The sequence below is a fragment of the Nelumbo nucifera genome, chromosome 6, assembly GCF_055504915.1.
Source record: "Nelumbo nucifera cultivar China Antique chromosome 6, China Antique-T2T, whole genome shotgun sequence".
Taxonomy (NCBI): Eukaryota; Viridiplantae; Streptophyta; class Magnoliopsida; order Proteales; family Nelumbonaceae; genus Nelumbo; species Nelumbo nucifera.
In genome coordinates, this window is record NC_142654.1 from 61926576 (window position 1) to 61997731 (window position 71156).

General features: G+C 38.5%; 6 protein-coding genes across 8 annotated transcripts; 1 reads left to right on the plus strand and 5 right to left on the minus strand.

Annotated features, from left to right (window-relative positions):
- Positions 1-2001: 2001 nt before the first annotated feature.
- LOC104604303 (chromatin-remodeling complex subunit) lies at positions 2002-9166 on the plus strand. 2 transcript variants are annotated; one of them, XM_010268596.3, is made up of 5 exons: positions 2002-2324; positions 3384-3588; positions 3722-3903; positions 6643-6710; positions 8710-9166. In XM_010268596.3, exons 3-5 carry the CDS (start codon positions 3729-3731, stop codon positions 8839-8841), a joined length of 375 nt encoding a protein of 124 aa, XP_010266898.1. In that variant the 5' UTR covers positions 2002-2324; positions 3384-3588; positions 3722-3728; the 3' UTR covers positions 8842-9166. The 2 variants fall into 2 exon arrangements, with proteins under 2 accessions (XP_010266898.1, XP_019054459.1); XM_019198914.2 differs by having other exon boundaries at positions 3727-3903.
- Positions 9167-10972: 1806 nt separating this feature from the next.
- LOC104604304 (putative prolyl 4-hydroxylase 3) lies at positions 10973-15842 on the minus strand. The gene is made up of 8 exons (XM_010268598.2): positions 15489-15842; positions 15299-15386; positions 14216-14313; positions 14013-14110; positions 12688-12817; positions 12396-12583; positions 12053-12141; positions 10973-11437 (listed from the first exon to the last, which is right to left on the minus strand). The coding sequence occupies exons 1-7, from the start codon at positions 15680-15682 to the stop codon at positions 12068-12070; spliced, it is 870 nt and encodes a 289-aa protein (XP_010266900.1). The 5' UTR covers positions 15683-15842; the 3' UTR covers positions 10973-11437; positions 12053-12067.
- A 4349-nt stretch (positions 15843-20191) lies between these two features.
- LOC104604305 (putative prolyl 4-hydroxylase 3) lies at positions 20192-23239 on the minus strand. Of its 2 annotated transcripts, XM_010268599.3 has the most exons (8): positions 22857-23238; positions 22643-22736; positions 22069-22166; positions 21863-21960; positions 21455-21584; positions 21154-21341; positions 20698-20767; positions 20192-20546 (listed from the first exon to the last, which is right to left on the minus strand). In XM_010268599.3, the coding sequence occupies exons 1-8, from the start codon at positions 23102-23104 to the stop codon at positions 20543-20545; spliced, it is 930 nt and encodes a 309-aa protein (XP_010266901.1). In that variant the 5' UTR covers positions 23105-23238; the 3' UTR covers positions 20192-20542. The 2 variants fall into 2 exon arrangements, with proteins under 2 accessions (XP_010266901.1, XP_088745365.1); XM_088889239.1 differs by lacking the exon at positions 20192-20546 and having other exon boundaries at positions 20694-20767; positions 22857-23239.
- Positions 23240-28638: 5399 nt separating this feature from the next.
- On the minus strand, positions 28639-32128 carry LOC104604306 (Big1). The gene is made up of 3 exons (XM_010268602.3): positions 31767-32128; positions 30079-30227; positions 28639-29005 (listed from the first exon to the last, which is right to left on the minus strand). Exons 1-3 carry the CDS (start codon positions 32022-32024, stop codon positions 28864-28866), a joined length of 549 nt encoding a protein of 182 aa, XP_010266904.1. The 5' UTR covers positions 32025-32128; the 3' UTR covers positions 28639-28863.
- Positions 32129-36964: 4836 nt separating this feature from the next.
- On the minus strand, positions 36965-37785 carry LOC104604307 (methionine-S-oxide reductase). The gene has a single exon (XM_010268603.3). It carries the CDS (start codon positions 37678-37680, stop codon positions 37300-37302), a length of 381 nt encoding a protein of 126 aa, XP_010266905.1. The 5' UTR covers positions 37681-37785; the 3' UTR covers positions 36965-37299.
- A 28488-nt stretch (positions 37786-66273) lies between these two features.
- Positions 66274-68923, minus strand: LOC104604308 (LYR family of Fe/S cluster biogenesis protein). The gene is made up of 2 exons (XM_010268604.2): positions 68134-68923; positions 66274-66584 (listed from the first exon to the last, which is right to left on the minus strand). Exons 1-2 carry the CDS (start codon positions 68237-68239, stop codon positions 66445-66447), a joined length of 246 nt encoding a protein of 81 aa, XP_010266906.1. The 5' UTR covers positions 68240-68923; the 3' UTR covers positions 66274-66444.
- Between the last annotated feature and the right edge of the window lie 2233 nt (positions 68924-71156).

The following is a 71156-nucleotide window of genomic DNA, read 5'->3' on the forward strand; positions in this document are numbered from 1 at the left end:
TCACCAATGTCGGGTTCCCTAAGTGTATAGGACCGATGTATGTGGAACTGCCTGGCCAAAGACTTAACCTGGTCCACGTCTAGAGAGGTGTCAAACTCCGAACGTGGAAAACAATCCATAGTCACCCCTTAGCCAGCGTGCTCGACTACCACCCTAAAGCTGGGTTCAGGGACCGGCTCCCCCTCGTCCTGGGGGGACTCCTCAAGCTCCCTCGGCGTCACGGATGCGGTGCTTTCACAGGGAGGGTCATTGCCTCGGCAGCTGCCCTCGGCATCCCCGGAGGCTACCCTCCCCCTCAGCACCATCACCCCTTGCTGAGGAGAGACCTTGGCTGCCAAAGGTCCCAAGTTGGAACTAAGTGGGTTAGGGGTTCGAGGGGAGCTCCCTTTCGAGAGGTTGGGAAGTTCATAGTACTCGGGGTAAAAAATTGGAATAAGACATCGGTTCGAGGTGTTACCTAGATGGATGAAGGTTGAAAGTAACTAGACGAAGTGAGTTAGCCGAAGGCTCTGGAAGCAGAAATCACTCGATAGCAATGGCGCCTAGAGACAAACGACGAAGAAAAACGCGACTAAGGCCCCTATTTAAAGAAGAATGAACGACCCAAATCCCACTGGATCCAACGGTCGTAAGGCCTCCACCTTCGTAACCTATCCGTGGCATGACACTTGGCACTTGCCCTTGGGGAGATGAAACGATGTCGAGTGAACCGACGGTCCCGCTCATCGTAGCCTACAAGTTCGGGCGCATCAACCTAGCAAACGCGTGGTCTGGTTCACTTGGGGACCCTTTCCCCCTACGGGAGATTCTCCCTGCACTCGACTTGTATTGGGCACGGTCCCGACATATTAACCTACAACACCCGTATGGCGCATGACCCTAAGCCATCGCTGCGAAAGTACAAGGCACTGTTTCGACCTTTCTAAGCCCCTCTTTTTTAGACTCCCTAGCCAGAGCCAAACCCCCTACAGCTTTATCCTTCTCCCGCGACTAGGAATTGGATGAAGCATAAGCGAGACAGGTGTGATGCCACTGCAGGGCACCCTTCACTAGACGAGCCCGATGGCGCCTACAAGCATCAACACTCCCATCAACTGAAGCCGAAGCCTCACCCAGACCTCCACCTTGGCCTCGAGAAGTGGGAGGCAAGTGATGTAGGCGCATTTGGCTGGGAGGACACCGGGTTGACGTGTGTCCAGCCAACAGGCACCAGCCGGGATCCACTGTGGTGTACGCAGGGCTACGCTGCAGACCTCGCGGGCCCAATTGTAGGATGCCACATGTCCTCGCCAGACGACCGTATCCTGCCCCTCGTACGGCTAACATCTGGGCCATCCGAGCCCAACTACCTCTAGGCGGCTCCAAGTATAAATATGGAGTAACCCCCACAAGGTAAGGGATCTAGAACCTAAGAGACTCTTGGTATTCCTATTACTAGGGACCTAGTGCTTACGAGTGACCTTGTTTGAGCCCTTGTATGCACCGGACTCCATTCTCCTTGTGTGCATATACTAACTTGACCATCGAAGTCTTCACCTCGGGTCCTCACCGAGGCCTCTGACATCTTCTCTTTTGTAGGGCACCCTCCCCTGCTTCTTTTGGACGTCTCATATGCACCTCTACGGAACCTCTTCTCGGCCACTAGTCCTCGGCCAGTAGCCTTTGGCCTCTTCAGCCCTCCGAGAGACAACACACCTCGACCACTAGCCTTCGGCCTCGCCGGTCCTCGGTGCCTCAAGTCTCCTCGATTCATCCCCAGATCTCGGGAGTGAATTTGCGGTGTTGCCCTCGGCCAATCCAAGGGATGTTGATGTGGCATGGTCTGACCCCATCCACCCGGACGGTCGAACCGGTGAGCCCCGACCCGAAAGCAAAAACGGCTCGGCCTCCGGATCGGTTTTTAAAACACTGGGTAGAATTAGTTAATTGTAATAAACATTAGGGGTGTATTAAGGTAGTTTACAAACAGTAAGCCGATATAAATCCATTTCCCAAAACTTGTTGGTAACTTGGTAGTTTAATTTTCGAGACTTCAGCCTTATCTCGCTCTCTCTCCTGTCGAAGCCCCTAATACTCTTGAATCGCGAACCCTATTCCCTCACCAGTCACCTCTCCCGACTCCGGCAATCCCTCCATCTTCGCTGATCGTCCCGAACGCAGAATCCGACGCCTTCGTTGCCGTCTCTTCCATTCACTGCACGGCCTGCAACTCTGCATCGGCTCTTCGCCTCTCCCTCTCTGGCTCTCCAGCCCTCCTCCTGTTCTCCATCGTCGTTGAACCCAGAATTCTAAATATAGAGACACAGGCTCTAGCTTGATTTGAGGTAACATTCGATTTACTGGTTTATTTGGTTTTCCCTTTTTCTTTTTAATTTTTTGCTGTAAAATAAGATTAATCATACCCAAGTTGCGTCATATCTGGTTTTCCAAACACAGAGACTCCACTCTTTTTTTTTCTGTAAAATAAGAGTAGTTTTCAGTTCGTTCCTTGACTGCACAGAGACTTCACTTCATGATTCTATTCACAGATATCTCTCCGAACACAGAGCCTTCTTCTTTCGCTCTCCCCTACCGGCCGCCTTGAGTGCCGCTTTAGATATGACTACTTCAAATCTATGCAGTACTCCATTGACTCTGGCCAAATCAATCTCCATTTACATGTGAACTTTGAGATGCAAAAATTGGTAATATTGACACACAATTAGATTAAAAAAAAATTGAATGGCTAATATTCAATTAGTTGAGTAAAACTATCGATACTCAATTGGGTAATGGCCAATGACTCTTATCAATACAAGCTGTGGAAATATCATTGATGTGAACTATATAAGATTAAACATATATTCAATCCAGAGGGTCCTCTCTTTGGTGAACGATTTGCAGATATCGAGCAGATTGTGTAGGGAAGCTCCCTTCTTGAACTGATTAGGAAGCCATAGTTAAAAAATTAAAAGAAGTAAGATAGGCTAGCTCATAATCATATTTTAACATAAAAGACTTTAGAATTAGAGTATGGCTGTATAGGACACCTTAGCCTTAGGCTATGTGTGGGTTGATATAAAATAAGAGAGAAACAGAAAAATTGAGGTAATGTTCTTAACCCACAATTTTCTGTTTTTAATTATTTTCTATTAAACCAAACACAGCAATAAGATTTTGTAACTGTTCCCATTGGAAACTGTATTAAAAACTGCACCAAACTGTAATAAAATGGTTTGTTTCCCATCCCAAAATGGTTTGGTTTGGTCTGATATCTTCTGAAAACCGCACTGAACCTGGCCGTGAACACCCCTCTAACATGTTTATTTGCCTAGTTTTTTGGTATTACAAGGGGTAACTTAACCAGTTACCCATTTGACTTTCCTTCTTCAATTTTGCTTAAGATTTCTGTGGCCAAACACTGAAACGGTGAAGATCAGAGAGTCTGAGTCTTTGAAATCTGACAAATGTCACAACTCTGACCTCTTAACTCCAACGAATCAACGACAAGGTCTACCAGCAGAGTGGCCAATTTTTGAGTTCGTGAAGACGTCAACGACTGCAACTAGATCTGGGCCATCTGATAGCAGCGGTCAGCAGTTGGTGTCGGTAATGATTTTGATTATTTTTTATCAGTCAAAAAACATAGATAGTAGTAAAATAGTAATCTTAAGGGCCATTTCTATTATTTACTCTTAGTACATGGAAAGGCATTTGTGACTTTGCATGAACCTGTAACTAGGTTAGCAATGGAGTCAGAGGTCATAGAAGCAAACATTTTGTTGCCTCAGCATCTCAGTTTTAAGAGGGTACAAATGTCAGAGAAGTACCCTAAAGGGCAGGCAAGGGGCAGACATTGGAAACATTTAAAGCAGATAATTCAAGCTGAAAATTACCAGACTTATCCTGCAAACGAACCAAACTGTGAGTACAGTTCTATGGCTGGATTTTTGTTAATATTTTCAGTTTGGATATGCATATTTTTCAGCACTTATTTATATGAATTGGGAATTGAGATGTTATTTAGTGATCCTACAGTAGTCTTGGGGATAACATTCTTTCCATCCAGTCTCACTTATATTTTAAAATGGTAAATCATTTCTAGCTGATCACTATCTGCCTATTTTTCTTTGCAATGGTGTAGTTCTTTTATTTATTTGTTTCCTTTTATATTCATGTTATGCTTATTCTGTGTTCCTTTACTAATTAACTTTCCTAGATAGAGTGTTGATTATAGCCATCTGACCATCAAGGTCTAGTTTTACTGTTATTTTGTATTTTATTACTAAATTTTCTAGAGGGACACATATTTTGCATCTTATATGGATGTATGATTGCCAACTTACCATATGGTCAGTCAAGCTGCTTGAGCTTCACATCTTCTGACCTTTTATTTAGATGCTAATTAGATAGACAAAAAACATTCTTATCTTTTAAGTGTTTGAGGTTCCCTGTGTTCATTATGAGACAAACACCATGACTTATCTACTTATTCTCTAGGACTAGTTTCCTAGGATATTGTGATTTGCAATGTCTTCCCAGTATCCAATTGGACAATTTTGAAAATGAAGGTGTCTATTCTATTTCCACATTTGTGCTTGGTTTCTAGTTTGGAAATGAAGCTTTTTAGTTCTACCTTTGTTCCAATTTTTCTTAACCCTAGTCCTCAAGGAGTAGTTTTCTTTTGATATTATGAGTCATTTAACCTTCTGGGCCATGAGTTTTAGAACAGAGGTAGTTGTACTTTGAATTGGAGTCTGACTTCATACTTAAGTTGGAATTTTTTTAGGAATGTGATTTCCCAAACATTTTCTTATTTGGTAATACATTGTTTTATTGCTGTTTGATTATAATTAATGAAACAGCTTGAGCTGATTAGAAGAAAGAAAGAAAACCTGCAGTAAGGAATTTGTATATGCAGGTTTTTAATAATATAAAAATTTCCTGTCCTTCCTTCTCATTTGGGTTATAATGTTATAGATTTATAGTTATGGCATTTAATTTGCATGCAATTCTGCCATACATTTCCCACATTCCTGAGATCTACATTGATTCTCCCTGCACTATGAGTTTTCATTCATCTATTTTTTTTTTTTTTTACCACAGGCAGTGTAAGAATTGTGGCAATAGTCAATGAGTCTTCGACATTCAAATTATATTCAAGATGTTGAAATGTCCTTATTAGGTTTTCACACTTTTTCACTTTTTCCTGGGAGATAAGTTAACTATATTATTATCATAGAAGTTATCTTGGGTGTGCATAAAAGGTAACTATGATTATAGAGTCTGACCATGATACTGGAAAGGTATCATACCTGAAAAACTGATAACCAATCAACCACTATCGTAGAAGTGGTAATCAATCAGCTGGTATTGATCAATTATCAAAAAAAAAAAAACAGCTGGTATTGATCAAAATTCAAACGGAGGGAGGATTGAGTTTGGGCAAAGTTCTCCCAGTATCATATCTTTCCGGCATCATATAGATATAGCCTTGGTTATATTCAAAAAAGAAAAATGCAGACTACGTGAGAGGATGTACATTAATGCACAAGTTATGGCCAGATATAAACACAACTCATATGGCTATAATGAGGTTAACAAGGCCATCTGCTACCCATTTAAACATGTGACGAGTAATGGAGTTGTGCCAAATAGGAGACTCCATTTGCATATTTAAATCTGATTGTTTGTAAATTTGAGCTGTCAACATACTCTGTGGCTTGAATTGGGACTAAAATAAATATTAGCAAACAATTAGTTTTCAGCTATCAAGGTCCACAGATTGGCAGCTTTGATAGTTCTGAAACATTCAAACATGTCATTCAGAAAATTTTGGTATACAATGTATGCTTTCTAGCAGGTGGCAATTTTGGATCTAAACTATTTTCCTAGTTAGCAATTACTCTGCTTTAAATTGCAAACCATCTCATAAGTTATCTCTAACCATAAAGAGATTTGTTTTCATGGAATTAGAGAGTACTGACTGTTATATTACAAACTTTACATAAAGTTGTGAAGCATAAAATATGCCTATATTGGGTTCTGATCCTTGTTTGGCCAATATATCCCCATGTTGCTTATCTGGTAACAGAATTGAGAATACCAAGAACCAAATAGAGAATTCAATGACCCCGACTGAAGGTAAGGGCATATTAAGTGAGGTTGGATGATTTAACCATAATCAGTTTGATGACTCCAGCTAAATTTCAAATTTAATGGATGTTCATCACAAAAGGAGTCTAAACTCCAAAATTCCATTCCCTGTAGCAATGAGGATCATTTGGAGAACTATCAAAACTATGATACCAACAAGAGCTTAAATGGTTTATAATTTTATATTATAGATCGGGATGCTAAGCAAGAACACTAATTATGTATATGGTAAAACTAACATGTTCATACTCATTGTTTCCAAATTATATTCTGGTGTAATTACAAGTTTTCTTGTCTGAAAGATGTGAAGTTATTCTTTATCTATAAAAGCAATATTGTATCTAGTGCACCATCGTTGCATTTTCTGTCACAAGATGATTATTTTTATGGGTAGAACTCTAGATTTCATAGAGTTCCTTCTTCATTTAAGCATATGGGTAATGATGTTTAGGTATCAACATCAATGAACTGCAGTTAATTACTTTGATTGTTCTTATTTTTTCTCAGATGTTAACATTGAGTCACCACCCTCTATGTATCCATCCAAGAAATTCTGTGATATAACTGGATTTGAGGTATGACTTTTCCACCCTTTTCTTTCATAATGTGAGAAAAAAGACTTCTCATTACTGATTTCCATACGATGAAAAGTAGGATTAAAGTGATCATTAAAGTCTTTATTGTTTTATGAGAAAACAGCTCTATGTGTCAAATGTGAAACTTGGATTGCTTCCTTCAAGCCATATAACAAATTTAAATTTGAGTCACACCTATGTATTGTCTGGTTTCAGGCCCATGTGATAATAGAACACATAAACTACGTTCAAGCAATGTACTTGTACCTTCTTGGACTTAAAAGTTGGTACAATGGCACTTATTTGTGGATGATAGAACACATTATCTAATTCCCCCCTTTGAGGGCTTCTAATTATCTATTTGCAAGTCAACCAAAAATAAGTATTCATTTATAAGGAATTAAAATACTGGTTTGTTTAGTTTTTTTTTTTAATTTATTTTGAAGGCTTAGTTTGGTACAATTAATGGCAACTTAATCTTTTTTTTTTCTTTTGGATGATAAAGAAAACATTTGAAGGATGAAAGGAAGCATAAGATAACTTTCAATATGCAATGATTGCTTGTGAATTTTCTCACCCAACTAATCAGCAACTTGATTTCATACGATTTTCTTACCTTCATTGTTCTTGAAGAGTCCTCGTGAATTTTAGATTCAATGGATCGTAAACTGGAATTTAATTTGAAATTAAACATTTTGAAATTTTAAGTGAGGTTGTTTTCTCTGTTTTGATAACCAGACCGAAGGTGGTTGAACTGAAAAAATCTGGAAACCAGAAGGGTCTCTCATTAGGTAATTTTGGGGTGGTATTGCAGTTCCAAAACTGTCAGATGGGGCACTAAAAACTTGGCGAGCCCATTTTACTTTTCTACTTCTCTTTTCTTTTTTATTGAATGGTAAAAAGAAAAGAAAACACTAATTACAACCAGAACAGGTGTTTAAGGTAACACCCATAAGAACAACACAAAACGCAACCACCAGCCAAAATAAACAGCTTACAAAAGAAATCATTCTTGCACAGCACCAAAACAGCAATTTTTAAAGGCTCCTCCAAATGTGTCTCATCTCAGTCCTCCGCCTCCCCAAACTCTTCCTACCCTCCTTCCTCCATTCCAAGTCCCCCCCCCCCCAATTATTCAGATGCTTTTCTCAGACTTTTCTCCTTTTCCTCTCAAATTCCTATTTCTGTCCAGTCCAGTTTGCAAAACATTTTTGTTGTTGTTGTTGTCTTTCTTTCAATTTGATGTTAAGTCTTGAATCTCGAAGGGAAAAATTATTGTTGCAACTCTTTTACCAAACAAGTCAGATTCAAAAAGAAATTAACTCAGTGGAAAGAATGTACTTTATTTTGTTTATTTCTCCATTGACTATTTAGGTTCTCTTTGTCAGTGTTTCACAAGCGTTCTGTTTCACCAATTTGCCAGATCAGAACAAAAATACAAATGCCATTTAATCAAGCATTTGGCAAACCACATTGCTGCAATGATTATGTCTTGGGTTTCTTGACTCTTGAGAGGGGTGTTTCTTGAATCATCATGGTGATCCTGTATCACCAATGTGATGTGGCACAGCAAATTTGAAATAGTTGACAGCTTTTCTAAAATGCCACACCCTTGTTATATAATGATGTTTTAAAAATAAAGCCATGACATTTTAAACTTCTAATCAGCTTGCATCTCCACCAAATTTGTTGTGTTTTTCAAAAAAAAAAAAAAAGATGCATAACAGAACGCTTGTGAAACATAATGGTCCCAACCCCATCCCCTGAACCCCCCAACCCTGCTGGCGGGAAATTGATTGGTTTTTCATTTGTTCATCAAATGATTTTTATTCTAAACCACTATAAGCAAAGTCTTGACCAAAAGTTTCACTTTTTCTTACTGATTAACCTGCCAATACAGAACAATTTAGCAAGGCTTTACACATCTCTCTTCCACTCTCACCATTCATTTAAATGATTTTTTTTGTTCTTTATTAACATCCTTTTTTAATAAATGCAGGCACCATATGTTGACCCAAGGACAAACCTCCGTTATGCAAATTCTGAGGTTTTTAAGCGTATTAGGGCGCTTCCCAATGAGTACGTGCAGAGATATCTGGCTCTTAGAAATGCTGCTATCGTCTTAAAATAGTTATAGTTTGGATTTTTGTATATTTTTTTGGCTGTCATCGATTAAGTTGAATCCAATGTAAAGTTATTTCTGCAGATCATGTATGAATACTTGTTAAATGAAAACTTCCACCAAAATATGGAACGAATGTTATTTGTTAACCATAGAGAAAGGGTTGAGTGACTGATTAAAAAATAAATAGAGAAAGGGTTGAGCGGACTCGTAATGTCTAAGTTTGTGATTGTGATAGTAACTGGAAAGTTTTCCAATAACGCTCGATGATTTATTGTTTCACACTTATACCGAAGTTTATTTATTTTTATACGATTTAAAAGTAATTTATTGATATGTATCTGTCTATGTGGTGGAGCACTTCATAATTGAACTGTAAATCTGTAATGTCCACATGCTCAGCATGCATTGATCTACGTAGGATGACGTGGACACTTCATTGGTTAGCAAATTTGGGTTTTGATTTTTGAAGGTAGAGTGTCTTTGAGGTCAAACCATTTTTAAGTCTTATTAGTTTGTTTGATTTTCGAGGGAGTGTTATTCTTAGGGCCTGTTCGTTTTCTCTTAATTCTTATCTCTTAAAGAGGGATATTTTAACTTTAAGAGAAAAATAGTTATTCGTTTTCTCTTATCTCTTATCTCTTGAAGTGTAATTATGTAATTTTTTGTTTTTCAATGATATTCTCAAAAAGTGTAATTATGTAATGTTCGTTTTCTCTTAATTCTTATCTCTTAAAGAGGAATATTTTAACTTTAAGAGAAAAATAGTTGTTTGTTTTCTCTTATCTCTTAAAGTGTAATTATGTAATTTTTTGTTTTTCAATGATATTCTCAAAAAGAAAAACTTTCGTATATGGGGTCAAAATGGATATTTGATGTAATTATTGCACTTTCAGATGTTAGACTTCAGAACAAACAAACAGACCCAGTGTTGTATAGTCCGTTTTATTTTCCTTTAATATATAAAAAAAAATACTCGATGGGCTTCTGTTTGGTAATAAGAGTGCAAGCTCTTGATGCATCATTGCATGTTTTTAAATATCTTTAGGACATGTCATTTTATTTATCTTTAAAGCCCCATCCATTTGGCAGTAATTTTTATTCATTGGGGTGGATAACAAGTGTTATTTAGGGAAAATGCTATCCAAGTACATTTACCCTGAATGAGTAAATTTCTTATATGATTCCTACAATTCCCCCGCTGTTCACTCTTAATCCCCATTCACTTTTTGGTAAGTTACTTACCCGGGTAAATGTTATTTACCTGGGTAAGTTTTTCCTAGAAAACATTTATCCAGGTAAGTGCATTTACCCATGTTCTTTTATTTTTCATGTAAATAAGAAAATGACCATTTTAATCATAAAAATCCATAACTAAAATGATATTTTTGTCCCGTTCAAGTATTGGCAACTTTTTCCCTAGGTGGAAAAGTTATTTACCCACCTAGGAAATGGGTATCACTTACCTAGAAAAATAAACTTTATCTGGTCCGGATAAATGATACCCAGAAAAATAAACTTTATCTGGTCTCCGCATAAATCTGAAAAAAAAAAGGAGATTCTTGGTCAATGGAAACTTACCAACTTTCTCCCTCTCAAAATCTTAAAAAAGAATGCCCCCTTAATGCCAAAAAAATACTAATTGTGATGATGAAAAATCCCAATATCAAATCATATAGGAATGATGTGTGGCACTGGCACATCCCTATATTAACGGGTCCATTTTTGCCCTTTCAAATCATCAATTGAAAATTCTCACTTTGAAAAATCCCAAGATGGCTCCATTTTTGCCCTTTTTAAAATTCTCACTTTTTTTTTCTTCTTCATGCGCTATATAACGGGTCGAAGTAGTACATCCTCCATCCCCTTAACCCTCAGGCCCCAACCCTGGTGGCAGCGGGATTTCACCCCAGGTCCCTGTCCCTGCTACAACGTGTCCTACTAACTTAACCACCATCGGTTGATACCATTGTCACATTGAGGTCCGAGCAATGCTTTGGGTCTCTCGAGAAAGAAAAGATGATCCGAGTGCACTCACCCCAACTTTCGTATGACCGCTGGATGGAAGAAACATCAGAGAGAGAGAGAGAGAGAGGCATATTTTGTAATTTGTAATTTTGTGTAGACCAATGAGGCATGATTTAAATGCAAGCTACTATGTATTGGTCAATACAGTTGAAAAAGGAAATACAGTAGGCTAGTGTAGTAGCATGAAGAGGGAGTGCCACCGGCCACAGAGTAAATGAAACATATCTAACCTGTTGCATTTACATCTAGAAGTATTTTTAGTTTTACAATTCCATGTCCAAGTATCGGCAGCTACTTCCATTATACTAAGAATTGTAAAAAAAAAAATAATTAACCCTCCCGCTAAAACTTAGATTTTATTGTCACGTGTCATGTCCTGGAAAGGGAGATTCCTTCCAACCTGAATAGAGTCAGCAGAGAGATCTATCAAAATTTTACAAGGCATCTGGGTCGTACAAAATACAAGCTTACATGCTAGGTTTCAATCCCCACAAAAACTTGGAGCTCTCGCTGGAATTCTAAAGCGTGTTGTACACACTACAACAATTGCCCACCTCAGCAAACTCAACTTGGTAACCTGCCAAAATAAAAATAAAATAAATAAATACGCCAAATCAATGTAATTAAGTTCAAAAACGTTTTGGCAGGAAATATTTTCCCCACATGTTTCACAGACAAAAATATTCCCTACAATGGGCATTTTTAAACGAGTTTTGTTGCATTGTAATTCAAATTGCCCCAAGTGATCTTTTCAAATTAAAAAAATCACACTGCACTTGTAGGGAACCTCATATTTGGAGAAAAGCATAAAGTTCTGCTGTCATTTGTATGGAATCTTAACCCTGCCTATCCCTCGTATCAACTCCTTGTATAATGCTGAAGAGGAAGACTATTACCAAGGCTAATTGATTAGCAATTCATGAAGTATCATGACCCTCTCATTCTGAAGCATCAGAAACAGAAACCATACATGAAAGAAGTGATATGTTACAAGTGGAAAGGGCTAAAAGAGCTAGGGGTAGACCAAAAAGGACATGGGTAGTAGTAGTAGTAAGAAATGAATCATTTAAGCACTAATAATTTAACAGTGGATATGACTTCAAATAGAACAGATTGGCGAAATAGGATTCATGTAGCTGACCCATATGATTGGGATAAGACATGGTTGATGATGATGTAGACATAAGTGTACCTTGAGAACAATAGCTTAGACCTTATACTCATTTATATGCATCCACTTTGTAGAGGACCACTTATTTCCTTTGATCACAGGGCAACCACCTGAGAGTCATTCCAGAATTAGAAATGAAGTAAAAAAGGATTTAGTTAAAGTTGCAAGATTGAAACAAATAGCTGGTGCTGAACACAAGAGGTAACTTTCTAATGAGAAATTATTAGCACCAACTCCAAATGGAACCAGCTGCAATATTCTAACAGCTAAGTCAAGGTTGTCTCGTATCAGCTGAATTGCAACTGAGATGGTGAGACTTGAACTAAATAGATTGCAAAGACTGGATGATAAAATAGCAACTGACCATGCAAGCTTGAAGGATCCAGAGTGGCATCAGGCCTCATGCTCCAGAATAGCAATGCATCACCCATCTTTGGTTTAACAGACAAACCCTTTTTTCCACATTCAGATAACTCATTATACCATGGCACAGAGCTGAAATTGGTATTGGTGGAGGGAAATATTGTCTCCCCTCCTTCTTCAACATCAGAGCTGCATAAAAAGAAAGGAAAAAGGAAGACAGAAAAGATTAGTTTCTAGGAAATGCATCCTGAAGTAAAATTTAGTTGCATATGTAATGGTGGTGTGACTCTTACAGATACATAAGAAGAGTTGCCATCCTTTGACCCCCATTCTTAGTGTTAAATTCATCAAGGAAGTAGTCATAATGAGGCTCATACTTCTGTCCAACCTCATAGTGGAGAATTTGAAGTCCTTCCCCATGCTCTGTTAATTTACAATGCATTAAAACGTTACATTAGGAATTGTGACCAAGTAAAGGAAAACTGCAAAAGGCACATACTGCAAAAAAAAAAAAATGGATATGATATGTAGCCCATAGAAAGAGGCATGAGCAACAAAGTAAACCTAGCATGATCTATCAACTCAATAACATGTTGAAGCAGATAAGTTAACATAAAAGATATCATTTTTTTTTCTGGAATTATAATCAAATCAATATTTAAAATAGAGGAGCTAAAACTTTATACTTTTCAATGCTTGATGATGGTGGGGATTGTTCAAGAAAACAGATAATGAAGCCAAGCAAAAGAAGAACTCAGGGATTTCCATCAACAACCAGTGGAGACATTGGTAACAATCATATTTACACAATAAGCAAAAGAAGAACTCTTTTCCATGACAGCAAGTTCTCCCGAAGCATCATGAAGGACAAGAAGCAGGATAAGCATGTAGGCTAGTCTTGTAAGTAAATCATAATGCAACTAAGGATATCACAAACTCTAGTGGTATTTCAATTTGATCCTTCTTTATGGCCAATTTAGTCCATAGCATACAGAAGAGGAATTTAAGGACACAAAAAGGTGCTTTTCATATGACACTGCTGAATAATGATGCATGTAGGAAACAAGCAAATATTTCCAATTTTCAAGTATTGTAGTGACAGTACCCATTCATGTAACACCCTAACCCTTGTGAAACATAAACAAGATCTATCACTACTAACGACTCAAAGCAATGCTTCTCACTGACAACACTCTCTCCACTAAGTACAAAATAATCAATATCTTCTTTATGAGCATACAGTTCAGTTTGGTCAAGCTTCCCTCCTCCAAGCATGCCTTGAAGCAGAATTCAAACTCCAGCATAAATCTCAATAAATGGAGTCTTAAATGACAAGTAGAATGTATATAGGAGCCTCTTAAAAAGTTATGATTACTTCACTCAAAATTATATTATCTAACATTGTTCCCCAAAGAGCCAACCCCGTATAGTTGGGACAAGGCTTAAATGATGATGATGATTGTTCCCCAAAGGCAATATAAAGTGCCTATAGTTCATAAAATCCGAAAGCACAAAATGATGACATATCCTAGGACACAAAATACAAGAAAGGAAAAGGAAATTCCAGAAATAACGAAAACATGAAGGCTTGGCAGAAGGATTATCCAAACAAACATACCAACAGGTATGAAAGTGAAATCTGCGATCCTTTTCTCTATGTTCCTTATGATTTTGTCTTGTCCTCTCTTGAGAAATGTTCCAGAGCTTGTGCGTACCCTGAGGACCAAAGATGTGTTAAGTGCCTTCATGAAAAACTAGTGGAAGGAGAAAATTCCTATCCCATACTTGAATTAATAAGTGTAACAGATAACAAATGCAAACCTGCTATCTTTACTCTTTCCTGTTGTGCTATCAACAACTGTTGACTTCTCCATATGAGGCTTTGCAAGCTCAATTAAGTACTCACATTCTTCCTTGGACTGTTCGAAAGAGTAGCCAGATTTAGTTTTCTATGATTTGGAAAGAAAGAATATATACCTCCTATACAAAAGGAGGAAATTGAACATAACAGAGAAAAAAGTAAAATACAGTAAAATTGAGATAAAGCAGCAAAAACAGATACCCAGCAAGGATTAAAGGCTTTCACAAATTCTACTCAACCAAACAACAAAACCTTATACTGTCTCACAGTTTAACCCTATCTAGGGCATGCCATACCCATGCATCAATGATTAAAGGATTTGACAAATTGTTCTTTTTTCTTTTGGTAGAATCATATACATAAAAGGATAAGATTGTGCCAAAACTTGTACAACAATCCTGGAAAAGTGAATTATTATATCTTATAGGGATATCATGTCTACCAGAAAGTCCATTTGACTTGCGAGTTGCCACATAGATAAGTGATCATAGATCCCACACTAAATAAACACCTCTGCCAAATATGGCAGCCCAAAGCCAGATTGTTAATCAGTATGCAGGATTTTCCTGGTGCATACCATGTCTTAACAACTGTCTTGGGTTTATGTTGTCCGCAGAATTGGTATGTCCTACTAGCCTTGTGCGGTTTACTATTGGAATGTTTCCATTTACAGAAAACGCATGATCCAGGAGAATCAGTTATTCTCGTGGGTCCCCTTCATTTTTCACCCAAAATTGGGCTTACCATTTACAAAACTCTTGAATAGCGATATTTCTTCTGCGCCAGAGTAATGCATCATGAGAATCTTTCACGATGAAATAAATTTTGCTTAAATTAAGAGAACGAAATCGCAGATATAAGTTCCAGATCAATGAAAAAATAAAAAACAATTGACTTTGTTGAACTGGTAGGTTATCAGAATTAAGAAAGATAAATAACAAGAATGCGAAACCAACATCTAAAACCGACAATTTGAGCAATATATGTAATCCCTTTCATGGAACCAATAGAGAAATTAACAGAACCCCAAAAAAAAATCTCACCAGGAAAGTATGGTAAATAAACGCTCTGGGCTCCCAGGAAAGAACTTCAGTCCACTGCTCACCTCTCTCTCCGAATCCACCATCATTTCTACAATATAAACAACAAATGGAAAACGCGGGCGAACAAGATCATCATCGAATTCACTGTGGATAAGGCATAATTATGACCAGATTGGGGACGTAGACATACCTATGCACAGTCCTGTGGACGAACGAGCTGAGATCGTTTGCTTTCGAGGTATCATTGCTGCTGACAGGAAGAGAGAAGATACCGAGAGCGAGGAGCATGAGGAGAACGAAAGTGAGCATGAGAAGCATGGCAAGCGCAAGCGTGTAAGTGGACGATCTCTTGTTAGGGGTCCGGAAAGGCCTCGGTTTCGCCATTGTCAGAGAACGAGCGAAACCTCAGCTATCTAATCCAAAACCCTAACAGTCGAAGACAAACCAGATCTGATTCTCTCTACTTCCCTTTTTTTCTCTCTGTTTTGAGTTTTGACAATTCCGATTCTCTCTCTTTAAATCGTATTTGTATCAGAAGAAAGAAGACGGAGGTATGGTACCGAAATTGCCTATTAATTTGGCACCTGAAATAACAAATATGTCCTTAGTTCCTTACGTGTTACGCATTGCTAACAGGAAGTCAGGAAGGGCCTGTTTGGCGGTTGCAAATGGGTAAACATGTCATTAAAGGAAATAGTTTTAGCCAGTTAACGATCTAGACCTCTCACCTCTGACCCGCCTCTCAAGGCCTCACGGGACCCGTCCAGGCCCAGACAAAGAGTTGGTGAAGAAGCCGTGTTCTTGTATTCAGCAAATAGTCGTCGTCTTCATCATCTGGAAGGCACAAATGTTCTTGTATAGGGATTTGGATCTGCTGCCCACGTTCATCCAGGCGCATGTTAGGAATATCTTTACACTCTTATAGGTTAATATCGCCAATATTCCATTTGTGCGGCTGGATACGTGATCAGCAGATTTGGACTCGTTGTACAGTACAATTAAGTTTAAGAGTACTTATTTTAATACATTTGATGAAAAATCACTTATTTTAAATAGGTGTTTTCAAAATGATGTAGTGAGTCAACATAGACCATAATCCATAAAAAAGCACCTATTGAATAAACACTTAAAATATAAGTTCAAAATTTAGGTTTCTCAAATAATTGCTTATTTTGGGAATAAACACTTATTTTGAACTTATTTATCAAATGTAAGTAAATGCTTATTGGTATGTTTTCAACTCAAAACTACTTATTTGAATAATTACTTATTTTTAAGCATTCTCAACGTTTTACGTGTATCAAGTAAGTGGGCCCCAATCCAGCGTTCTTCCTACGTCAAAACTTGTTGGTGGGCTAAATCTAATAAAAAGTCGCGGACAAGTTGTTTGACAATTAGGAATGGCAAATTAGCAATTTCTACCGTACACGGGAAAGCTTTTTTTTGCTTGAACAGCGGGTTTTGGGGCTGGGATGGGATTTTGGGATAGCATAGAAGGGCAACTTTTGGGCCCTAATATCAGTAAAAATAATATTTTTAAAAAAGTTTTAAAAATAGGGTAACTTTTAAAAAATAATATCAATAAAGGGCAAAATCACTGTTCATCTTCTTCCTCTTACAGTTTATTCACCAGCGCCGTCGTCGACAGAGGCGGCGGCAGAGGCGGCGGCGACGGTGGCGCTGGTGGTTATTTCTCTACCCAACGCCACCAACTCCGTCCACTTCCTCCTCCGCCTCCGACAACATTGTCGGAAGCAGAGGTGGAGGTGGACAGAGACAGGTAGAGGCGTTGCCGGAGGCGGTGCTGGTGAATAGAATACAAGAGGAAGAAGATGAACAGTGATTCTGCCCTTTATTGATATTATTTTTCAAAAGTTACCATATTTTTGAAATTTTTTAAAAATATTACTTTTACTAATATTATGGCCCAAAAATTGCCCTTATGTGCTATTATCCCATTCTACAACCCATATGAGTATGGATAGGGCAGGGTATTAGGCTAAGGCCATGCTTGGGAGTGCTTAAAAATAAGTGCTTATTTGGGCCATTAAGCACTTATTGGTAATTGAAAAATAAGCAAGGTTCAAAAAATCGATACAATACACCCCGTATCGGGTGTATCATATCGTATCTTTTGGGTCCTAAAACAGGTTTGGGACCCCACTCTTTTTTAACTCCCCAAAAACCAAATTTTGAAAAAAAAAAGTTATTTCCATGTGTATCTAAGTACCGATATGCCTCTGCCGATACGCAAAGGCATATTGATACTTTGAACCATGAAAATAAGTACTTATTTTAAAAATAAGGGCTTATTTTTTAAGTACAAATTTCCAGCTATTTTTTAGTGCTTATACAGTAAGCACTTATTCAATTTTTTTCTTCCAAAATTATCCTAGTTGAATTTTATAATACCACTTATAAAATTACTCTAGTTGAACTTTATAAAAGCACTTTTACGAAAATCACTTTATAAAAGTACTTTTACAAACATATTTTTATAAAAGTGCATTCATAAAAGTTCTTTCGTAAGGGTACTTTCTTAAAAGTGGTTTCATTAAAATACTTTTATAAAAGTTCTTTTGTAAAAGTACTTTCATAAAAGTAAAAGTGCTGTCAAAGGGTATATTTTAAAATTTTGAAAGAAAATGAATGACAAAATAGTTGCAAATGCTTATTAGAGAAGAAAACTACCAAACACCCAATATAAAATAAGTGCTTATTTTTTTAAAATAAACACTTGAAAAAGTTGGATGTCAAATGCAAATAAGTGCTTATTCAAATAAAAACTTGTTTTCAATCACTTATTTTTAACTTAAGCATTCTCAAATTTACATATTATTGAAAAGCATATGAATTTTATGTATTAGATATTGAATCTAATAATATTTTGAATTTATGTGAAGGATAAATGAGTACATGTCTTAATCAAATAATTGATTTTGTAGTTTATTTGTATTATCTTACTCATTTATTACTTATATATATATATATATATATATATATATATAACAAGAAATAATAAAAAATTATATGTAAGTTTTAAATCTAACCCGTCCCAACCATAGGGTCCAGGGAGGGTTTTGCATTTTTATATGCAAAAAGGTTTGGATTCTAAAAATTCAACCCGTTACCAATTTGGGGGCGAATAAGGGTAGGGAGGTTTAGGGAAGCGAATAAAGTTTAGAATTTACCAAACCATCTTCCAAAAACCTGCCCCGTTGCCGACAATTTCAAGCAATAATAAAGGTTGAAGTGGCTGAACTGAATAATATTAGATTTTAAGCTTGTTGATGCCAGCTGGTTAAAACACTACCAGAAGTCATACGAGGAAGAGGCAGAGGATTCCCACCAATCTGGACAGCTGTCTAACACTTATAGGTCACATGGGCATTGACTTGCTACACATGTTCACAGTAGGTAATGGACTATAAAATGACTGAAATAGACACAATACTGTTATGAGCATTGTGGATCAATTCAGGGATTGGATTAGACCAATGAATGTTATCAGAGTTTGGATTAGACAATTCAGGGACTAGGGAATAGGGCTGGAAATAGATTGGATCAATTCGAACTTGCTTACATTTAAAGTTTTTAAAATTGAACCGGACAACGAATCGGTTAGGGGTCCAATTTTTGGGTCGAATGGTCTGACATTTCAAACCGAATAAATTGCCTGTTCTGATAAAAAAATTAAAAAACGATCAAAATTATTGAATGATTTGACTGTTCGGGTCAGTGATTTATTAACCAAATTAATAATTTTTGATAAATAACGGTTCTGGAATAAAATGGAACTGATTTCAACCAGTCCGACCGTCCGATCAGATCTGGTTTTAAAAACCATGCTTACATTTGAATTTGATATCAACTATCAACTGATGAAAAATGATTTTATGACCCCCATAGTTTAACAATGCATATGCCCATTGAGCAGAGTGAAATGGGTGAAGATTGTACGGTACCAATGGGATAGTTGGTAAGTCTCTTGCTGTCAAAAAGATGCCCATATTTTATAAACGAGTGATCAGATTAGATTTAATGGATTCATTTTAATGTATTTTATTTTTAAAATAAAAAGAAAAATAATTAAGAGGAATGGAAAGTGATTACAGTTTCACAGAGAACAGGTCAAACCTTATATGGGCAGAAGCCATAATGAGGGAGAAAGTGATTGCAGTTGGAAATTGGAATAGTTCCAGGAGTCAAATTATTTGTGAAGATAAGCTCCATCAACACATTCAGGATTGTGGTGGGGGACTCTAATTCTAAGTAAATGTCTACAGTTCACGCCAGTAGTCAGTACAAATATTGGAAAACCCAATTAGGCCCAGGCCCAAATAGGCCAGAACAGTAGACACTTTTATTGATCAAAGTGCCTTTGCTATTATTGATAAGGTCATTTACAGCAAAGATTATTTAATAGTGTCCAATTGATAAAAACATTTAAGAATGGCAATGAGGTGGATTTGGGGTTGGGTTCCCTATTTAGAACATTCAAATTTTCTCTGTTATGAGGAAATTATCTAAAAATAACTTAATTTTTGGACATTTTATAAATAGGATTATTAGAATTTAAGAGTATTTTAGAAATTGAATTAGAGTATTTTAAAAATGGAATTATGAGATCTTAGGATTTAAGTGGAAAAAATTTAAAGATATTTTAAAAACCAATTTTAAATTTAAAAATATTTTATTAATTTACTATCGATAAAATTTATTCGAAGATTTATATACAAACCCCATTCCGATTTAGAACAAAAATATTTTCCTTGTTCCCACTCATCCCCATTTTAGATCAGAAAAAACCTGACCAATTCGCAGGGCAGTGTGGGACCCGGTTTAAAAAGAAAAATTGCCACCTTTACTATTTTATATTCACAGTCGAGTGAATGAAACTAAATGAAATAATCAATTTCATTCATATACATCTCGATATTCTTTTGGTGTTACACTTAGATGTCCAACCGTCCATCTACATTCTACAGATTATGAACTACCCATCTTCGTGATATGCTGAAAATTCATAATCTAATGAAGATTAACTTCTTCCGGAAAACAAGCCAGTGTTTGTTATTCTTCTTCTAGCGGAAGGAATCATGCCTTCGTTAGTGGAGATGCCGTAGGAGACTGGAAAAAAAATCACAGTGGTGAAGAAATGTGGGTTATAAACTTATAATAAAAGGTTGATAGAATTCTGGGCCCAAGAAGAGTGGAGTCGTGGCTGAGAAAACTCAATCTGGATTATCTGCCAAAAGAAAATATAAACACGAAGTTAACACAGATTAATCCATCTGGCCCAATTAGAAGTTAATTTAGGAATTACAGATATGAGCAAATTGAAGATGGGATAGATAGCTCGAATAGTTACTCGGTGTAACTCTAGTATAGTAGCTTACATCTTATATTCATTGACATGCATCCACTTTGCACATGACCACTTGGTTCCCTTGATAACAGGGCAAGCACCTGCAGGTGATCCCAAAACAAGAACCGAGGCTGAGCTCAACAGTAGTTAATGAAAATGAAAATGAAATTAAGGGTTTGGTTGGTTTGTAGTCAGAATGGTCTATTTCCGTAATCTGTTTGATTCAGAGAAAAAAATTCAGAATCACAATTTGAATAAGCTGGAATGGGTTCTCATTCTTTCAAACAGGAGAACGCCATTCCAGCAGAAATGACAATGGAATTTTGATTCTACCCAATCAAACAGTTGAAATCGAAATGGGTCATTCCGATTCCAATTCTAGACCCTATTCCCATGAATCAAACGGGCCCTAGTTTTCTAATCAGTGACGATTAAATCAACTGACTACCAGTCTTTGTGCACTGGTAGAGAAAGAATGATAACTTACCATGCAAACTTGATGGATCCAGAGTGGCATCAGGCCTCATGCTCCAGAAAAGAATGGCATCACCCATCTTGGGCTTAACAGAGAGGCCCCTCTTTCCACATTCAGACAACTCATTCCACCAGGGCACAGAACTAATATTTCCCTTGGCATTGGGAAATACTGTCTCTCCTCCTTCTTCAACGTCAGAGCTGCATCAGCAGTGATTAGGGTTTTAGAAATAAAGGAAATTTGTCTCCATAAGATTACACATCTTCATGTGGGATTGCTGCAATATAGGGGAAAAGAGTAAGAAGGCTCTTACAGGTACATTAATACGGTAGCCATCCGATTTCCCCCATTCTTAGTGTTGAATTCATCAACGAAGTAGTCATAGTGAGGCTCATACATCTGCCCAAGTTCATAGCGGAGAATTTGAAGTCCTTCTCCATTCTCTGACAATTGCAACGTTTGTTTTTATCAATAAACAAGTCAAAATTAAACCACACACGTTCTAAGGTTCATTTGATTCAGACAGAAATGAAATGGAAATTGAAATCAGTTGGAATGAGGAAGAGAGAGTGGCCATTCCCATTCCGATTCCGATTTCAGACCCGGATTCCTGCGAACCATGATCGAACCATTCATGTTGTCATGTGATCAGACCGGTTCAACCAGAATTAAACAAGAATTAGATGAAGTTATTCTGCAAACCAAACCAGCCAGCACATACCTACAGGTATGAAGGTGAAATCTGCAATCCTCTTCTCTATGGTCCTGATGATTCTATCTTGTCCTCTCTTGAGAAACATCCCAAAGCTCGTGCGTACCCTGTGAACGAACACCAGTCCCAATTGTCAAGTTTTGAATTCAATAAAACACGTGTGCATGGATAAACACGAGAGAGAGAGAGTGTAGGATTCATTGATTCAAACAGACCCGCTATCAATACTCTTGCCGGTTTTGCTGTTAACAACTGATGACTTGGCCAAATGAGGCGTCGCAAGACTGATCAAGAATTCGCATTCCTCTTTAGACTGTTCAAAACAGCGGCTGGGATTTCGTTAGTTTTCTTGATTTTGGACCAAATAAACTAAAACCGTCAGATCGGGATTTTAGACCAATAGGATTGACTCTAGGTCCAACATTTTCATGGCTTTATTAGCCAAGAATCTAAAATTCAACGAACTCATAGCCAATAGATTTTAGTTGAAGCAGCCAACAGTTTTTAGTCTTCGTCACAGCTGTTTATTTTATACGTATATATACGTACGGCATACGTATTCAAAATTTCAGGGGAAATATAAGGTCCCGTTTGGTTCATAAGAATAGGGTCTGAAATGGAATTGGAATCGGAATGGGTTATTCCAATTCCAACTGTTTGTTGGACGGAATAGGAACCCCATTCCCATTCAAATTCAAGTTCCCATTCCTGTCTGAACCAAACAAAATTCTGATTCCAAAAATTCCGATTCGGACTGCAAATCAAACGGACCCTAAAGAAGAAGATTACCAGGAAATTATGATAAAGGGTTGCTCTGGGCTCCCACGAGATTACTTCCGTCCACTGCTCCCTTCTCTCTCCCAGTCCCACGGCGGCATCATTTCTGCCACGAAACCAACACAGAAGAGAAACACTGATCAGAAACAGAAACGAACAGCATCACTGCCGATCAATTTTCAAACCGATATGATCATGCATTGAAAAACGCCTACAAGGTGCATACCTCTCCACGGTCTCGTGGATGAACGAACGCATATCTCTTGATTTCGGGGGATCATCTGTGTCGACCGGAGGTGAAAAGAATCCGAGAACGAAGAGCATGACAAGAACGAAGGAAAACATTATGAGCACAGCTGAAACAAGAGTGAAAGATGACGATCTCCTGTTCGGTATCCGAGAACTCCTCGGCTTCTTCGCCATCGTTGCAGCATGATCGAAGGACCAAAACCTCAGAAAACTATCCAGAAACATGATTTCTCCAAGACGATTGAGGAATGAGGAGGATACAGAGATGTTTCTAACCTTCTATTTGCTTATTCTTTCTGCGTACCAGCGGAAGTGCGGGATTCAAATATTTCGCTTGCTTATCGGACGAAAGAAACTCGAAGATTTCGCTTTCTTATAAGGTTCTTTTCGGATTTTAAATGAGATACAGATTTTTTAAATGAAATGACTAAAGTAAGCCCTATAAAATTCAAAAGGACTTGTTGCAGGAGTCAACGGTATGGGGGTATATTTGCCATTTTAGTTGATTTTTGCTGGGGTTATCTTCTCGTCCGGAGTTGGGATCTTCTGGTTCAGCGGCTGCAGCCCCCTGGTTTGTTTGGCGGTGTTCGTAAGTTTTGAAAATCGGTAGGCGGTAGCAGCTTTACCAACTTTGAAAATAAAATAAAGAACAAGGACTAAACTTTAAAATCCAATGTGCCCCGTCCACGAAGTCCACATTTCCCAAACCAGGGGTAGAAACATGAACGCGGTTTTTTGGGGTAAATATCCAGTATTTTGGGAGTAATTTTACTTTAGAACTATAGGGGACCAGTGTTATGATAGAGAAGTAAAACAATAGAAATTGGTAATTATATTAATAATTTTAGTAATTTTTATTTTAATAATTTGTTATAAAAATAATTTAATAATTTGGAATAATTATATTAATAATTTTTAACAAAAAATAAATTATTGCTAATTACTCAATAATAATTATTTTTTCGTATTATCTATTAGTGTTATATTTTACTTTATTAATCATTAAATCTTAGAAATAAATTAATCTATTGATTAATTTTTTTAGTCATAATTAAATTAATCTAAGTACAAGCTCTCAAAGTTTAAGGCTGTAAAATAAACCCTCGTCCCTATCTTTGTTTTCATCCTCGATTGGGTATCATTATCAATCCCTATCCCTGCCAAGGCAATATCCATCCTCAGCCTCATCAGGTCGCGGAAGTTGAGTACCCAATGGAATGGGGAACATTGTCATTCCTATTCACATTTGAATCCTATTAATTGGTTAGTTGTCATAAAACTATAATTCGAAACCTAAAAAATAAAATAAAATCTTAGCAAATTTTTATCTAGCAACTATTAAAGAAATTAATAAAAATTAGTAATTCATAAAATAATAATAAGTAAAAAATTATTAAAAATAATAAAATAAACCACTTGTGTTCTATATAAAAACTATAAAATTCAATTAAAATATTAAAACTAATGATGACCTAATTATAAATGTCTTCAGACTCCTACTTAGGAATGATCATTTATAACTTAGCCTAAACCCAACTAAACCAACAAATTTTCAAGCTCAAGCAACCATTTTCTTCTAAGCTAGGTCTAACTCAGATCTACACCAACCCCATACAATATAGATAGTAGGACTATAAATGGTTGGGATTTATATCAGAACCAAATGCATCCACATCCGCATTCAATTATGAAATCTAGATCTACATTCGCATCTGATTATTATGTTGGGTTCAGGATCATCTTTGCATTTAATTTATAACCATCTTATTGTGTTTAAAATGATAAAAAAATTTAAAAAGTTTTAAAAAACCAATTATGTTTAAAGTATATATGTATAATAAAATGTATATAAAAAGTATAAATATTTAATTTATCAATTATAAACTTTATATAGTTATACATAATATATATGTATACATAATTATTGGATTCCGATTGCTGTTGTTTGGTTCATTTGGAATTGGAATTGGAATTGGAATCAACTAACAATTTTATTAATAATTTATTATTTTATTAGTCTTTAATAATCAATATCTTAGTATTTATAATGAATATTTTATATTAATATTTTTCTTGGTTATGAATATTCATATTTTATTTTATTATTTATTTATTACTTAGTTAGAAGTAATATTATTATAACTAAAATTATTTTTCCTACCCTAAAATATATTGTATCAATATGTATTTAAACATTATTATTATTATTATTGTTGTTGTTGTTGTTATTATTATTATTAATTAATTAATTAATTAATATCTTTGTTTGTTATTATAATTTTAGTAATATTTTATTATAGTACTACTACTTTATTATTATTATTATCTTATTAATAATTTAATAATATTTTATTACTTTATTAATATTAGGGTTTTGGGGGTTTTGTATCATGAGTTCTTTAGTCCTTAAGGGGGCCTAAAATACTCAAACATCCTTACATCATCCTTTCTCTCTTTAATAATATAAGTGTTATATTTCTCTCTATCTCTCATTAATACTCTCTCTTAATTACCTCTCTTTTGTAATATAATCTCTCTCTCTCTCTCTTTAATAATATAATATTTTGGTAATAGATAAATACCTATGCTGATTTTATAAATACAAATGTAATTATTATTTTATATTTTAATAAATGGTTATTTTATTATTTTTTATATTTTTTTACATATTATTATTAATTTTAATTATCCTATTAATATTGATTATACTATTTTTTATAAATGGTCATCCCTAAGTACAAATTAATACTAATTTTTATTAATTTATTAACTTTTAATAGTTGCTAGATAAAAACTTGCTAAATTTAATATTTGTATTAACTTTAGCAATTTTTATTAATTATAGTTATTAGGTTTCAAATTATATATAAATTATTATTATTATTATTATTATTATTATTATTATTATTATTATTATTATTACTACTACTATTATTATTGTATGTCATGTATCACATGTTAAGAGTTTCTAGATAAACCCATTTAGCTTGTCTTCTTTGTATAAGTGATAAAAGGGATTCTACATTTTAAATTTTTATTATTTTTTTATAGAATTTTTAATGGGTCTTTTATTTTATACAAGTATATTGTGCAATATGGGAACTATGCACAATAAAGGTCTCAACTCAACTCATAAAAATTATTAATTTTGACAATGTTATTAATTAATCAATTAAAAATATATTAATACAAAATTATCTAATAAAATAAAAAAGAATAAAAAAACAAAGTATAACATCATGTTTTTAATTTTTATAAAGTTTTGTTAATATTTATTAGTTTTACGTGAAAGTTTAGTGGATTAAATTAATAATTTTAAAATAATATTTTTATTTTGTTGGTTTATATTTGATTGTTTAATATCAGCCATTTTATATTTGCCTTATTACTATTTTACTTTATTATATTGTATTACCATTCCCCCCTCCATTGAGGCTATAGTCCTCCACCATTCAGATACACAACCTTCTCATTTTTCTAAAAATCTAGATACATAGCAATTTTTTAGAAGTTGCTATTAAAATCCCCAACCCACTACCACCATTCAAACAAGTGGTCTTCTAAGAAATTCATGCTAAAGCCCACAACCCACTACGACAGCCCCCCACCATTCAGACATGTGGCGTTTTCATTTTTCTGAAAAGCTAGACATGTGGCATTTTCTGAGAAATTGTTGCTAAAGTCCACAACCCACTACCACTATTTAGGCATGTGGCATCCTATTAATTCAAGAAATAAGATTCAAAAAATGGGTAGTTTCATTGTTAAACATTATTATTTATTAGCTTAACACATGCTTATCGTCTTTTAAAATACAAATGGTGGGACTAATTAAAAGATTACTATAAATCCATGTTTGTTTTTAAATGATTTTTTTTCAAAAAGAAAATACTTTATTAATTACAAACCTGATTTAACTTTATGGAACCTAATTTAACTTTTAAAAATAAACAACTCAAAATAGATTTATTAGATATATAGTAAATACCAAATAAAGTGGGTTATTGTTTACGAATAAGCTCTCATTTAACATCTTAAATCAAATTAAAAAAAAAACAAAAATTAATAGTGGATTTCAAATAAAATAGGTCAAAATAGATTGTCAATTACAAAGATGAAAGACCCATATTAGTTTTTTTTAATTTAATTTTTGATAACTAAATAATAAACTTCAAACTAAATTATATACACATTTAGTTACCCCGTACTTAGTATGGGGGTCATTCTCTAGTTGTTTCTTAAAACAAAAATACAAAGAAATAGTTATATATAAAGAAAAACATTGCAGTCTATATAAAGAAAAACAAAAAATACAAGCATTTTTTCAACTATTTTTAATACATGTCATTTTTATAAAAGATATAAATAATATAAAATTTTACAAAATTCAATATAAACATATTAATAAATAAATATAATAAAAATAGTTAAAAATAACGAATGTAATATACTACATTTATTTATTTATAATTAATTAATTAATTAAAATATATCGGATCAGATAGAAGATGATTTAAACTCGATATTATTTGATCTGATCCAATCCAATTTAAAAATCTGATAGGGAAATATCTAAATCCGACAAAATAGGATCAAGTTCAATTCAGTTCAAATCATGATTCGGTCCATTTGCACCCCTACTCTAGATGAAACAATTTTTTTGGTTAATTGGCAACTCCGACAATTTTACAAGCCTTCCCGTAGAGTTCCATTACTCATGCATATGTACACATGCACAACAGAAAACTATGATTGGGCTTGCATGAGTTGGCAATGATAGAAATTCAGGACCATAAGGCCCGCCCACAGGAGCCCTGGTGAAGGCTTCCAACTAGGGGTGTTCACGGGTCGGGTTGGGTCGATTTATTGGGGTTTTCCCAACCAACCCGACCTAGTCGCGTTACCTGATGTGAAAATCGAAACCGACCCACTGATAGGCCAAACCGACCTGGTCGGTTGGAGTCAGGTTGGATTTTGCTCCTGTACAAAAGGACACCTAATTGAATTCTAATTGTAATTGCCTATTTGGTGTAAAAGATTATAGAAAGTTAGAAACTAGGATAGATTGCCTATTATAATTGTAATTGCCTAATGGGCCTTCTAGTTCTAGTAGAAGACTAGTTATAGTTAAGTAGGAAATTACTCAAACTAGGAACTACCGAACTAGTACGGGTCGGGTTGGTTTCGATTTCGATTTTCACATGTGAAAACCAAAACCGACCCGATATATCGGTTTATATATTTTCCCAACCCGAAACCGACCGATACTGATGAAAACCTGGCTGACTCGAGTTGGGTCAGTCCGGGTTGATCGGATTGGACATTCTTATGAACAGCCCTACTTCCAACTATGGGTGTCAATGGACCGGTTTTGGATGGACCAAGAAGACATTAGATTGGATCAATCCAGTCCAAAATATTTATTAGATTGGATTGGACCTGATCCATCGTAATAGATTTAAATTAGATTGGATTGGATTAAGCCAATATATGATCCATTGATATAAGATAAGAGTATGGATATCAATTGACCGGATTTGGGTTAAAACCAATCTAAATTAAAACGAATTTGAACAGATTAAACGGTCTAAACATTAAATTGGATCAATCCAATATGATTCAAAATATTCATTAAATTGAATTAGACCTAATTCATTTATAATGAACTCACTTGTACTGAATCGGATTGAACCAAATCCAGTCCACGGAAAAACTATCCAAACTCCACAGACCCTTCCCTAGCTGGCACCTTCACAGAATTATACAACAAGAAACCATACATATTCTCATAATATTGCATATAAAATCCATACACTTAGATGGCCCGTTAACCCGGGTGCGAGCATAATAGTAATACATCCAACAAATATCTTAATTACAAAACCAAGATCCCCCATGATGAGAGATTAGCTATTATCTCATGGTAAAAAAAAAATTATTTTCTTTGAAAAATTATTATGGATGACTGAACAAAAATCATCTAATTAAAAGACCCCAAGTGAAGTAGGCTGAGGCGAAGGAGGCTTGTAAAAGAAAAAGTTGGGAATGTATGTGGAGGAACGTTTGGGTGGTTCCATGCTCTCAATGGCTGGTTGGTTCAGATATGCATACCTGCTCTTGGTCCACCTGCAATGAGTTAAAAGTAGACTACATTACATCTATATATATATAACCCCATACAAATCTTGAATAGGTTTTCTTATCCTTTCTTTTCTTTTTTTATCTTTTCCTTCAAACCAAGGTTTTAAAAATTGAATCAGAAATCAAACCATTTTGGCCACCGATTTTTGGATCACAGTGGTTTGACTGTCCGGTCGAGCGGGTCAAGGTATACTTTTAGGTATTTATTGCATATTGATCATTGAATTAGCATTTAGGTCACAGGTTGGAAAGAAATACAAATAGAGAGAAGGGGTAGCTGTAAGTTGTCGGTTGGGAAAGGAAAGAAAAGAGAGAAAGGAAAGAGAAGAAAGAAAAGAAAGAAAAAAAGGAAGAAGAAAAAAGGAGGAAGAGGACGTGGTGGTTCATCTGCAATGGCAATGGCAGCGGCAAGCTGACGACAGCAGATCCGACCTCAAATCTCATCTCAGTTCTCCCGCACCAGATCTTGCAGATCTCTCTCTCTCTCTCTGAGATCTAAAAACTGATCTCATTCCAATCCCTCCCCCATTTCTTTATCTGCTCTCTATTAAGTGTTAGCAGTTCAGTAAATAGTAAACTGCTGCCCGACCATTCGACCACCCGGGTCAATGGTTTTCTGACCTTTTCAACATTTTTTTGAAGAAAAGTGGTTCATAGTATAACCGGAACTGGAGACCTGACCAGTTCCCAGTTTTTTGGTCCGACCATCTGGTTCAGTTCGGTTTTAAAAACATTGTTCAAACCAAACACAACCTAATGAGATGTTGGGTACAATGGTTTTCTGTTGTCATTGCATTTTGAATTGATCAATACAAAATTGTGAGAAATATGTGTTGCTAGAAAAAAAAATGTAGGTGTAAGAAACATCAAATTTTACATTTTAAATAAAAATAGTAATTTGATTTGAACAATTCAAAACGCTTTCAAAACATTTCAAATAGACAAATCTAACACAATTTTGTATTGATCAACCCAGAAAGCAATGATAACCCAACACCACTGTACCAAACACTTTCTAAATAAAGGGAAAAGAAATCCGTGAGAAATATTTAACTAACCAGTCCTTTATTCCAACACGAAGCTCTTTAATGTTCTCATCCTTCTTCTCATTGTTGTTGTCTTCCGTCTTGGTAATCTTCTTGTCCTTGAGTGACTCTTCAACCTCATTGTCCTTGAGCGACTCTTCAAATCGCCTATAGTCTTCCTCCTATTCACAGCAATTCAAAACATTTAAAAAACAATAAAAAAAAAAGCAGGAACTGACAATGTATTTGGTTTGAAACAAAAGGTAGGGAAACCTATTACCTTTCCCTTCCTTTTCTCACCTTTTCTTTCAAATCAAACACTATCCAAGTGACCATCAAAAAACCGGCCCAGCAGTGATCAACGAGATTAGCTTTCTTCTTGTGACCATTGTCGCAGGACAAACCCAAGACCCACCAGTGAATTTTTAACACACCAGTTTTTTATGACACCTTATTGTGGTACAGCTTAGACCAGGCCACCTTGATTTTTGAATTGGGTTTTGACCATTGTTTTCAAAATCGGACTGGACCATACCGTCGGACTAGAAAATGAGAATGGTTAGGTGATTGGTTTCATTTTACTCCAGAACCGTTATTTTTCCAAAAACTGTTGATTTGGTAAGCAAACCACTGACCCAGGTGGTTGAACCGTTTGAACCATTCAGTGGTTTAGTTGTTTTTTATTTATTTTTTTGTCAGAACAGGCCATCCGTTCAGTTCGAACGATCGGACTGTTCGACCTGGGAACCAGACCCTTGATCGGTTCATTATCCGATTCAGTTTTAAAAACCTTGATTTTGACAAAGAAATCATACAATTATATCAAAAGGCGTTTTAATATCAATGGACTGGATCCCGTTCAAATCAAAATCAATGTGAATGGATTGGATGGACTAACAAGACATTGAATTTGACCAATCCAAATTTAATGGTCCAAAGTATTCATTGGATTGGATTGGACCCGATCCATCTATATTAGATTTATATTAGATTGGGTTGAATTGAACCAATATCCAATCCAAAGACAGAACATAAAGATACATGTATCAAATGGACCAAGGTTGGAGCCAATCTAAATTAAAATCAATTTTAACAAATTGAATGGTCCAGACCGGTCCAAAATATTCATTATATTTAACTGGACCTGATCCATCTGTAATGGATTCATATTAGACTGGATCAGATTGGACGAAATCCGGTGCAATTGACATCCCTACTTGCAGAGAACTTTACGGTAATAGTACTGATTAGTGAATTTCAAATGCATGTAAGCGAGAAGAAAAGAGCAGAATCAAGTCCGAGATCTAGTTTGATTACAATTTCCATCCCAAATCCAGTCCAAGGCTCCAAGCAACCCACCCCACATTCATGAATCAACCCTTTGATTTTTCCTCCATGCTGATTACCGGTATACTGCTGTGTTTTAATCAGTGGGCAGTGGTGCAGCCACTGGCTACAGATGCACGCTCACTTAATCAGGGGATTTTGGACAATGCAGGGAAGAAGATGAACAGAGCACTCGTCTGCTGCTGGAGCTTCAACAGAGAAACACAGAGCTTAAGGACAATGATTTGGTAAGAAAGAATCTCTGGGTCTGGGGGCATTTGGATCAATCTTTTGCTTCGGAAACAGCAAATCCGTACTCAGATGAACGAAAAAAAAAAGTAGAAAAAGAAATCACCCATTAACAAATTTGTTCAAATCGGTTAATTTGATCTTACGGTGAGATTACGGGCCCTGATACGAGCTGCGGCCTTGATAGCAGCAAGGAGGTGATCCTCCTCCTCCATGCGCTTCTGCCTCCAAAATTTGGCAATCTCCTGCTTCGTCACGCTTTGAATAGTATTCTCTGCTTGTCTAATCGGGATCCAGTACCTCGGCAGTGCTCGTGGCGGTGGTGGCGGCGGCGGCGGTGGTGGAGGACGACTGATCAGATTTTTCTTCAAGATGGTCTCAGTCGCTGCTTCCATTTGCTTCATCTTTCGAACTTCTCTCGCTTACTTCTGCGACTCTGTGACTCCAATCTTCTTGTGGTAATTTGTTATGGATTTGGCTAGTTTCGGAAAGAGAACGAATCGATGAGAAAACATTTACGGCCTGCATCGTTCCCTCCATAGCTACTAATCCGACCTAACGTTCAAAACATGACCGCTGGATCAGCTTCACGCGGGCTCACACTCGCCACAACACTCTTCAAGTTCACGAAGGGTAAAGTAGAAAATATAGGCAAATTGAAGGGCTTTTGCAGCGGATCCATCATCCATAGTCCACAGGTAGTACCGAGAGAGAACAAAAAGACGAAATCACGAAACAAAGGAAAGGATGGGTATTGAGTCTATTAACTGAATTGTCAACGCACCCGGACCCACTTTATGTCGGAATTTCCAAATCTAGCCCTCTCGCGTTCTACCAACTTGTCTGCTCTTGATTTGCCGAACGACTGGTGAGTTATGAGATGTCCAACGCTGAAAAGAAAAGACTGGTAGCTCTCGAGGCTCCAAATGCAGATAGAAAGATTTTTCTACTACGTTCTATCTCCCTTGCATCAACGGAGACCGGATCTGCTCCTCACACAGTGCGCCTCACACGCAAATCTACCATGGTAACATTTCCCATACTTCTAAGTTATTATTTACGGGAGATGTTCTCAATGCACGGTGGATGTGCATGTGAGGCGCCCAAGTGTGAGGAGCAGATCCCATCTCGCATAATGATGGAGACTGGCAAGAAGAATTTTTTCCCTTTCCATTTCCAAATAAAAAACTAAAAGTACAAATCAAACAAGAGCTAGACCAAATCAGCCCCCACAATGCCCCACAATACATCCCCGCCATGTGTTGGGAACATCTCCTAATGATAATACCAGAATGATGATATCATCATCGGGAGATATTCCTAATACACAGCAGGGATGTGCTGTGGGACTTTGTAGGGGCAATCTTGTAAAGGGGCACATGGAAGTCGTGATAAGAGGTTACAAGTAGGGGTAAGCAAAGGTCAGTTTAGTTTGGTTTCGTGGCAAAACTTGGAAATTACTTGTAGAGGTTGGTTTCAAGTTTTTGGAACCAAAACCTATCCTGTGAAGGTTGGTTTCAGCCTTCCAAGATCGGTTTTTGCCTTGGCGGTTTAAGGGTCGGTTATAAGGTCTACTTGTGAAACCTATTCTTTCTTTGCTCTCCCCCTTTGAAAAAAATGAAACATGTCCTTTAAAATTTTGGTTTTCAACAATGATAATATATAGTTTAAAACTTATGTTATCTTTATTGATTAAACTGAGTAATTTAATGAGTAGATTATCATAGTATATTAATATATAGTTCAAAATTTGTTATTATAATTTAAATTTTGTAAATATTACCTTTTACAATTTTTATACACATTCAAATATTAAAATGAAAACAAATGATCAAATCACTCAAGTAATTCAATGGTCAAGTGAGACCATGGGATTTGTTTCAAGACATTTTGGGATATATTTCAAGACATTGGTCAAATCTTCACATCCTTAATATTTTGGGATTTATTTCAGGACAAGTTTGATTCCAAGGCCAGTTCATCGGGTTGGTTCAGTTCACAGATAAACCCCTAGACCTTAAAACACCAGACCCTACCCTGTAAGTGTAACAAATTGGATAGGGTCAGTTCGAGGTCAGTTCCATTTGGTTCTGGGTAGAACCAAAATGTTGTAAAAACTACAAAAATAGGTCATCATTTGATATTAGTTCACTGCACTTTTTGAAGAGATGTAGTAGATTCAAGTACACTAATTGGAGAATTGTTTCCAATTGCTGAGGTAAATCTCAAACTGGTTTGCATCTTCTAAAGATGGTGCACTTAATATGATGCCAGTTATTTGGAGTTTAGCATGTTAATGCAGAAGCACTCTACATATTTTAGGGTATGATTTGTAAGAATAAGGACTTGGAATCGGAATCAGAACAGATCCAATCCTTTTGGAATCCCATTCCCGTTCCTGGTGGAATGATCATTCCCTCCCCCTCCCTTGAGAATGAGAATCCATTCCAGCTTATTCAAATTCTGACTCTGAATCCCATCTGAATCAAATAGGCAAGAAAAATAGACCATTCCAATTCCAAGAGATTTCTGATTCTGACCGCAAACCAAACAGACCTTTAATAGCTATATGTGCTTCTGGTTGTCCAAAAGAACCTGGTTTCCTGCTTCCTGCTATCTAATTGCTTGTTAAGACCCTAAAGAAAATTGATGAGGAGTGATTTGGCCCTCTGTTCACATAGCAACACGTGGCATCCATCTTCACCGTTTGACGCCTCAATGCCACGCAGATAGACATGTATCTCACCGAGCCAAGGAGATGCACCCCGGAATCAGTCCAAGATACCCCATGCATAGCTTGGGCACCTCATTAGGACTGCTAGCAACACCTCATCCAAGGCCGACCTATGGTACCTCACCGTTACCGGTCCAAGGGCCCTCAATGTGAGGACTAACCCTCACGAGGACTTGCCAACCTATGGTACCTCGTTAGTACCAGTGGAAGTGACCTCGGCATGGGGAGCAACCTCCACAAAGACTTGCCAACTTGACTGAGGTCTAGGTGGCGACCTGCGAAACGTGCTTGTCGACCTCCTCTATAGGCGTCCCATCATTCCCAGGTCCTCTGAAAGTCAACTCCCATATCGAATGTTCCAGAGGAAGGCACAAAAACCTAGTCTGCATGTGAAGCTACCTCCGAGGACTTCAGACCGATCAACCACGTCTTTCTGGAGATCTTGAACGTGGTGCATAGAGCTCATGCCAAACAATACCTAATATAAAGGTCTCATTCCCAACTTCAAGAGGTATGCACAACTTAACTCTTTGTTCTCTCTGTCTCTCCAAAATCTCCAATTTGATAACTTAAACATCGGAGTACCCACCCTGGGTAAAGCAGCCCAAGCACTTAGATACTGTCTTTTTGCATATCAACCTAGTGAACTAACCAGCTCAACATCTAAGCTGCCCTCTAACAAGGGGCTGCCAGATCACGCATAATCAAAAATAGATCAACTTCAATGTAAAATTTAATGGATACCAGATTCGAAACCTTAGTTACTACTAAGACTGAAACCTAGATGGCATATTGATCAACGATTAACACAATTAGCATAGTATCCCCATACTTCCTTAAGACGGGACAAGCCCAGAAAGAAGGGTCTCAGTGTAATGCCTCTGCCCTGGGCATTCCGGCTTAGGATAAGATTTTGCAGTTTCGTACAAGTTCAATCAGCAGCAAAGAAACCTTTCCAAAGAGACAATAAGTCTAATGGGAGGGATGTCTAGAGTAGTCAGCATACGCTGACCATATAAAATCGCCACATATGGATGGTTTAATATTCTTTATTGAATGGTCTAAGATTCAGGAATAAAGATATCAGTGAAGAACAAAACTACTTTCTTTACAATGTAGTACTCATCTGGATTCTTGATGAACTTGAAGGTTCTTAGATTTGGCTAACTACAATACCACCTTCTAATTAACAAAGCAGACAAATCAACCCAACCCTGCGGCATTTTGAATAGGTCTTCAATAACCTTCCGGTTGCAGAGAAATTGAAAGTTCCCTGAGAGTTTCCATAAACTCCAATGCTAATACAGAACCTTATCTAATTACATGACTTTTTATATTGGATCAAATCTTGCTCCATTGCGACCTGGGTGACCAGGGTTCAAATTTTGGAAACAACCTCTCTGTATATGCAGGGGCCTTGTGCACTGAGCTGCCCTTTTATCAAATTGCCAAACCATGGATGTATCATTCTCTCTTTAACAAAGGCTCTGGCTGTTCCCACTACGAATTAAAAAAGATAAGACATGATTCAAGAGCTCTTGTTCCTTCATAAACAGGACCAGAATTTGTTCTCCATAACAAGAAATATGGAAGCAGATCCATTTCCTACCTCCTTCGATATTAAGAACACAAAAACAATTCCAAGAAATAGCTGTTGTACACACTTTTTTCTTATATCAGTTAGCTATCTTATGTTCTTCTGTATCCCATCATGACTGCTTCATCCTGCCCAAAGGTCTGACTTTTGTTTAATGCGATAGGAACACTATCTATGGAAGATCATAGCGAGATATATAACCAACCAAAACACAGATGAATAACTGTACAAGTGATAGTAGCTAAAGTTCTAAACCAAGTTCATTACCAAAGGAGAACTAGTTGAGTGACAGGAACACTATCTATGGAAGATCATAGCGAGATATATAACCAACCAAAACACAGATGAATAACTGTACAAGTGATAGTAGCTAAAGTTCTAAACCAAGTTCATTACCAAAGGAGAACTAGTTGAGTGACATACAATATTCAGAGAAAGTTAGCCCACCCACCCACCCCACCCCCTCTCCCGAAAAGAAAAAAAAAAAAAGAAAAACCAACCCCAAGATCAACTATAACTGAACCTTCATAATAAGGTTAAAGCCTTCGGTATTAGAATCTGCATTTTCCCACCCACCCAAACGCAATTCCCTCAAAGCTGCACATTAGCATAAGAGAACCAAAAATTCCTAATATTTAAATGATAAAGATCCAAAGAACCAAATGTGCAAGTTATTCATGTCAGAGCTCCAGACCAAAACATTAAAAGTTAAAACCAAGTGTTCCAAACAAAGAGTTCTTTGTAGTGGAGGTTTAGATTTTAGTAAATATTAGATGTTCATTAGCACTAGAGAATCTAAATGTCCTCAAATTGAAATAATCAAAAATCCAAATAACAAAGGTGGAAAGTCATTTATCTCAGAGGTTCAGACCAAAATATTAAAGCCCAAGTTTTCCAAAGAAAACAGAGAACATCTAAAATTTACTAAAATCCAAATCTCCATTACAAAGAATTCTGTTTCACACATCTTTACCAAGTTCACAGTCAGTTTAGTTCATAAGCACCAGAATCTGTGACTTCATAGCTCAATACTCAAGATTAAGAAACAAATCAATTATGAATACAACCCTCTCACGCCTCTATCTACAAAGACATACAAAGGAAGATCTCAAAACTAATATAAACATTCCAAATCAAATGTACATTATAAAACATAAACCAGGAGCCAATTTATTTGCACCAATAAGGAAAACCGAGTTCAATCAAGAAACCCATTAACCCACTCTGTCAACTAAAACCACCACAGTACCAATTAAGGGTTTCGCCCCGTCGACCGCAAAATCCTAAACAAAGCCCGTAGAATTACAAGAAACCCATTTAGTCAAATAACAAAATCCAAGGAGAAAACCTACGTTTCCGATGTAATCTTGAGAGCCTTGGTCTTGAATCTATACCTCGGAGCTCTGGGGATCACCTGACTCGGACCCATATGAAACTGACCAGGACTGTCAGTAAGGGAAGGACCATCGTCGTAGATATAGCCGACAAGACGCCCACAGCTGTTGCACTTGATCTTGGTTCTCTTCCTTTGAATTCCCCAGTAATTCACCGTCTCAAAAAAAGGCCTAAATTTGTCTTCTTTTTCGAATCTAAACTTGGTCTCATCAACCGAGGAGAAGGAGAGAGTCCCCTTGTTCCCTGCCTCGAAGTAGAAATCCGGAGGGAATAGAAGGTTGGTTCTCAGATTTAAGTTCGCACCGCACTCTGCACAACTGTAAATCGAAGCCATTGATGGAAATGACTCAACTCAATGGGGGGGAGGAGAAAGATGGAAGGAGAGAGGAGAAGAGGGTGGTGTATATATTATTAACAATCCTACGCGGAGAAAGAAATTTCGCGGCAGCGCAGGCACCAAAGACAAGAGGGCAGGCAGGCAAAGAAAATTTTCAAACGTCAAAACGTCTTATCGAAGCTTCGCCCGCTGGGTTTTGACAACTTTAAGTTTTATCTACCGTAAAGATAAGGCGGTTGGTCTTTTAACTCTTCTGTGTTAACTGTTATACGGCAGTCTGACCACGCAGGAACATTCTGTTCGACCAAATGGTGTTCAAACGAAAGCCGTTACTAACAGCCGTCGAATTGGTAGCAGGATCAACGTTCAGTTGTTCCAATCTAACGCTTTCGCAAAAGAAAATTTTGGTCTTGTGGTTTGTAAACTTTCCCTAATCTATCAAAAAAAAAAATGACCCATTCTTGTAATATGGGGTCCTTTTCTTATTAATTTAAACTATTTTATGATTCGATTTGTTTTTTAAATATAGCATTAAAGTCATTCCCGATTGCTCCAATAAATTCTTGCAAATTTTGGGCTAAATTAAATATCCAAATGAAATGATAGAGGTTTCTTTCTAATATATATAAATACATAGTTTAGTTTGGGCTTTTTATTTTTTGAAGAAAGGAGTGGATGATTTTTGTATTTTAAAACAAAGAGACATTCATGTTAATGAAATGAATCAAGAATTAAAAAAAAAAAGCTTAGTTCCTATTACTAATAAATCGATTCTTGTCATTTCAACTGGCTTCGTTTGGAAAAAAAATAGTGGTATTTTTGGTCAATTAGGATTTGCAAGGTAAGTTTAGTAATTTAGTCCATTTGCCATATGACCTAATGGTCAAGCACAAAGTGAAAGTATAGGGACTTTGTCATATATGAAAGTTTAGGGAGTATATTATTGACCTTATAATAGGGGGATTTTTATAATTTATACAAAAATAAATAAATTTATGGAAAAGTACGGACAGTCCCAACCTAGATTTCTGATTTTTACTGCAGAGCTATAAACATTCAAAATGTCAACAACCCACACTCTATGCTATAAAGCCGGTTGTAAATTAACACCAATTCTGAGTTGACACCTACTCCAACAGTACTTTGGACCTACAAATTCTAACCCTGGGTTGAACGGTCTTTCTCCCAAAATTTTACAACCTGAGCAGCATGAGTCTGAATAACTTGCCAATAGAAGCCGTTCCAACACCCTCCCAACATGATCAGACATGTATATATCATACATGGAGGGTCTTTTATGGTGGGTTCCAGTCTCATCAACCTGTTGGGAGGGTGTTGGAACGCCTTCTGTTGGTAGGTGATCCCATCACAGCATACCCGTGGCCCGTCCCTAATGAAGGGAATATGTATCATATATGTACACAATCATAAATGATAATTCACCAAAGCCCAAATTCCCAATCCGTAGACATTTCTTCCTTCTAGACAAACATTATTGTTTGCGTGTTGTATGTACACAATTGATATGTATCCATTAGTAGGGTACTAGGGTAAATTTGAATGTTGTATGTTTATTCAAAATCACTTATCCCATTTTTCTGTTTTTCTGTTTTTCTGTTAAAGATTTCTATTTGGCAGTTGTGGTTGAAAACTGGTTTCTACTATCTTTGATCTTTGGTTAAAAATTAAGAAAATCTGGAAGTTGTCTATCCCTTCAAAGGCAAAAGTTATTTTTATGGATAATTTGTAATGGGACTTGTAGGTACTAATAAGCATTGTACACGAGTCTCTGTGACTGTTGTGTGAAGAGTGGGAATCTATTATTCATCTTTTTTTAGCTACCGTTCTATGGTCAGAGCAATTTTGTTTACTAATCCCTGGAATATTGTTATTTCTAGAAATCAATTCTCTTCTGTGGTTCAGTTTTTTTTTTTTTAATCAAATTACATACAAAGTGGAAAGAAATAAATTTTTCTCTTGTTAGCTGTTGGTTTTTATATGATTTGGAAAGTGATGAATGAATTGATATATAATAATATTGGAAAAAAATGTGCGTTGGATTATATCCTATATTTCAGACAGAGTTGGTTCTTGAAGCTTTGATGAGGAAAGTTAATTCAGTTATGAAGGTCTATCTTTACAATGTGATGCAGGAGTTAGTGAGGATAAGAATGGATCTTTTGGTTTTATTCTGACTAATAATAATATGTGGTGGCTGCAGGAAATCCTCATGGTGCTTTTTCTGGAATTACTGATGCAGAGAAGAACTTGGTGCTAATTTGAAGACTTTGAATTTTGCTGCTAAAGCTGAATGAAAATCAGCAGTAGTGGAGTCGGACTCTTTGAATGCCATCCCCTCTTGATGGTTTTTGCTGGATTAGTTAATCATTTTCGAAGGTGTAGTTTTATGGTGGCATAGACAACCTCAACGGCTGGAACCTTGTTTTTGTTTAAACTCTGTTATTGTTAATAGTTAATAACTTAATACAAGATTTCCTTTACCCATCAAAACAATAATCCCAGTTGGAAAGATGCCATGAGACCATGATCTGAAACTTAAGATCGACTTCCTTCGCTACCTTGATTACTCATTCTCTGCAACATCAAAAAGGGTCATTATGTAATGCTGTTCCCAGCCATCAGGTGTCTTGAAAGTGGTGGGCTGGATACAAACCTAAGCTTTGGTTTTTTTTGCATAAAATGGCAACCCTCAGACATAAACCCGCGTTTTCCACATTTGTCGCCCTAGATTTTCCCATCACACAGAATAGTTGTCTCCTAAAATAACCTCATCAAGTTACTTATATAACTCCTTTTTTCATATACATGATATTGTTTTGACAATTTGCATATTCCTATGTCCCATATGATGTAATAATGATGATGTGGACATACCCCAGAAGGATCCATTGACAAAAGTTGATCCTGCAGAATGAGTGTAGGATAGTAGGATTTTGCTTTTTTTTATTGGCAATTAAGTTCATCAGGTTGGAAGACTAACAGGAGATATAATGCTCAGTCCTAACCATCTTCTAAAACATATATTTGATGAAGATGCTACAAGTGCTGCGTGTCTGTGTTCTAAACCTGTAACATGAATTTCACCACCAAACTTGTCGGAGCAGTGTAGATTGCCATGAGGGAGATGACCATTTCTGTGAGGAAATGCCATGGTACAAGGCCTCTGAGAGAGAGAGAGAGAGAGAGGAAAATAAATGCATATAAATGTTTTGCATGGTCGTCTGGAACAGTTTATATGAATTCAACTGGAACAGTCTATATTTGGTGTTTCTGATGAAGGGCGAACTTACAATGGCTACTCTCTAATTTTCCTTGTTACTTAGATATTTCTTTGCCAGAGTTCCACAGTGGGATTGCAAACTATCTTTTCATGTAAAACAGTGCCTTTACGAAAGAAACTAAGTTAAAACAGGTAATGTTGATACCATACACCTGGGATCAAAGGCCATATTCACCCTTTACACTACAGGTGAACAAACCCACTTTTTTATAGGAAAAGAGAATTTTATTAAGAATTAATCAGAAAGACTACAGATTCCCAAAAAGAGGAACTAGATGCAGCCTCAGGTACAAATTAGCTTACAATTGAGCCCAAAACATAGATTCCCTAAAAACCCCTTGCTTAGCTAACGAGTCTGCTAAGCCATTAGCCGACCTCCTTTGCCACTGAAATCATCATTTTGAATTTCTTCACAGCTTCCCTGTAGGTCCAAATAACAGGACCTGGATCTGTTAGCCACCCAACTACTAGCTTGGAATCCCCCTCAATTATCAATCTATCCATATTCAGCTGTTTTGCAAGCTGCACCCCCTGCAGGACTGCTTGGAACTCAGCAAAGATAGATCCCCTAAACCAGCCAGGCCTGAAAAAAATGCAATTATATTCTCACCTTTCATCCCTTATTCCCCCTCCTGAGAGCTCCGGATTTCCAATGGAACTCAGCAAAGATAGATCCCCTAAACCAGCCAGGCCTGAAAAAAATGCAATTATATTCCCACCTTTCATCCCTTATTCCCCCTCCTGAGAGCTCCGGATTTCCAAGACTGCTACCATCAAAGTTAAGTTTTATAAACCCTTCTTCTAGTGGAGCCCTTAGCTTTAGCGTCTGAGTAAAGTGCCACTCTCTCCAATTCTGCCAGATATCATCAAAGGAGAATGGGGAGAATAATTTTAAGAGGGTGAGGTGGAAAGAGTGGTGGAAGTAGGTAAAGAAGGGAGGTCAGTTGATTTTGTGGTTTGCAGGGGATCCAATTAGTTAGAGAGATCAAGTGTTGATTTTCTTAATATTGAAGTGGTGATTGGTAGGTTAGGGGTGCATCTAGGACGAAGGAGGAAGATAGACATGAAGGCTTTGGATGCTGTAGAGATAGTGGTTACCAAGAAATCATTTCATGTAACTAAGTTTTTTCACAAATGAAACTCAGTTTGGTGGGGCCATGACCTACAAAAAGTTCCAAAAAGGTGTATAGGAGAAAAGGTGTGAAGAAAGTTGGGCCGACTGTAGACAATGGAGGTGGGGTTGGGTCCTAGATTCCTGTTAGTTCCGAACCTCAGGTGGATGGCATTCAGCAAGGTAAGGAGATTAATGCCATAGGGTCCAGTTCTGTTAAGGAAGTGTTGATTCCAACTAACAAAAAGGCAGAAACGGAAGGAGTTTTGCTAATTGAGGAGATTGTTGATAGAGATGTAGAGATTGGCAAGAAGCATGGATTGTTTTTTTGGGGAGGGGAGGGTTTAGCTAGGAAAGCCTTTGAGGAGGTTGAGAGGAAAAGGAGAGAAGAGAGTTTGAAGAAAGTGGCTACTAGAGGAGGGAGAGAGATGTGGAATGAAGAAGGCGAAGGTCAGGAGGAAGGTCTCGAGGAGGAGGATTGAGGAGAGGCTAGTTTTTTTTTTTTTTTGATAAATAAAATCATCAATATTGGTTACATGAAAATCCCCTTAGAGAGGCGTGAGGTGCCACCTCTCCAAACAGCAAATACATAAACTACAACAGAGATTACATGAATGTTAATGTTAAACAAGAGTTACAGTTGCACCTAGAACAATGTTTCCCTATTTGTCCCTTATTTTGCCAAGACATCGGCAAATGCATTAGCTGATCTCCCAACCCACTGTACTGTTATAGACATATTTCTTGTGAGCCATTTGAATTTCTTTAACTCATTTTTGTAATCCCAAGTGACATCCTCTGGATTATTTAACCAATCCACCACTCTCTTAGAATCCCCTTCAATCAGAAGCTGCTCCACGCTCACTTCTTTTGCAAGAAGTATCCTTGTATTGCAGCTAACAGCTCTGCCCGGATAGAGTTCCCAACACCTAAAGGGCCAGAGTAGAGAAAGACAACCTCTCCAGCCTCATTCCTCAGTATACCTCCCATCCCAAAGGGACCCGGGTTACCCTGGCTACTCCCATCAAAATTCAGCTTCAAAGAACCAAGAAGAGGGGGGAACCAGCTAGTCAATACCCTTACCTTGGAGGAGGAACAGCTTGCTACTAATAACCAATCCTTCCAACAATCAGTAAAAGAGAAATGGTTAAACAATTCTAGGGTCTTTAACCAATGTATTGATCTGTACATAATGCAGTCCTTTAAGGCTTGACTGCTCCTTCCCTTTTCCTAGAAGGCATTCCTTTCTTCCCAAACTGTCCATAACAATGCTGCTCACATGCACCTCCACATTTTCCTTCCTCTTTTATGGGGCCAAGAGAAAAAAGATGGGTTAAAGATTGTGCTAACTTCTGCTAGCATATCCCAACTACACCCAAACAAAGATAGAAGCCAAACCTAGAGCTCTGCAGTTACACTACAAGATAAAAATAAGTGATTACAACTGTTATGGACACATTCGTGGGGAAGAAGTACCGCCGCCGGGAGCAGCAGTAACGTGGGACCCTCATCAGATTATCTAGCTAGCCACAGTTCATCTTACCTTGTCCTTATCTTATCTGCTTTCTTACTCTTATCTTATCTGCTCCAATAAGGATTAGTATAGAGTCTGATTTATCTTAGGGAGTTTTTATCCTTCTTGAGTAGGAAGTCTTATCTAGGAGTCTTATCTATCTTATCTGTAAGCAGTTTAGTTAGTCTTATCTAGGAGTCTTATCTATCTTATCTGTAAGCAGTTTAGTTAGTCTTATCTAGGAGTCTTATCTATCTTATCTGTAAGCAGTTTAGTTAGTCTTATGTAGGAGTCTTATCTATCTTATCTGTAAGCAGTTTAGTTATCAAGGAGTCTTCCTACAAGGAGGACTCTTACCTCTTGTAATCTCCTATTTAAGGAGCTGGAATTATTGAATAAAGATATCAAATTTCCAGTCAAGAAAGAGAGTAAAAGGAGAGTTCGGTGATCTCTTGGAGAAATCACCCTCTAGGACGCCAAGATAGGTTCAGCTAGGAAGGGGAGGAACAAAGGAAAACAGGAGCTTTTCCCCGTGGACCGACCCGTGACGAGATCCTACGCCCGGGCCCATAACATTTTGGTATCAGAGCCAACCGTCATGGGAGATCTGGAGCAGCTATCATCCAGGGTCCACGAACTGGAGCATAGGCTCGTGGAAACCAGCGTGGAGGTTCGTGAGGTCAAAGACGATGTCCGGGAGCTGAGACGCTTGCTGGAATCGTATTTCTCTAACAAGGAGAGGAATCCAGAAGGGGCTGTAACCACAAACAGCCACCGACCAGACTTGACGGAGTCGTCTGGCGAACAGCAGGTCGGCGCCCCCGTAGCCGCGGTCGTTCCCAAGTACAACAGGCTAGAGTTCCCTTCATACAACGGCGCCGGAGATCCTTTGGGATGGTTGTACAGATGTGAGCAATTCTTCCGCAACCAACGGACAGGGGACAGCGACAAGGTAAGCTTGGCCGCATTCCACATGACGGAGGAGGCGCAGCTCTGGTTTTATAAATTGGAGCAGGAGGAACCCGGGCTCAGTTGGACCCAATTCAAATCCTACTGCCTCCTCAGGTTTGGGCCCCCATTGACGAGCAACCCGTTAGGTGAACTGATCAACCTCAAACAGACGGGAACGGTGGCTGAATACCAGCGCCAATTCTAGACCCTCCTTGCCAGAGCAGCTTCGGTACGACTGGACCAGTAGGTAGACATGTTCACCGCAGGGTTAGCAGAACCCTTGAGGGTGGATGTGGAGATGCAACACCCCCCCAACCTGGTTACAGCCATGAATCTAGCTCGCGCCTTCGAACGAAAGATGCAGCTCAGTCGCGGAACCTTCAGTATGGGGCGGCCTCCATCCGCATGGGCATCCCCACCACTCGAAATGGCTCCATCTTCAGCAGCCGACCAAGAACGGAAACCACAGACGAGCCACAATTCCATATCAGCATTCAGTGAGGGGAGCAGCGTTGTTGCACCCCCTATTAAGCACGTGTCCAGGGCTGAGATGGCGGAACGCAGGGCGAGGGGACAGTGTTTTAATTGTGATGAGGTCTACTCAGCAAGGCATAAGTGCAAGAGACTTTTCTGCCTCCTGGTGGAACAGGAGGACGAAGAGGATGAACCCCCTTCATTGGAACCCGATCCAGGAGGGCTAAATCATTCCACCTATCCTGGATTCCCTTGACTAAACTCCAAGACACATATCTAGATTTCGAGCTTGAGGACAAGCTCGTAGTCCAGGAGGGGAGTAATGTTATGGACGCATTCGTGGGGAAGAAGTACCGCCGCCGGCAGCAACAGTAACGTGGGACCCTCATCAGATTATCTAGCTACCCACAGTTCATCTTACCTTATCCTTATCTTATCTGCTTTCTTACTCTTATCTTATCTGTTCCAATAAGGATTAGTAAAGAGTCTGATTTATCTTAGGGAGTTTTTATCCTTCTTGAGTAGGGAGTCTTATGTAGGAGTCTTATCTATCTTATCTGTAAGCAGTTTAGTTAGTCTTATCTAGGAGTCTTATCTATCTTATCTGTAAGCAGTTTAGTTAGTCTTATTTAGGAGTCTTATCTATCTTATCTGTAAGCAGTTTAGTTAGTCTTATCTAGGAGTCTTATCTATCTTATCTGTAAGCAGTTTAGTTAGTCTTATTTAGGAGTCTTATCTATCTTATCTGTAAGCAGTTTAGTTATCAAGGAGTCTTCCTACAAGGAGGACTCTTACCTCTTGTAATCTCCTATTTAAGGAGCTGGAATTATTGAATAAAGATATCAAATTTCCAGTCAAGAAAGAGAGTAAAAGGAGAGTTCGGTGATCTCTTGGAGAAATCACCCTCTAGGACGCCAAGATAGGTTCAGCTAGGAAGGGGAGGAACAAGGGAAAATAGGAGCTTTTCCCCGTGGACCGACCCGTGACGAGATCCTACGCCCGGGCCCATAACAACAACCCTCACCATGAGATCTACAAAGAATGCACCAGTTTGGCGAATTTCAAAGGATGGGCTTTTGTAAGTTATCCATCATTTTTACTTTACCATGCCACACTTCCCAACACAAAGCCATAACCTTGGGGGGGACCGGCCTACACCAGACTTCTTTGGAAGGGAAACTTTGTTGAAAGGATGTTTGGCAAAGGAAATTGAAAAAAGAACCACAAGAAAAAGACTCATCGGGGTGAATGGCCCAAATCCTCTTATCAGACTTCAAAGGATCCAACCAAACCTTATCAAGGAGACAAAGAAGAGTAGACAAACATTCAACTTCCTCATCCCTTAACCCACTACGGAAACCAAAGTCCCAAGACAACGCTAACAAATTTAAAATAGACGGAAGGAATTTTGAGATCACCTCCTTTTTATACAAAGAAACAGAGTACAAGGATGGAAAAAGGTCTTTTAGAGGGAGATCTTCAGCCCAAATGTCCTCCCAAAACTGAATAGAATTACCAAAACAAGCATCATACCTGACACAATTGAGGAACTACGGAAGAATTTTATGAATTGCTTTCCATGGTGTAGCTAGGTTAGCCCTCCTTGACGTGTCAGCATCCCATCCACTCTCTAAACATCCATGAATACTCTTCACCACTTCATGCCAGAGTCTATCTCGCTCGAAAGGCCACCTCCACAACCACTTCCCTAACAAAGCTGAGTTCTTTTTAAGCACATTCCCGAGCCCTAATCCTCCTTCCTCTTTGCTTCTACCCACAACCCCCAACTAATTAAATGATCCTTTTTACTTTCTCCCGGTTCCTAAAGAAAATCTCTCATCAATTTTTCCAATTTCTTCATTTCCCTAGATGGTATCCTAAAGACAGAGAGGTAATAAGTAGGTAGATTCATGAGGGTAGCTCTTATCAAAGTGATCCTCCACCCAAAGAGATAATTTTTCTTCCACACAGCTAATCTCTTTTCGATCTTCTCCAAGGCTGGGGTCTAGAACCTACTCTCCCTAGGGTTTGCCCCTAACGGCAGCCCTAAATAGGACAAAGGCCAAGAAGAAATGGAGCACTCAAGACAATTTGCAACCGCCTCAACCTCCTCAAAGTGTAGAGATTGACTCCGGCTATGCAACTCTTTTCTAGATTGATTTTCAAATTGGAAACTCATTCAAAGGCTCTAATCAATACTTTTAGGTTTCCCACCTTCTCACTAAAGCCTCCATCACAGAAGATCATCAAGTTATCTACAAACTGAAGGTGAGTTATTGGAATTCAGTTTGTGCCTACTCTCCATCCCCTTATCACATCTTCCATATCAGCCCTGAACACATCAGCTACCAAGGTAAAGAGAAAAGGTGAAAGTGGGTCCCCTTGTCTAACACCCCTGCTAGTTGGAAAAAATCCCTCACCACCCCATTTACTCAGATGGAATAGTGACAAGAGTTAACACAACCAAACACCCAGCTACACCATCTTTCTCCAAACCCACACTTCCTCAAAACCTCTACTAGGAACTGCCAATCCACCAAGTCATAGGCTTTCTCAAGATCAAGGTTACAAACAAAGCCTCTTTGCTTGAACCTCTTCATCTCTTCCACACATTCATTGGCAATCAGGATCATATCAATTATTTATCGTCCTTGGATGAAAGCCCCTTGGGCCTGACTAATAATGGAGGGAAGGATTTCTTTAATCCTCAAAGACAGGATCTTATAGATACTAGTCACCAAACTAATTGGCCTAAAGTCTTTAGGATGGATAGCATCAGATTTCTTTGGAACAAGAGCCAAGAAGGTAGCATTAATGCCTCGACTGACTATATGCTTCTCTGCAAACTCATTAAAAACCTCACAAAGATCAACTTTCATCACCTCCCAACAATCATGGTAAAAGGCCATTGTAAACCCATCTGGGCCTAGAGCTTTGGATCTATCCATCAAAAGCACCGCCTTCCTAATTTCTTCTTCCTCAAAATTTCTTTCCAGCCACCTACCTAATCTTCATCCAATCTTGGCCAATCTACCCCTTCTATTTTCATCCTCTCTTCCAAGGGTCTTTTATAAATCGAATTGAAATGATCCACAAACTTCTTGGCAATATCATCTTGATTAGTGAATGCCTCTCCCCTGCCTCTAACTTAGACACAAAGTTCTTTCTCCTCCTCCCATTTGCCACATCATGAAAAAACTTAGTATTTCCATCACCTTCCTTGATCCACCTATGCCTCGATTTCTACCTCCAGCTTATTTCTTCCCTCAGTAAGACCTCTTCTAGGTCCTTCAAAAGTCCCCTCAGATCTCTCTCCCCCTCCTCCATTCTAGATTGGGCCTCTCTTTCATCCAAGTGTTTGCCAATGCTTGGTTCCAAATTGAGGTGGAGGTGTGCAGGAGTCTTTTGGTTCAGGGGCATAAAGGTGTTTCTTGTTGTCCTTTGTTTTGGTCGGTTAGATTTTGGGATGTTTAAGACCTAGAGTGTTGTATGTTTTGATTTTGGTGGGTATTTCAAATGTCTAGTGTTTGTCTTTCTTCTCTTGGCAACTGAAATGTCAGCTAGCATGTCATCTATATGAGTTTGGGGCTTCAAGACAGAAAATTCCATGTGTAACTGTATGCACCAATCAACAATGGAATACTGTTTACTCCATTACTCATGGTTGGTCTTGCCTCCATGTTCTTGGTAGGGATGGACTAGATATGGACTAGACCTGTTCATGGGTTGGGTCTGTGCCAGGCTTTGCCTCTTTATAAATAGAAAATGACCAGGTCCAAGCCCAATCTCAACCCCATATAAAGCCCAAAACCCGATGTAGACAAATATTTTATAATATATTAATTATATATTATTAGTAATATATTATATATTTTTTTGGAAAAAGGTAAAGTAATTTATTCAGAATAAAAGAAGATTACAACAAGGCCCAAACCACTAGATCTACCTGGGCCCAAAACAGATTACAAGTACATCCATGATTTAGTGCAAAAGAAGTGAGATACATTCTGATTTTTAAATTCCTCATTCACCAACACCCAGGAACAAATCTTACCCACTGCTTTCTGCACTACTTCTGGGCTTTTAGATTGATCACAGAAGATTCTGTTGTTTCTTTCAGTCCAAATGGACCAAAGAACAGCATGCGGAATGGTATTCCAAACAAGATTTCCTTTCTTGCTAAGACCCTCCATTCTCCAACCCATTAGCAGCTCCTTCACAGACTTAGGCATAGACCAGCAAACCTCCAACTTCTTGAAAAAATGTCCCCAAATTGAAGAGGAAACCAGACAGTGGATACACAAATGCTCCGTAGATTCTGCACATTTTCCACATAAACACAGGAGGGGTCAAGAATTTGAACACCCCTTCTCTCCAGGTTAATCCTAGTTAAACATTTATCCAGAGCCATTGTCCATACCAGGAAGTTAACCTTGGAGGGGCAAGTTGGATTCCAAATCTGCCTAGCAGGGAAGTTCTCCTGACCTGAACTGCACACCTTAAGAAAAAGGGATTTAACTGAGAAGCTACCATCTGCATTCCACTTCCAAGACCATTCATCTTCCAAACTCAAATCAATTCTCTGATTTTGAATCAGCCCCAACAGGTCCACATACTCACCCACTTCCCAATCCAACAAATTCCGCCTACAGAGAGGGGTCCAAGTGGTAGAATCCCCAGAGATGCAAATGTTATCAGCAACTGAAGAATCTTTGATTCACTGCAATTTGGGACAGACGAGGAAAGGCTTCAGCCAAGGGACCCTCCACACACCAGGGGTCCTTCCAAAACTTGATTCTATCCCCTTTACCGACCTTAAAACCGATCCCATTCATAAAAAGAGTGTTGTACTTAGAGATGCCTGCCCAAAGAGAATTACCCCCAAATGGAAGAGGATATAGAGTTCTCCAATCACCCCATACCACTCCATACTTTGCCGCAATAAGACTCCTCCGCCATGCATTCCTCGTAAAAGCAAATCTCCATAACCATTTACTGAGAATAGCTTAATTAAATTCTTTCAATTTCCTGATTCCCAGTCCACCCACATCCTTAGGAAGGCACACTTGCTCCCAATTGACAATGAATTTTCTTCTCATCTTCCCAACCCCTCCATAAGAAGTTCCTTTGGAGCTGTTTCAACCTCTTTGCTATTTTGTTTGGGATTGGAAAGAGAGAAAGAAAATAGGTGGGGAGGTTGGAAAGGGTACTCTTAATCAATGTAACCCTACCACCAAAAGATAAATATTTTGCCTTTCAAGAAGCCAGCTTCTTCTCCATTCTCTCAATGATTGGGCACCAAATTGAGGAGGAAGAATATTTGGCCCCAAGAGGCAGCCCCAAATACTTTACCGGGAGGAACTCAATATGATAAGCCATCACTTGTGCACAGTCATCCAAATTTGAGACATGGCCCACTGGGATGATCTTACTTTTACTCAGGCTGACTTTGAGACCCGACACCGCTTCAAACCAGCTCAGAATTCTAAGCACTGTGTCCAACTGATGCAAAGAGGCATCCACAAAACAAAGAGTGTCATCTGCAAGTTGAAGGATATTAACTTTCTCCTTTCCTGGGGAGATAGCAAATCCATTCCATAAGCCCGAGTCTGCAGCCTTCTTACTAAAAAGTGTGAGGATTTCCATAACACAAATGAACAGCAAAGGGGACAGAGGATCACCCTGCCTCAGGCCCCTAGAACTACCAAAGAACCCCATGGATTGCCCATTAATTAGGATTGAAAATTTAGGGGTCTTGGTACAAACACTGACCCAATTTCTCCAATTTTGTCCAAAATTCATGCATTCCAGCACCCGATCCAGACAATTCCAGTTGATGCAGTCATCATATGCTTTCTCAATATCAAGTTTACAAACAACCCCCGGGATGCCCTCTCTTCTCCTAGAGTCAATTAACTCATTGGAAATTAAAATTGAATCAACCATCTGTTTACTAGGCACAAAAGCACTCTGGTTACTTGAAATTATTCTTCCTATCACCCCTTTCAGTCTTTCTGCCAGGACTTTCACGGTTTCGCCAAGATTTTGCAAAAACTATGTAGCAAGCTAATAGGCCTAAAATCCTTAATATTCACAGCCCCCTCAATTTTTGGAATAAGGGTTATAAATGTGACATTTAAACTCCTTTGCAGAGAGGCATTGGCATGAAACTCCTGGAACACCTTCATCAAATCCACTTTCACAAAATCCCAACACTTCAGATAGAAAAGATTTGTGAAACCATTCGACCTAGGCGATTTATCTCCTTCAAGGTTCTTAATTGCTGCACTGATTTCCTCTTCTATAAAAGGTCTTTCAAGTCATAATTTCTGATTTTCACTCAGCTGCCTGAAAAGGAGATTTGAGGGAAAGGGTCTATACCTCCACTTTTCCTTGTAGAGCTTTTTATAAAAGGAGGTTGCAACTAATTTGATCTCTAAATCTGATTCTCCGCTTCTCTCATCCCATACCAACTTATTAATAGCTGAAACTCCAGCTCGAGCATTTGCCATTTTGTGAAAGAATGTGTGTTTTTATCACCCACCTTCAGCCAAGTGATCTTAGCCCTTTGTCTCCACTTTATTTCCTCTTTCACGACCAATTTGTCTATGCTATTTTTTGCTTGAGATCTTTTCAGCCTTAATTCTTCAGAAATTGGCCCAATTCTTCAGCTCTATCAATCTCTTCAATGGTACATATAATACTTTTTCGCTAGTAATCTTATTATTTTATAATATATTATATATAATATTATCGGGCCAGGCTTATTTCAGAAAGCCCAAGCCCAAGCCAACAGGCTTAAAACTTTGTCCAAGCTTGACATAGAATGGCCTGGGCCAGGCCACCCCGTTAGGCTGCCCAACCCTTGAGCAGGTCTAATATGGACCTAACCTCTGGCATTTTTGCAAAAAGTGGGTCATGGTTTTTCGTGTAGTACAGTCAGCTACAAGAATCCTGATCTGCCATTCCATCCTGCTCAGTAACATATCCACTGTTAAACTGTGGTCTGTCAAAATCATTTCTCACTACAACCAATCTCCTTTTTGGCTTGCCCCTAGCTCTTCTAACCCTTCAACTCGTAATAGGTGATTTCTTTCTTGTGTTGTAGATGGTCTTTTCTACACATGCCCAAACCATCTTACATTCCCTCATCCTATCACCTATCGGAGCTACTCCTAGGTTCCTTTTAGTATGTCCATTTCTAATCCTATCCTTTCTAGTATTACCACTCATCCATCTCAAAATTTGCATTACTGCTACACTCATTTTTTGGCATGTTGTTTCTTGATCACCCAACTCTGATTTATACAACATTACTGGCCTTGCAACCATTTTATAAAATTTACCTTTTAGCCCAACTAGTATTCTCTTATCACAGAAGACTCCAGATGCATCACTCCATTTTGCTCATCCTACTCTAATTCTATGGGCAACATTCTCCTCAATTTCTCCCTTGTTATGGATTGTCGACCCAAGGAAATAAAAGATGTCAAACTGTCAATTTGAGATATCTCTTGATCTTCAATCCTATGCATACCCTGATTTCACCCCTACTATAATTAAATTTACATTGCATATGTTCTTGTTTAGTCCCACTTATTTTAAAACCTCTTGTTTCTAAGGTATTTCTATGTAAATCCAAGTTTTCAATTAATCCTTCTTTGGTTTCATCAATTAGTACTATATCGTCATTGTCAGCAAACATGAAACAACATGCACCATATGAGCCTTCCCCTGAATATGTTTGGTTAATTTATCCATGACTACTACAAATAAATAAGGGCTAAGTGCTAAACCTTGATGGAGTCCCATCGTAACTTGTCTAAATCTGACAGATAAGATTCAATTCAAATATGAGTATAAATTATCAAATTTGGATTTAAGTATGCCAGATTTGGATACTACCCATCAGATATGGAACCTCTAGATTCATAATGTGCACATTACCCAAAAAATATATTCTTCATTTATTGGCTCAAAATACACATCAGCCCCAAAAAGTTCTTTGTTGTGTTTGTTCTTTCACTCTTGGCAATTAATGAATGTGAAAAACTAAGTTAGTAACTACGAATGAAAGATGTGAGGAAACTTGCGTCTGTGTCGAGATGTAATATCAGAAAAACAGGAAGCTCGCAATTATCCAAGATAAATGAGAGGGTCATTTCATAGAAGCACTCCAAAAACTTGCACAGTGAATTCTCTATTTACATGCATTAAAACAAAACCATAACTAAACTTGGAACGCTATGGAGAGAACAATTTTTTCATATTTCTATTTGCAAATTGAATTTAAAGAAGGAAGTAAAGCTTCTCATTTTACCTTTCTAAAAGGTTAAGGATACATGATTCAAATCAAGGCTAGAATGTCCTAGACAATTGATACTTTGATAGGGTTACCCAGACCCAGAAGGGTACTTCAGACCCATTAAACAGGCGTATACTTGGGAACCCACAAGCAGGTCCAATTGGTGTATTGTCTGCTCATTGTCTATCCATTCCGCCCTTTCCTCCGCCATGACCACTGCAAGTTGTTGTACCACTTCTTCATCAGTCATATCGTTGTTCTCGGCTACAGCAACTAAGGGGGTGTCTGTAGTGTGGATGAGAAATTGGTGGGTGTGGACTAGTCCACACCACACCCTGTGGCAGGGACCAATCCACACCACATCACAGTCCACAACTGTTCTGAACTGTGGACAAACTATGTGGACTAGACCAGTCCACACCCACAGTGGCATTCTGTAGTGTGGACTAGACCGGTCCACAACACACTTTTTTTATTCCATGCATCTCATGTACATTTTATGAATGATCTACACAACATTTTAAAAAACGACCCGGAAACGGAACCGTTCTAGCCATCGATTTCCGGGTCGACGGCCCGACCGTCCAATTCGAACGGACAGCCAGTTCTGACAAACAAATTAAAAATAAAAAATAAAAAAATGGTAAAAAACCGTTGAACGGGTTAATGGTTTGACCGCTCAGGTCAATGGGTTGTTGACTTTTTCAACGGCTTTTAGCCAAAAACCAGGTTTGGGGTAAAATGGAACCACTTGCCTGGACGGTTCTCGGGCTGAACGGTACAACCATCCGGGTTAACGGCGGTTCGAAAACCTTGATCTACATAGTTAACCATAAATATCTAATTTTTGCATTTTATATGATAAATATATTGAAAAATGCATCAATGAATTAATATTAACCATAAATATTAATTTTTTTATAAAAACGATATTAAAATAATTAAAATTTTAAAAAATATATTTTAAATATTTAAAATATAATTTTATTGATAAAACATTAAAATTAAAAAAATAAAAAAATAAGTAAAATAATTAATATTTTATTGACAAAAATATTAAAATGTGAAATAGACAATAAGGTAGCCTTTCAGGGAAAGTGTGAAATAAATGATCAAAAATCAAGTGTGGACGGTCCCCAACCACGAGATTTTACCATGGATGAGAAATTGGGGTGTGGATGGGACTTGTCCACGCTATATTGGGGTGTGGACAAGACCGGTCCCGTCCACACCCAGTCGAACACGACAAAATCTGGTCGATTTAAGCAGTTCCAAACACCGCCTAAATCTCCACCTCTGTCAATAACTTCCTTTCCCGTGCCCCTTGTTTCACCCTGCCCTCCATCTTCCCCTTTCTCCGCCAACACCTCCTCTAATCTCTCCTGCTTGAAACTGGTTTCTGCAATAATTCCCCTATCTTCTTCGCTTCTACTTCCCATCCAGTATTCTCTCATTTCCTTTTCGCAAGAACCACCTTTACTGGAGCCCAGTCTAACTAGTCTGGACCGTTGGCTAGTTCCCCCATGACTAGCCCTCTTCTTGGTCCCCCACGCTACCTCTTCAACAAAGTTCAAAAGCGAGCTCAACCTCCTGTCAAATCTTCCCCCTCTCATGTCAGTAGATCCATGTGGGGCCAACTCTGTGCCAGTCGGGGTTATTTTGCTATTTGAAATTTGGATGGGGACATGAACAACCTAGATCGTCTTTCGCCCTCGTGCCTTCTCGATCTGCTCTTCCATCTTCGACGGCCCAAATCACCCCATCTGTCTTGTAGCATCCAACAACACATCTCCTTTACTTTTTCACACAACCTTTTGAAATTTCAAATTCCAAAAAGGTTAAAGCACTGCCCCTACCCATCCTCTGACAGTTCACCGCCCACTCCCTTTGGCTGATTACCCCTGTCAGCGTTATCAATGCTCCTAATCCGATTGGTGGCAATGATTGCAGTGCAATTTCTGCCACCCACCCCACAGCCTCAGCCATCCTTGTCCCCTCTGTCCCCCTAGCCTCTCCTTCTTTGGCATCGGTGGCTCTTCCCCCTTCGTCTCCACAAATCACCTTCCCTTTCATCTTCACCCTTCTTCGATATTAGACCCTGAGAGGACCGAGTGTATCCAGTGACACTCTGCTATCACCGCTTGCCTTGCTTCTTCCATTTTCTTGCATTTTCTGGTAGCAATTTCAGCCACAACGTTACTGCCACCATTTCATTTCCTTCCAAAATATTCGCTATTGCCGATGAATACCCCTTCCATTTTACCTTATCCTTACCCACTCTGTCATTTATTTCGCCTCTTGTGAGTTATCCACCTCCACACAATTCTCCTATCTGATTAACCACTGCACCCCAAAGCTGCAGCGGAAGCCCAAAGATCTTCACCCAATAAACATCGCCCTCTTTAAGAGGTTTACCCAGTCCCTCATAATACTCCTCCCAAGGGATCAAGTGCATCAAGGAACCTTCAATATTCTTCGCCCCTGTCTTCCAAACCCTAATCACCTCTTCCTCAAAAGGCAGAATGAACAGGTATTTTCGTCATCTTTTTATAGGAATCGTAACTTTCATTAAAAAATTGAAAAGATTATAGGCTTACCACCCACAAAATGGATGGAAAAAGAAAAACAAAAACTTACAAACAGGCCCAAAACAAAGCCTCCCTAGTAACTCCTTGCTTAGCTAAAGTGTCAGCCATTCCATTTGCTGACCTTCTTACCCATTTAAAATGCATCCCAATCTCTCTTGCTAAGCTAATAATCTCTCTTAGAGGTTGTCTAAGAGACCACACTCCCAGGTTTCCAGCTTGCATCCACCCTATTATCAGCTTGGAGTCTCCTTTCACTTTTAATTGCTGCATTCACCATTGTTTCACCAATTTCAAACCTTGAAGCAAGGCCATTACTTCTGCCCTTGATGAATCTCCCACCCCAATTGGGCCCGAGTAAAGGGCCAACACTTTTCTTTTCTCGTTTCTATACACACCCCCAACTCCCGACCGACCTGGATTACCCAAGGAGCTTCCATCAAAGATTAGCGATGGTACCCAACATTCTTGTACCACAGGGGAGGATGGCGAGAATACAGCTATAGCACTCCAATTTCTAATTAAGTCAGCTGAGGAGAAGTCCTTGAAGAGATGATGCACTTTCAGCTAGTGCATAACCTTGATGGTCACAACCTCCACAAGTGCTTCCTTGGATTTTTCTTGCCCTGGGAAGATCCTATTGTTTCTCTCTTCCCAAATTGACTATAGGATGGCTGCTATTGTTATTCTCCACATTACCCTGCCCCTTTTCCTTGGTTGTCGGAAGAAGCTAGAGTCAAAAAGGTTCAGCACACCCGAGGGGAGTTCCATCTATAACCAAACAAAGAAGAGAACCAATCCCACAAATAATAAGTCTTGACAGTATGGCCGGTCAGAAATAAGAGGAAGAGAAGAGAAGAGAAGAAGAGAAGAAGAGAAGAAGAGAAGAGAAGAGAGGAGAGAAGAAAGAAGGGTTTTGCAATGTAACAGTGCTAGCGGCGCCAGCCTTTATTTTAATATATATAGGGCGGCAGAAATAACAAGGGAAAAGACCCTTGTGCCCTTGAGTACAATAACAGACATAACAGAAATAAAAAACACTTTAATTAGCCAAACAGACCCTAACATCAGCAACTAAATTATTTTAACACTCCCCCTCAAGTTGGAGCATAGATGTCAATCATGCCCAACTTGTCACAAATCTTTGTGCCACACATGATGAAGACCTTTGGTGAAGACATCTGCAAGTTGTTCTTCTGAGCTGACATATGGTGTACACACTTCTCCACTTTCAAGTTTCTCTCTAATAAAATGCTTGTCCACTTCAATGTGTTTCGTCCTATCATGCAGAACTGGATTAGCAGCAATATTTGATGGCAGCTTTATTGTCACAGAAGAGTGACATAGGATTGCTCACTGTGAAACCCAGTTCACCCAACAGATTTCTTATACACATGATTTCCACAACCCCATGAGCCATTGCTCTATACTCTGCTTCAGCACTGGATCTAGCCACCACACTTTGTTTTTTGCTTTTCCATGTGACAAGGTTTCCTCCTACAAAGGCATAATACCCACTGGTAGACTTTCGGTCATTGATTGTTCCTACCCAATCTGCATCAGTATATACTTCCACTTTTAAGTGATTGTGTTTCTAGAACAACAAGCCAGCTCCAAGAAACTTCTTGAGATATCTCAAGATCCTCTCGGCAGCCTCAAAGTTAGTTGTCCTAGGGTTGTGCATGAATTGACTAAGGACACCCACTGCATAGGCAATATCAGGCCTGGTCATAGACAAATACAAAAGTCTCCCCACGAGTCTCTGGAACATCTTTACATCTTTCAAAAACTCTCCCTGACTGTCTCCCAGATGGTGATTAAGTTCAATAGGTGAATCAAATGGTTTTACCCCCAATTTGCTTGTATCTTCTAATAGATCTAGTACATATTTCCGTTGGGAAATAAAGATGCCCTTGTGAGAGCGGGCAACTTCAATTCCAAGGAAGTATCGTAAAGGGCCTAGATCCTTCACCTCAAATTTAGTGGCTAAGAAGTTTTTCAGTCTCCGGATTTCAGCCTCCCAATCTCCTGTGATCACTGTCATCCACATACACAATAAGAGTTGCAATTTTACCTTCACCTCTTTTCACAAATAAAGTATGATCTGACTGGCATTGTTTGAACCCCATTTGTTGAACTGCTAAATGAAACTTACTGAACCAAGCCCGAGGTGATTGTTTCAACCCATATCGAGATCTTTTTAACCTGCACACCTTCTGTTCACTGCCTTTGGCACAGAACCCTGGGGGTTGGGTCATGTACACTTCCTCTTCCAAGTCACCATTCAAGAAAGCATTTTTTATGTCCAATTGGTGAAGATCCCAATCAAGATTTGCTGTCAAGGAAAGAAGAATCTTGATAGAGTTCATCTTGGCTACTAGAGCAAAAGTCTCTACATAGTCCACTCCATATACCTGTGTAAAGCCTCTTGCTACCAGTCTAGCCTTGTACCTTTCAACAGTTCCATCAGCCTTGTGTTTCACTGTGAACACTCACTTGCACCCCACTGGTTCCTTCCCTTCAGAAAGGTCTACCAACTCTTAAGTGTCATTTTTGTGTAAAACATCAATTTCTTCCTGCATTGCATTCGTCCATTCAGGTTTAAACAAAGCTTCTGCCACAGTCTTAGGAATGGGGACACTATCCACAAAAGAGAGAAAGGCACGGTATGAAAGCGAAACATGCTCATAGGACACAAAATTAGAGATAGGATGATTAGTGGTACAAGACCTAACACCCTTCCTCTTAGCAATAGGAATATTAAGATCATTGGTGACAGGTGAATCAACATTTAGAGGAACAGATATATCAATGGGAGCAAGTGTACCTGGCTGATGAGACGGATCTACCTCGGGTGAATCCGATGATGTTGGTTGCACAGTGTCAAGCTCCACGGCTCTTGAACTCTGCTGGCTCTTATGGTGACGATGAAAAACCCAGAATGGAGGAGGATCGGGTAAAGGAGGTAGTTGTATTTGAGTCGTCGCCTGTTTCTCCTCAACCCTACTCTCCCCCTTAGGAGAAACCGAGAGAAAATGTTGATTCTCAAAGAATGAGACATCAATGGAAACATAGTACTTGCGAGAAATGAGATCATAGCAGCGATACCCCTTTTGAGATAAAGGGTAACCAAGAAAAACACAAGGAATAGCCCGAGGATCAAGCTTACCACGAGTAGGGGACAGGTTATGGACAAAACAACGACACCCAAAAACGCACATTGGAATGGTGGACAGCGGGGCTGTAGGGAACAAGAGCTGATGTGGGGCCTTATACTCTAGTAGCCGAGAGGGCATGCGATTGATGATATATGTCACACACAAGACTGCATCCATCCAAAACTGTTTTGGCACATTCATATGAATCAATAAGCCACGAGCGACTTCGAGAAGGTGACGATTCTTCCGTTCAGCCACCCCATTTTGTTGGGGTGTCCTGGCACAAGAGCTTCGCTGAAGTGACCCACTCGAAGCAAAAAACTTTGTGAGATCGCTATGGAAATATTCCTTCACATTGTCCGACTGGAAGATATGGATTTCCGTTTGGAACTGAATGAACACCATGCGTTGAAAATCCTTCACAATTTGTGGCACTTCATCTCGAGATCGCATAGGGTAAACCCAAGTGTATCTAGAATAATCATCAATCAAGGTAATGAAGTACTTATAGCCAGCCGCAGTAGGTAGAGTAACAGGGCCCCAAACATCAAAATAAACAATATGAAATGGAAATTCAGATATTTTATTTCGTAATGGAAAAGAACTTCTACAATGCTTACTCAACTGACAAGTTTGACACTGTAACTGACTCACTGACAAGGACTCAAACAACTTTGGAAACATAATTTTTAACGACTCAAAAGAAAGATGACCTAAACGACTATGCCATAAATAGGCTTGACTCTCACTTGACGAACTCATGGACTCTGTCGCCACTAGACCAGCATTATTCTCCAACACGTAGAGACCATCCACCATGCGTCCTCTACCAATCGTCTTCCCCGAGGTCAAATCCTGAAACACACATGAAGACGGAAAAAAAGTGACTGAGCAGTTCAAGGAGTGAGTCAGACTACTAATAGACAGCAAATTAATAGGTAATTTCGGAACATGCAGTACATTAGGAAGAGTAAGGCCAAGTGGGAGAGGCGTAGTGCCTCGGCCAGCTATGGTAGAAAAAGAACCATCAGTCAGTCTTACCTTATCTCTCCCAGAGAAAAGGTTATATGTCTGAAACAAATTTGACTTACCGGTCATGTGATTTGAGGCTTCGGAGTCAATAATCTAAGGAGAATCAGTAGTATGAGATGAAACATGGAAGGCTGTGGCATTACCTGATGCAGACGCAAACGAGGTAGAGGGAGTAGGACCAGAATCCATCTGGCGGAGAGTCCTACCATACAATTCCAAATGTTCACGGAAGGAATTGATAATATCTTCCTTAGGGTCAGAACTGGGATGCCTCTCCTGAGTTACCAAAGGACTAGTCTCTGTCGATGCCATATTAACTGAGTTATACCTTTTTTGATTCTGCTGGCCTAGTTTCTTGCCCTGATCAGGTGCTGATTTCTTACCCAAATCCTGTGCCCATTTAGGTTTTCCATGGAGATCCCAACATGTATCTTTCGTGTGTCGTGTCTTCTGGCAGTGAGTGCACCAATGCTTGCTCTTATCATCTGATTTTTTCTGAGTGTCACCCTTTTTAAAACCACCTCCAACATTTGTATATGAATTTCCCCAGACAGCTAGGGCAACTGACTCCCCTCTACACCATTCATCACACTTCTTCTGCTTTCTTCTGACTGCACCAAGGCATACACCTCCTGAACCGATGGCAAGTCTTTATTACCCAAGATCTGCACCCTGATGGACTCATACGAAGGATTCAGCCCTAGGAGGAAGGCAAACACTCGTTGCTGAGATACAAGTGACTTATAGGCCTTTGCATCTTCATCACACTTCCAATTCACATTCTGATAGTGATCAAGTTCTTTCCAAATTGATGTCAAATCAGAATAGTACATTGAGAAGGCTTATCTTCCCCTACTTGCAAGTAGAGGATTCAGCTTGCAGTTGATATATCTTGGCATAGTAACTCTACTCTAAATAGGTGGAATTCGCTTGTTCCCATATCTCACAAGCAGTTTCAGCCCACATAAAAGCCTTCTCAATGTACTATTCTTCAAAGCCTCTATTCTTACACCATCTCTCCCCAAAGCCTCTATTATTCAACACTTCTAGCAATAAATCCCAATCCACCAAATCATAAGCCTTTTCTAAATCAAGTTTACAGATCATACCCTTTTCTCCTTTTTTTGTAATCCACACATTCATTGGCTATTAAAATCTGATAAATAATTTGTCTCCCTTTTACAAAGGCCCCTTGATTCAGTGAGATTAAGGAAGGAAGGACTTTCTTGAGTCTTAGTGCAAGAACTTTACAAATGATCTTATACAGACTCCCAATCAGACTGATCGGTCTAAAGTCCTTGGGCTGAACTGCAAGCACCTTCTTAGGGATCAAAGATATGAAACTAGCATTTGCACCCGCATTTATTTTTCCTCTTTCAAAGAATTCCAAGAATACTTCCACTAGGTCATCACCTAAGATGTCCCAACAGTTTTGATAAAAAGCCATAGTGAATCCATCCGAGCCTGGGGCTTTTGATATTTCCATAGAGAAAACTGCCTCTTTTATTTCTTGAACCTCAAATGGTTTTTCCAAGGGTTCCAACAATTCCCTTTCTCCAACATGCCACTCAAAGTCGGTTAGAATCTCCCTTACTCTGCTGGGACTGTCATAAATAGATTTAAAATGCTCCATAAAAGCTTTTGCAATCTCTTCCTCTCTTGTCAGCATTGCCCCATTCCAAACTTTCCACTATGTTCTTCTTTCTTCCACTTGCCAAGCTATGGAAAAATCTTGTATTACCATCTCCTTCCTTCAACCACTTGCATCTTGATTTTTGTCTCCAACTTATCTCTTCTTTTCTGAGAATTTCCTCAAAATCTTGTTTCAATTTCCATCTCTCTTCCCTTCATGCCTCAATCCTCTCTCCGCCTCAACAACATCAAGTTCTTGAATCCTTTTACTAATAGTCTCCTTTCTGTCTTCAATTCTACCAAACTCTTCTTTGTTCCAAGCTTTGATCATGGCTTTTAGCTTTTGTAGATTCTTATAAAATCTATATCCCTTCCATCTAAACTCCACGTTATCCTCTTCCCACCATTCCTTCACTTTCTTTTGAAAGTCTGGATGTAACAACCACATGTTTTCAAATCTAAAGGGGCAAGGTCCTCCTCCTAATCTTTCTTGAGATAGTCTAACTGGAAAATGATTCGACGTAGGTCTAGGTAGTGCCCTCATCACCAAACCACCCCATACTTCTTCCCAATTTGAAGAGAATAAAAATTTGTCTAGTTTACAACAAAGTGGTTCTTCCTGAAAATTAGACCAAGTAAAATCAGCTTGCACCAACGGTAGCTCCCTCAATTCAAAAGAATCCACAAAACAGTTGAACTTCCTCATACTTGAGGTGATCCTATGGTTGGGATTATTTGTTTCGGTTACAAACCTGATGAATTAAAATCCCCTCCCAAGCACCACAGACCCTCCCACAATCCCCTTATAGCTACTAATTCCTCCCAAAACTCCCCCTTTCTCTATATGAATTTGGCCCATAAACATTTGTTAAAGCCCATTCCAATCCATCAATTCTTCTTCTAAATTTCACTATAACGGTATAGTTACCAATTAATTCTTCTGTACAATCCAAATCCTCATTTTTCCAAATTGTCAAAATACCCCCTGAGGCTCCCCAAGACTGTGCAAAAGCCCAACTCAGTCCTCTAGCCGACCAAATACTTCTCACCCACCTCCTATCCACCTCTGACAATTTTGATTCCTGAATCAACACAATATCTGGCTTTTATTTTCTGAGCATTTCCCTTATCACTCTTCTCTTCCTAGAACTCCCCAATCCCCTTACATTCCAACTAATAATCTTCATTGAGAACCTAACTTATGAGCAACCCTAGAAACCACCTTTTGCTAACCTGACTACCTTCCTTTTCTCCCAGAACACCCCTTATCATAGTCCACCTCACACCTCAATCTCTCCACTGCAATCGATTTCTTCTTCCTCCTCTACATTCCATTTTCTTACCGCCCATTGCTGCAACTTTGGGATTGAGTACAAGGTTTCCACCGAACCAACCAGGCAAGATTTCTAAAACTTCCTTCTCCTCTCCTCCCCTACTCCACTGACTTCCACGAAGAAATTTTTTCTCCCCACTTTAATCTTGGCTTCCCCCTCCTTTGTCCAATCCAAACCTTTTCCTTTCTCTACGAAGGACTCCCCATTCCGATCCTCCCCTCCACTGTAACTCTTACAGTTTAGCCCCTCTGCTCCTCTTGATCTCTAAGGAAATGGCCTCCGGCAGAAATGAGGACAACTCCCACTCTCTCTCGAGTGGAAGCTTTTTCGAGCAAATCTATTCCCTAGCATCTCCGGTCACCTCCAATCATCTCCTAGCATCTCTGAACACCTCCGAGCATCTCCGGTCACTACCGAGATAATGTGCACGCAATGGCATTCAACATCAAGATGTGTCGGTGCGTGAGGCTCCACTACACTAGATGAGCTGAAGGAGACCCGACGGACGATGTGAGATAAGAAGGTGCGGGACCAGATGCAGAGGCATTCTCAGGTTGGAGAGACAACGATGAGAACCGAAGCACGGCTTACTAGATATCCGAAGGACAATGTGAGGGAAGGCTCTTAGTGATGTTGTGATTGCATCATGAGGAAACCAGAGGTTTTTGAAGGCTCAGAGCTTGCAATTTGATTATGGGTATCATCGGTTGATGAGGATGACGCCGTTCTTCCACACTCTCACCTCCTCAGCTTCGATTTTAGTCTATTTGCTAGGGTTCAATTAGCATGTATGTTGTCTTGAACCCTCAAAGAGTTCAAAATCTGAACCAATAATAATAATAATAATATTTTCTTTTCTTCTTTTCCTAGGAAAACATAGGGACTCAACCCCTCTTTTCTTTGAAATTTCTTTTATTTCTTCTATTTTTCATGAATATTTTGATTTTCTAATGTTTTAAATGAAATTTATACACTTGTATGAAGATTATAGACAATTACTCGTGAAAGATGGTTGTTGCTTGCTATTGAACCCAGGGAATTACCTTAAGGTTCACGGTATTTATTCAAAAAGAAAAGAAAAAAAAAAAAACAAGCATTGCCTAGGCAACAAGATGCCCTCTATCACCTTGGCACCTTGAAGACTATGTTTGGAATATATTGCTTCTTCTTATAGGTTTTGTAATTGGTCTTCTATGCACATAACTAAACCATCTTAGGCCCTGTTTGAGAACACTTAAAAGTACTTCTTTTAAGACATGGGACCACACATTAAGTGGTTTTTAAGTACTTATGGGTGTTTGGTAAAAAAGTGGGGGGGAAGTACCTTTTTTATGATGAATGAAAAGTACTTTTTTTTAAAGTACTTCTTTGAAAAAGTGACTTCAAGTTGGCTTTTTTTAAGTACTTCTTGAAGAAGTACTTCTCAAAAAGAAAGAGACGAACCAGTCCCTTATTTTTTTATAATGCCTAAAATACCCCCACGAGGGTTATACCTCCTCCTTCTCCATTCAATCGAACCTCAAACCCTAGCAGCGGCGCACCAGTTGCAGGTCCACCGGCAACGATCATTACCCATGTTATGGCAGCTCAAGCTTTTTCAACTTTCTTCTTTCTCCTTTCTCCTTTCTTCTTCTCTTATTCAATGGGTTCTTCTCTGTTTTGTCTGCACCAAATCGTTTTTTCTCGTTTGTCGTTATAATTTCTCCGCCTCCCTGTTTCATGCACATATTTATTTTTGGAAAAGGCACCATTTCGGACGTAATTGTGTTGATTATCGTGTTTATACATATCTGTTCAAGCTTCATAGAAAAAGGTATGGAAGCTCTTCGTGATTTTTTCGTTTCATGAATTTAATGCGATCTCTTTGTGTCAACTTGTTTCATTCAATGCTGTTCTAGTTTCCTAATTTGCTCAGACTCTGTTCTATGGGGTCTTTATTTTTCTTATTGAAAAGATAACTCAGCACTATCAATCCGTTTACTTGTATCGAAGAAAAAAATAATAATTCATTTAAAGTGAAACCTCCCTCTATTCAAATTGATTCCTCTCATAGTTTCTTTATTATGGTCATGTCTAAGGTAATTCGGTTTCCTTTTTGTGCATTGAGTAGTCATAGTATCTCTATACCCGATTAATTTTGGTAATCCAATTGAAGAGCATCTCTATATGTTTCTTTTAGATTTTTTTGGTTGTTTATTTAAACCAGAGGTTCATGCAAATTAATCTTGCGTTTTAATTTGGTTTACAAGATTGGAATGCTCCAGTAGCATTGGCTTTCATCCTTAGATGATGATATAAAGGACATACTACAGGTGGTCTCTATTTCTTTGATGAAACAACTCAGACGCCACTGTAGAATATACAGAATCGAATGGAGAAAACTATTTTTTGTTGTTGCCATCGTTACAACAGCTGGAATTGTGCTTCAATCATGTACTCTTCCTTATCCATTGACCATGTCATTTCTCTTTCCCCCAGCAATAGTCTCATCACACAACACCTCAGTTGCTATGGTACAGGTTAATGACACTAATCCTCTGGTGAGGCCTCAACAATTTTCATTTGTTCCAGTTTCTCTGAATTCTACCACTGGTTTAATCCAATCACCACCAGGAGGGGTAAATAAGAAGGAAGTATTACCAATTAGTATGATAATTTATTTATTTATTTATTAATTGGATCCACATGGGCTCTCAGTTGAAATGTAAATTATAACATGTAAAAAGTATTGTATATATGTATGAGTGAAGTGAGGGATAAAATTGTCATTTGTATAAATATAAGCACTTATGGAGAAAGTAGCTTACCAAACACTCCCACCCCAATAAGTACTTAAAAACATAATAAGTGATTTGAAAAGTGGGTTACCAAACAGCCTAAAGGGTTGTTAAAATAAGTACTTCTAAGAAGTACTTGTGAAACAAGTACTTCTTTTAACAAGTACTTAGTCATCAAACAGGGCCTTAGTCTACTTTCTCTTATTTTATCATCTATTGGAGCTACTCCTAGGTTCCTTTGAATGACTTCACCTCTAACCTTATCCTTTGAATAACTTCTATGTATGTGACCAAACCATCTTCGTAACATTCCTAAAATGATTTCATGATTATTAAATTGTGATCTCATGCAATGAAAAAGAAACAAGAATCATTAATAAGCATCAAATAACCAATTACTCAAAATAGCATACTCTGAGAATCATCTATCAAAAAAACAAAATAAAGAAAAATAACGACAATCAATAGTTCATCAGGATATGGTGACTAGTCAGTTCTTGAATAGTACCAATTCCAATACCTTTTGTATATGACCGACCATTCACACCACTTCAAGAAACCAATGCAAGATATGATGCAAACCTATTATTAATGACCCTGCATATCAAGCATCTCATCTAGACCCTTCAATCTCTCCATTCCTTCACTAATCAAATAACGGATTTTTTGCTTATCATCACAGTGTCGGTTATTCTCCATCTCTTGCCTAATTGTCTGCATCAGTTCAGCTGCAAAAGAACACTCACAGCTCAGATATTACCCTCATGCACCCAGCAGGTAGTCTAAGGGAAAGGCCAGGTTGTACTTAGCATTTGATGATATTAGGGCTCAGTTTGGGAAAAGTGCAAATACAAATATGTTTAGTGCAAAAACATGTATACGGTAAACCTTGTGTTTGCACTCTTTCCAAATAGATAGATAGATATAAGATTGCTATTATCATGACTAGCTAGTGCCATAGCTTACATTTCCCTTCCTTCTCCCCCAAAACACCAAAGGGAGAAAAGTGGAAAAGATATTTAATTCAAACAAATCTTAAATTTGGTGAAGCATGATTGGAATTTAGATGGACTAGATACTAAGTATACACTACACACCCAGCATGTCTCACGTAATTCACTAATGACCCAATTCCAGTCATTTGAATGCTCTAATTGAAGCAGCATTATTTTACTTATTAAAATGATGAACATAAGACAACCGTTATGATCCCACTTTGACCAATCTGCACTGCTTGCTTTTGAAATTTCTAAGTAGTATGCTTTTGGTTGGCTGCATTTTAAAACAAGCCATTGTTCAATGTTGGTCCCAATTATCTAGGGTCTTGGAGGGGTGGACTGGCTACAGACCTAACTGTTGGCATTTTTTGCAAAAAGTGGCCACTCTCTGGTTGGGTACACATATGATGTGATTATTTCACCATCTCACAACTCACTTCTTATAGGAATTCTAGACTTCTGATTAATATTAAGCATCAAGCATTCAACTTCTAAATTCAAAGCTTATTAGTTATCTAACATTGATACGCTTCCAAAATTCATTCTTAACCGTAAGTTATGCACATACTTTATCACTTGGATTTCTTCAAGTGAATTTTGGTTTTCACTCATCTGCTAAAACTCAACCCTCGCAACAAATGGGGAAACATAGGTGAGCTCCCACAACAAGTCGTTAATTAACAGAACTGATCTATGTTTTGAACCAATGGATCTTCACTAAGTAATGGCATTTCATTGGCAACAGCAAGCTCTACCTCATCGCCCATGTTAAAGACCCTAAGTAAAACACCTCTTCTCGACCACTAAAATGTACTATGAGTTCAGTCTATTTTCATTTTTTATTCAATAAAAAACATAAAGAAGTTTGTTATGTGCCATAGGAGAACTCACCCCTAAAAGCTAGGGGTTAGAGGAAGGGAACCCAAATATATACCCCACAACAGCATCCCATACTACCATGTGGGATACCTCACATTAGCATCCCATACTACCAATATGGGACAAATGGATTGTAACATTCCCCAATGCTCCGCAGTCCCAGTGCTCACGCAGGCTGGCTTTGCACTAGTCCACCTAGTCCTGGCCTGCATTACGATAACTCACCCCTAAAAGCTAGCTGCTAGAGGGAAGGAACCCAAACACATATATACCCCACAACAGCATCCCATACTACCGATGTGGGATACCTTACATTAGCATCCCATACTACCAATATGGGACAAATGGATCTAACAAAGTCACTAAATGGTAAATATATGTTCGAGTTTAGAAGCTTCACCTCTAGCATGAATGGGAGCTCGTCGAGCAGTTCTTAGTGCATGCCTATAGAACTTCAGCACCCTTGCCCGGAGGATGAAAGCCTGTAGGTCAAGGGAAGCAGCCATAACTCGTTCTCTCCCAACTTCGCCTACCTTCAACTCACCAGATTATTCAGATAGAATATGATTCTACAACAAAACCCTAATAGTCAGTTTACCCACTGACTTCTCGATCATTCATCGAACATGTCTTGTGTCCCTTCTTGAACAATTTTCGTAGGCATTCCAATGATAGATCATTTCAAGAATCTTCAACGACTCTCTAAAGCATTTCTTCAAACATGTTGAATGCTTGACCGCGTCACTGCATAGAATATCAACACAAGTACAATATGCGAAAGGTTTGAATCTCCACGAAATCGAAAGAAAAATTAAATCACCATCCAGTCAATGCTCAAGCATCTCAACCATAAAATCGGCCACAAAAACAGTGAGAGAGATGAGATTTAGATGACCATCGGCAATAGAACGGTGGTAGAGACGTTGGATTCTAAAACGGTAAAACCTCCCGTTTCTGAAATGACCAACTTCCCCCGCCAGGTGACGTCAGTGGACAAATATTACCATTCCGTTAATTGTCCGTCATTTGTCATTGGGTTGTGATATTACGTGATATTAAAATGTTTTAAAAACCCAAACTTGCCCTTTGCAGCTTTGCTTCAAGAACTACAACCACTTGAAAAATAGGTGAAGCACCAAACCTGGCCAATAGTGGCTGCCGTGGCGACAATGGCGTCAAATGGGGTGGCTTAACCCCGCACTGATGTTGTCCGATCCGAGGTGTACGTAGATATAAGTTAGATGGAGTCGTGCATTGAAGAGATCTACAACCAAAGAAGTATTCAAGGCTTGAGGAGATGATCCTGAGAACGCACTTTGATGCTCAAATTAGTAGAAAGAGGATGGAGTTAGTCAGGCCGAGCTTTGGAGGGCGAGCTAGTCCGAACCAAAGAGAACAATAAAGTAGCAAGGGAGCTAGAACATTAGGGGAGTCTAAGATCCTTTACCTTGAGGAGAAGATGCATTTAAATAGGTAAGTGTCTATGTTATAGTTAGATAGGCTCTTCGTAAGGTTATCGGGATGAGGCCGCCCACCGAAGTTCTCAAGAGGATCCGCCTTCCCCAACGGGGGCACGTCTCCTTGCCAGTATAGGACTTCACTTCCTCGTAGAGTCTTTAGCGACACGGTTGCTTGGGTGAGTGTTGGCGTGGCCCAAAGACATTGGTCACGGAAGCAACCACATGGCAACTTCGACCAACTGGGATACCGCCCAAACACCTAGAACCATATTGAACCAAGAGCTAAACACGTGAACTTGGAAACGAGCTTGCAAATGTTGGAGGTGAATGTAGGAATAGTCTGTGGATAGGAGATTCAAGCTCTTCCACCAGCGACAAGATTACCCAAAGGACCTAACCTATGAAGCTCGTCAACGACAAGCTTGTGAACGTTGGGTAAACATGAACTCCTTTGGTAATCAGGCCCATCAATTCATAGAGGTAGAAAGCCTCCCTTGCAACCTCCAGGAGGACAAGGAAATGAACTGAATACCGAAGGTCATAACTTTGATGGTACTACCATATGTAACTGGAATCCCTCTTATGTTCTAATGAGAAATATTTCCTTTATAATAGGCAATCTCTTGTTGAAGAGAGTTTAGAATGCGGAAGTAAACAAGTACTCTATTCAAGGGAGATTGTTGTGTGATTGTGCAACGTATTGTATCAATTAAAACAGGATTAAATACTTAAACTACCCCTACCCCCTAGGTTTAGCAAATAGAGAAGAACTTACCCTAATATTTGATAATCATTTAAGGCTACATTTTGAAGTGATGTAAAAGTCTACCAATGAATTCAACATCGATGGTTTAAAATCAAAGAACCATTGTGCTTTGAAAAATGTGATAATTGATGTAATATTACATTGATTGTATCAATGTAGTATTTACATCGAATATTGATGTATACATTGATTTATGATGTAAAATTCCACTCCATCCAAATGTCAACAAATCTGAATCAGAAGTGCAGTTTTACATCAATTTTGATTTACACTGCAAATAAATACCAGCAAATCTAAACCAGTGGTGGAGTTTTACATCCATATTGATTTACACCGCAAACAAACACAGCCTTAAGCTCAGTTTGGAAGGAGTAAAATACAAATATGTAGAGTGCAAAACCATATATTTTGTATTGTTTTATATGTATTTGTACCATATATATTTATATTTGTACTCTTTTCAAAATAGACCTATTCATAGGTTGGATCGGGCTTTGCCTTTACATTAATAGAATATGCTCAGGCTCAAAACCGGCCCTCATATAAAGCCCGAAGCCGAGGCCCGAGCCCAGCCAGAATTTGGGAAAAATATTTTTTTATTCAAGTAAAAACTGTTTTATTTATATTAAAAGACATCAAAACCTAAAAAAAATAATGAAAGATCTCACTATTACTTGAAAAAGAGAAGAATAATAAGAAAAAAGATTATATATTATATAAAATATATTTTTATTATATAATACATCACCAAGTCGGGATTGGGCTCGAGCTCAGGCCGGGCTTTTTTGAGGAAGCCCAAGCCCAGCCCAACCCAAAAAAGGTCATGCCTGATGTTTTAGGCCCAAGCCCGAGCCTGTGAGCCTAAAATCCTTTCCAAGCCCTACTTAGATCGGGCTAGGTTGCCTGGTGGCTACCCGACCCAAGAATAAGTCTATTCCAAAGTGAGCCTTTTAAAATATCCCTTTAGTTGCTAACAATGGACAAAATCATTAAATATTTACAGAAAAGATAAAATGACCATGTTGCCTTTCTATTAAGTAAAGAGGTCAAGGTTTTAAAAACTGACATGGAAATCAAACCACTATAGCCATTGATTTTTGGGTTAGGGGTTTGACCATCCAGGTTGAGTGGGTCAAAATGTTCAAGGTAAAATTTAGTTGTATATTGCATCTTGACCATTCAATTAGCATATTAGGT

Excerpts from the sequence above, each read along its gene's own strand:
- LOC104604303 (XM_010268596.3), top strand. The coding sequence starts at position 3,729 with ATGGAGTCAGAGGTCATAGAAGCAAACATTTTGTTGCCTCAGCATCTC. Across the intron at positions 3,904-6,642 it reads TCCTGCAAACGAACCAAACT|ATGTTAACATTGAGTCACCA; the intron begins GTGAGTACAGTT and ends ATTTTTTCTCAG. Across the intron at positions 6,711-8,709 it reads GTGATATAACTGGATTTGAG|GCACCATATGTTGACCCAAG; the intron begins GTATGACTTTTC and ends TAATAAATGCAG.
- LOC104604305 (XM_010268599.3), bottom strand. The coding sequence starts at position 23,104 with ATGTTTCTGGATAGTTTTCTGAGGTTTTGGTCCTTCGATCATGCTGCA. Across the intron at positions 22,167-22,642 it reads CCCTTTATCATAATTTCCTG|TCTAAAGAGGAATGCGAATT; the intron begins GTAATCTTCTTC and ends TGTTTTGAACAG. Across the intron at positions 21,342-21,454 it reads GCTACCGTATTAATGTACCT|CTCTGACGTTGAAGAAGGAG; the intron begins GTAAGAGCCTTC and ends CTGCTGATGCAG.
- LOC104604307 (XM_010268603.3), bottom strand. The coding sequence starts at position 37,680 with ATGGCTTCGATTTACAGTTGTGCAGAGTGCGGTGCGAACTTAAATCTG.
- LOC104604304 (XM_010268598.2), bottom strand. The coding sequence starts at position 15,682 with ATGGCGAAACCGAGGCCTTTCCGGACCCCTAACAAGAGATCGTCCACT. Across the intron at positions 14,314-15,298 it reads TTATTTACCATACTTTCCTG|TCCAAGGAAGAATGTGAGTA; the intron begins GTGAGATTTTTT and ends TCTTTCGAACAG. Across the intron at positions 12,142-12,395 it reads GGATCCTTCAAGCTTGCATG|GTGGTTGCCCTGTGATCAAA; the intron begins GTCAGTTGCTAT and ends AATGACTCTCAG.
- LOC104604306 (XM_010268602.3), bottom strand. The coding sequence starts at position 32,024 with ATGAAGCAAATGGAAGCAGCGACTGAGACCATCTTGAAGAAAAATCTG. Across the intron at positions 30,228-31,766 it reads TCAGGGCCCGTAATCTCACC|GAGGAAGACTATAGGCGATT; the intron begins GTAAGATCAAAT and ends TGCTGTGAATAG. Across the intron at positions 29,006-30,078 it reads CGTGTTGGAATAAAGGACTG|GTGGACCAAGAGCAGGTATG; the intron begins GTTAGTTAAATA and ends AACTCATTGCAG.
- LOC104604308 (XM_010268604.2), bottom strand. The coding sequence starts at position 68,239 with ATGGCTGCTTCCCTTGACCTACAGGCTTTCATCCTCCGGGCAAGGGTG. Across the intron at positions 66,585-68,133 it reads AGCTCCCATTCATGCTAGAG|CTGAACTGATGCAGACAATT; the intron begins GTGAAGCTTCTA and ends GTTCTTTTGCAG.